At 46.5% G+C, this 70,869-nt stretch overlaps 6 protein-coding genes across 12 annotated transcripts; 3 read left to right on the forward strand and 3 right to left on the reverse strand.

Moving 5' to 3' along the window:
- Nucleotides 1-11,820: 11,820 nt before the first annotated feature.
- Nucleotides 11,821-20,821, reverse strand: LOC125535699 (disease resistance protein RGA2). 5 transcript variants are annotated; one of them, XM_087543168.1, is made up of 7 exons: nt 20,440-20,821; nt 17,268-17,366; nt 16,882-17,182; nt 13,501-16,618; nt 12,761-13,016; nt 12,607-12,665; nt 11,821-12,520 (listed from the first exon to the last, which is right to left on the reverse strand). In XM_087543168.1, the coding sequence occupies exons 1-5, from the start codon at nt 20,765-20,767 to the stop codon at nt 12,930-12,932; spliced, it is 3,933 nt and encodes a 1,310-aa protein (XP_087399294.1). In that variant the 5' UTR covers nt 20,768-20,821; the 3' UTR covers nt 11,821-12,520; nt 12,607-12,665; nt 12,761-12,929. The 5 variants fall into 5 exon arrangements, with proteins under 5 accessions (XP_087399294.1, XP_087399291.1, XP_087399290.1 ...); XM_087543165.1 differs by having other exon boundaries at nt 12,607-12,676; nt 12,761-16,618; nt 17,268-17,363; XM_087543164.1 differs by having other exon boundaries at nt 12,761-16,618.
- Nucleotides 20,822-24,895: 4,074 nt separating this feature from the next.
- LOC125535698 (uncharacterized) lies at nt 24,896-27,684 on the reverse strand. Its single transcript, XM_048698765.2, has 3 exons — nt 27,478-27,684; nt 27,263-27,353; nt 24,896-25,284 (listed from the first exon to the last, which is right to left on the reverse strand). The coding sequence occupies exons 1-3, from the start codon at nt 27,545-27,547 to the stop codon at nt 25,134-25,136; spliced, it is 312 nt and encodes a 103-aa protein (XP_048554722.1). The 5' UTR covers nt 27,548-27,684; the 3' UTR covers nt 24,896-25,133.
- Nucleotides 27,685-30,622: 2,938 nt separating this feature from the next.
- On the forward strand, nt 30,623-31,204 carry LOC147983839 (uncharacterized). Its single transcript, XM_087540883.1, has one exon. The coding sequence runs from the start codon at nt 30,623-30,625 to the stop codon at nt 31,202-31,204; it is 582 nt and encodes a 193-aa protein (XP_087397009.1).
- A 4,241-nt stretch (nt 31,205-35,445) lies between these two features.
- LOC125535697 (uncharacterized) lies at nt 35,446-36,917 on the forward strand. The gene has a single exon (XM_048698764.2). The coding sequence runs from the start codon at nt 36,270-36,272 to the stop codon at nt 36,642-36,644; it is 375 nt and encodes a 124-aa protein (XP_048554721.2). The 5' UTR covers nt 35,446-36,269; the 3' UTR covers nt 36,645-36,917.
- Nucleotides 36,918-37,829: 912 nt separating this feature from the next.
- Nucleotides 37,830-45,710, reverse strand: LOC125535696 (F-box/kelch-repeat protein SKIP6). Of its 3 annotated transcripts, XM_087543169.1 has the most exons (4): nt 44,393-45,710; nt 44,180-44,261; nt 39,421-39,525; nt 37,830-38,877 (listed from the first exon to the last, which is right to left on the reverse strand). In XM_087543169.1, the coding sequence occupies exon 1, from the start codon at nt 45,575-45,577 to the stop codon at nt 44,444-44,446; it is 1,134 nt and encodes a 377-aa protein (XP_087399295.1). In that variant the 5' UTR covers nt 45,578-45,710; the 3' UTR covers nt 37,830-38,877; nt 39,421-39,525; nt 44,180-44,261; nt 44,393-44,443. The 3 variants fall into 3 exon arrangements, with proteins under 3 accessions (XP_087399295.1, XP_048554719.2, XP_048554718.2); XM_048698762.2 differs by lacking the exon at nt 39,421-39,525 and having other exon boundaries at nt 44,160-44,261; XM_048698761.2 differs by lacking the exon at nt 39,421-39,525 and having other exon boundaries at nt 44,393-45,709.
- A 3,923-nt stretch (nt 45,711-49,633) lies between these two features.
- PSBX (photosystem II subunit X) lies at nt 49,634-50,239 on the forward strand. The gene has a single exon (XM_048698760.2). The coding sequence runs from the start codon at nt 49,715-49,717 to the stop codon at nt 50,066-50,068; it is 354 nt and encodes a 117-aa protein (XP_048554717.1). The 5' UTR covers nt 49,634-49,714; the 3' UTR covers nt 50,069-50,239.
- Nucleotides 50,240-70,869: the final 20,630 nt, after the last annotated feature.

A 70,869-nucleotide genomic window follows, 5' to 3' on the forward strand; every position in this document is an offset into this window, starting at 1 on the left:
CCTAGTTGACTCGGATCATGTTTCACTTAGATGACTAGAGGGATGTCTATCTGAGTGGGAGTTCATTAAATGAACTCAATTATCATGAACATAGTCTAAATTGTCTTTGCAAATATGTTGTAGATAAATAGCTCACGTTGTAGCTCCCTGTTTCAATATGTTCCTAGAGAAAGATTAAGTTGAAAGATATTGTAAGCAATGATGCGGACTAGGTCCGTAGTCCGAGGAGTGTCCTCTCTGCTACACAGAAGGCTTACGTCATTGATGCACCGCTCGATGTGCAAACCCCTACAACATCGTCTGTGGATGTTGTGAACACCTGACAGACACATCCTGATGACTACTTGATAGTTTAGTGCACCATACTTTACGGCATAGAATCGGGATTCCAATGACATTTTGAACGCCATAGAACATATGAGATGTTCCAAGAGCTGAAATTGGGATTTCAGGCTCATCCCCGTGTTGAGAGGTGTGAGACCTCTGACAAGTTCTTTTGCCAACAAGATGGAGGAGAATAGCTCAGCTAGTGAGCATGTGCTCAGAATGTCTGGGTGCTACAATCACTTAAATCAAGTGGGATTTAAACTTCCAGATAAGATAGTGATTGATAGAGTTCCCTAGCCACTATCACTAAGCTACTAGATCTTCGTGATGAACTATGACATGCAAGGGATGGAGTTGATCCCGGAGCTGTTCGCGGTGCTTAAGACTGCAAAAGGTAGAAATCAAAGAAGGAGCATCAAGTGTTGATGGTTTAACAAGACCACTGGTTTCAAGAAGGGCAAGGGCTAGAAGGGAAACTTCATGGATGGCAAACCAGTTGCCGCTCCAGTGAAGGAACCCGAGGTTGAACCCAAACCCGAGACTGAGTGCTTCTGTTGTAAGGGGAACGATCACTGGTAGCGGAATTAGCCCAAATGCATGGTAGATAAGAAGGCTGGCAACTTCAACAAAGTATATACGTGTACCTCGCTAGTACTCCTGGTAGCACCTGGGTATTGGATACCGGTTCAGTTGCTATTATTGGTGACTTGAAGCAAAAGCTACGGACTAAACGGAGACTGGCTGAGGGCGAGGTGACGATGTGTGTTGGAAGTGTTTCCAAAGTTGATGAGATCACCATCGCACGCTCCATCTGCCTTCGGGATTAGATAAATGTTATCAGGTGTCTACGTTGAGCATGAATATGATTAGATCATGTTCATTGCAATACGGTCATTCATTTAAGTTAGAGAATAATAGTTATTCTGTTTACATGAATGATACCTTTCATGGTCATGCACCCTATGTGAATGGTTCATTGAATCTCGGTCGTGGTAATACACATGTTCACGCCAAAAGATGTAGAGTTAATAATGATAGTACCACTTTCTTGTGGCACTGCCGCCTAGGTCATATTGGCGTAAGATGCATGAAGAAACTCCATGTCGATGGATGTTTGGAGTCACTTGATTTTGAATCGCTTGACACATGCGAGCCATGCCTCATGGGCAGGATGACTAAGACCCCGCTTTCATGTACAATGAAATGGGCAAGTGACTTGTTGGAAATCATACATGCTGATGCGTGTGATCCAATGAGAATTGAAGCGTGCGGTGGATATCGCTATTTTCTCATCTTCACTGACAATTTGAGTAGATATAGGTATATTTACTTAATGAAGCACAAGTCTGAAACGTTTGAAAAGTTCAAGCGATTTCAGAGTGAAGTTAAGAATCATCATAACAAGAAGATCAAATTCCTACGATCCGATCAATGAGAATTTCTGAGTTATGAGTTTGGCAAATCACTTAAGACATTGTGGAATTGTTTCACAGTTGAAGCCACCTGGAACACCACAGTTGTAATGGTGTGTCCGGACGTCGTAATCGAACCCTATGAGATATGGTGCGATCTATGATGTCTCTTACCAATCTACCGTTTTCATTTTGAGGTTATGCGTTAGAGATAGCTGCATTCACTTTAGATAGGACACCATCTAAGTCCGTTGAGACGGCGTCGTATGAACATTGGTTTGGCAAGAAACCAAAGTTGTCGTTTCTTAATGTTTGGGGCTGCGATGCTTAAGGCTTCAGCCGGAGAAGCTCGAACCCAAAGCGGACAAACACATCTTCATAGGATACCCAAAGGTGACAGTTGGGTACACCTTCTATCTCAGATCCGAGGGCAAATTGTTTGTCGCTAAGAACGGGTCCTTTCTCGAGAAGGAGTTTCTCTCGAAAGAATTGAGTGGGAGGAAGATAGAACTTGATGAGGTTGTCGAACCTTTATTTCAACCAGAGAATGATGCAACACAGAAAGATGTTTTCTGTGGCACCTATGTCTGTTGAATAGGAAGTTAATGATAGTGATCATGAAGCTTCGGATCAAGTTGCTATCGAACCTCGTAGGTCGACAAGGATATGTGCTACTCCTGAGTGGTGCGCTAATCCTGTCTTAGATATCATGTTGTTAGACAACAATGAACCTACGAGCTATGGAGAAGCGATGGTGGGCCCGTATTCCGACAAATGGTTAGAAGCCATGAAATCCGAGATAGGATCCATATATCAGAACAAAGTATGGACTTTGGTGGACTTGCCCAATGATCGGCAAGCCATTGAGATAAATGGATCTTTAAGAAGAAGACGGGCGTGGGCGGTAATGTTGCCATCTATGAAGCTCGACTTGTGGGAAAGAGTCTTTTCACAAGTTCAAGGAGTTGACTACGATGAGAATTTCTCACCCGTAGCGATGCTTAAGTCCGTCGGAATCATGATAGCATTAGCTGTATTTTTCGATTATGAAATCTTACAGATGGATGTCAAAACAAGTTTTCTTACCAGTTTTCGTAAGAAAAGTTGTATGTGATACAATAAAAGGTTTTGTCGATCCTAAGGATGCTAAAAGGTATGTTGGCTCCAGCAATCCTTCTATGGACTAGAGCAAGCATCTCGGAATTGGAATATATGTTTTGATGGAGTGATCAAAGCTTTTAGGTTTATACAATGTTTGCTAGAAACTTGTATTTACAAGAAAGTGAGTGGGAGCACTACAATATTTTTGATAAGTATATGTGGATGACATATTGTTGATCTGAAATAATGTAGAATTTCTGGAAAGCATAAACGGTTGTTTGAAGAGTGATTTTCAAAGGAAGACCTGGATAAAGCTGCTTACATATTGGGCATCAAGATCTATAGAAATAGATCAAGACGCCTGATGATACTTTCAAAGAACGCACACCTTGACATGTTTTTGAAAGAGTTCAAAATAGATCATTCAAAGAAGGGGTTCTTACCTGAGTTGTAAGGTGTGAAGTTGAGTAAGACTCAAAGCTTGACCACGACATAAGAAAGAGAAAGGACGAAGGTCGTCCCCTATGCTTTTGTCATAGGCTCTATACGGTATGCCATGCTGAAGTACCGCACCTGATGTGTGCCTTGCCACATGTCTGGCAAGAGGGTACAAAGGTGATCTAGGAGTAGATCACCAGATAGCGGTCAAAATTATCCATAGAGGAATACGGAAATGTTTCTCGGTTATGGAGGTGATAAAGAGTTCGATGTAAAGAGTTACGTCGATGCAAGCTTAACACCTATCCGGATAGCTCTGGGTAGAGATACCGGATACGTATAATGGAGCAACAATTTGGAATAGCTCCAAGTGGAACGTGGTAGCAGCATCTACGATATGACATAAAGTTTTGTGAAGTACATAGGGATCTGAATATGGCAAGACCCGTTGACTACAACCTCTCTCACAAGCATAACATGATCAAACCCAGAACTCATTGAGTATTAATCACATAGTGATGTGAACTAGATTAGTGACTCTAGTAAACTCTTTGGATGTTGGTCACATGGCGATGTGACCTGTGAGTGTTAATCACATGGCGATGTGAACTAGATTATTGACTCTAGTGCAAGTGGGAGACTGTTGGAAATATGCCCTATAGGCAATAATAAATTGGTTATTATTATATTTCCTTGTTCATGATAATCGTTTATTATCCATGCTGGAATTGTATTGATAGGAAACTCAGATACATGTGTGGATACATAGACAACAACATGTCCCTAGTAAGCCTCTAGTTGACTAGCTCGTTGATCAATAGATGGTTACGGTTTCCTAACCATGGACATTGGATGTCGTTGATAATGGGATCACATCATTAGGAGAATGATGTGATGGACAAGACCCAATCCTAAGCCTAGCGCAAGATCGTGTAGTTCGTATGCTAAAGCTTTTCTAATGTCAAGTATCATTTCCTTAGACCATGAGATTGTGCAACTCCCGGATACCGTAGGAGTGCTTTGGGTGTGCCAAACGTCACAACATAACTGTGTGGCTATAAAGGTACACTACAGGTATCTCCGAAAGTGTCTGTTGGGTTGGCACGAATCGAGACTGGGATCTGTCACTCCGTGTAACGGAGAGGTATCTCTGGGCCCACTCGGTAGGACATCATCATAATGTGAACAATGTGACCAAGGAGTTGATCACGGGATGATGTGTTACGGAACGAGTAAAGAGACTTGCCAGTAACGAGATTGAACAAGGTATCGGGATACCGACGATCGAATCTCGGGCAAGTATCGTACCGCTAAGACAAAGGGAATTGTATACGGGATTGATTGAATCCTTGACATCGTGGTTCATCCGATGAGATCATCGTGGAACATGTGGGAGCCAACATGGGTATCCAGATCCCGCTGTTGGTTATTGACCGGAGAGTTGTCTCGGTCATGTCTGCATGGTTCCCGAACCCGTAGGGTCTACACATTTAAGGTTCGATGACGCTAGGGTTATAGGGAATAGATATACGTGGTTGCCGAATGTTGTTCAGAGTCCCGAATGAGATCCCGGACGTCACGAGGAGTTCCTAAATGGTCCGGAGGTAAAGATTTATATATGGGAAGTCTTGTTTTGGTCGTCGGAAAAGTTTCGGGTTTTATCGGTAATGTACCGGGACCACCGGGAGGGTCCCGGTGGTCCACCAAGTGGGGCCACCAGCCCCGGAGGGCTGCATGGGCCAAGTGTGGGAGGGGACCAGCCCCAGGTGGGCTGGTGCGCCCCCCCACCAGGGCCCAAGGTGAAGAGAGAAGGAAAAAGGGGGAAACCCTAGGCTCAGATGGGCCTAAGGCCCACCTAGTGGTGCGCCCCCGTCTCTCCCCCCTTGGCCGCCCCCCCTAGATGGGATCTAGGGCTGGCCGCCACCCCTAGGGGTGGAAACCTAGGTGGGGGCGCAGCCCCTCCCCTCCCCTATATATACTTGAGGTTTTGGGCTGCCATACACACGAGATCCTCTCCCTCTTGGTGCAGTCCTACCTCTCTTCCTCCTCGTCTCTCGTAGTGCTTGGCGAAGCCCTGCTGGAGTCCCGCGCTCCTCCACCACCACCACGCCGTCGTGTTGCTGCTGGATGGAGTCTTCCCCAACCTCTCCTTCTCCCCTTGCTGGATCAAGGCGTAGGAGACGTCACCGGGCTGTACGTGTGTTGAACACGAAGGTGCCGTCCGTTCGGCACTAGGATCATCGGTGATTTGGATCACGACGAGTACGACTCCATCAACCCTGTTCACTTGAACGCTTCCGCTTAGCGATCTACAAGGGTATGTAGATGCACTCTCCTTCCCCTCGTTGCTAGATTACTCCATAGATTGATCTTGGTGATGCGTAGAAAATTTTGAATTTCTGCTACGTTCCCCAACAATTACATCCCACATATCATGTCATGCTTTTCATCATGTTGCTTGCGCATTGCACCGTGGTTGATTGTGGTTTCCTTTGCTTGTGTTCTTTCCTTGGGTAGAGCCGGGAGACGAGTTCGTGTTCGAGGAACCCGTTGAGTTCATTTACGAGGATCAAGCTTTCGTCTTCTCGGAGAACTTTGCAGGCAAGATGACCATACCCTCAAAATCACTTCTATCTTTGCTTGCTAGTTGCTCGCTCTATTGCTATTCCTACGCCGCGATACCTACCACTTGATATATCATGCCTCCCATATTGCCATGTCAAGCCTCTAACCCACCTTGTCCTAGCAAACCGTTGTTTGGCTATGTTACCGCTTTGCTCAGCCCCTCTTATAGCGTTGCTAGTTGCAGGTGAAGATTGGAGTTTGTTCCTTTTGGAACATGGATATTTGTTGGGATATCACAATATCTCTTATTTAATCAATGCATCTATATACTTGGTAAAGGGTGGAAGGCTCGGCCTTATGCCTGGTGTTTTGTTCCACTCTTGCCGCCCTAGTTTCTGTCATACCGGTGTTATGTTCCTTGATTTTGCGTTCCTTACGCGGTTGGGTGTTATGGGAACCCCTTGACAGTTCTCTTTGAATAAAACTCCTCCAGCAAGGCCTGACCTTGGTTTTACCATTTGCCTACCTACCACCATATACCTTCCCTTGGGTTCTGCAGACTCAAGGGTCATCTTATTTTAACCCCCCCGGGCCAGTGCTCCTCTGAGTGTTGGTCTGAACCGAGCTGCCTGCGGGGCCACCTCGGAGAAATTTGAGGTTTGGTTTTACTCATAGCTAGTCTCATCCGGTGTTGCCCTGAGAACGAGATACATGCGACTCCTATCAGGATTTGTCGGCACATCAGGTGGCTTTGCTGGTCTTGTTTTACCATTGTCGAAATGTCTTGTAATCGAGATTCCGAGACTGATCGGGTCTTCCCGCTAGAAGGAATATCCTTCGCTGACCGTGAGAGCTTGTGATGGGCTAAGTTGGGACACCCCAGCAGGGTTTTGAACTTTCGAAAGCCGTGCCCGCGGTTATGGGCAGATGGGAATTTGTTAATGTCCGGTTGTAGAAAACTTGACACTTAACTTATTTAAAATGCATCAACCGCGTGTGTAGCCGTGATGGTCTCTTCTCGGTGGGGTCCGGGAAGTGAACACGGTGTTGGAGTTATGCTTGAACATAAGTAGTTTCAGCATAACTTCTTGATCACTTCTAGTTCACGACCGTGCTTTGCTTCTCTTCTCGCTCTTATTTGCGTAAGTTAGCCACCATATATGCTAGTGCTTGCTGCAGCTCCACCTCATTACCTTTTTCCTACCCATAAACTTAAATAGTCTTGATCGCGAGGGTGTGAGATTGCTGAGTCTCCGTGACTCACAGATTACTTTCAAAACCAGTTGCAGGTGCCGATGATACCGTGCAGGTGACGCAACCGAGCTTAAGGAGGAGCTCGAAGAAGAGCGTGTTCGTTGTGTTGTTTCGTTGCCAGTTGATCAGTAGTGGAGCCCAGTCGGGGCGATCGGGGATCTTTTGCATTAGGGGTTGTCTTTCTTTATTTGGTTCCGTAGTCGGACCTTGATTGTATTCTGGATGTAATGTTGTATTTATGTATTGTGTGAAGTGACGATTGTAAGCCAACTCTTTATCCCTTTCATATTCAGTATATGGGATGTGTAAAAATTATCCCTCTTGCGATATGCCTACTATGCAGTTATGTCTCTAAGTCATGCTCCAACACATGAGAGATATAACCGCATCATGAGTGTTACACACCAAGCAAAGTCCCCATTGCCACGAAGACTCGACCTACCATTACAAGGCCTTAGACCTCAGCCACTATGATGTTCTCCGCCACTGTCTTAACCATGAAAATCGAAATACCGACGTATACCTCGATGTCAACATATACCAAAATGGAATGAATCTCGTTCAATTTATATGAAATCCGATGTGTTTGCATGAATTTCATCTGGTTAGTTCAAACGGTAGTTAAAATGTATGTGAAGGGCGTTGGATGGCCGGCTTCGACATTAGTGTCCACGAGCGGAGCAAATTTACGGTCAAAGTTGGAGATGCCCTAATTAATCCGGACTGAAGTAGAACAATTTTTCTGTGAGAGGTCGGTCTCTTCTTCACATCTGTCAAGAAAATTCGGCAACCGAAATTAGGTCGACACGACGGCGACTCGATCTGTCGATGAGTGCTGCGTACGCCCAACTTGCAGGGGGAGGCAAGACAAAACAGGCCCCATGGCCAGAAAAATGTTTCGGTGAACGGAACAGAGAGCGGCTCATCACCTCAAAACGAGCATCATTACTGAAAAATAGAGCTGGTTAGGGATGATTAGGCGGTTGGTTTATGAAGTACTTACCGGATAACGACCGGACTCAAGCCGCAAATCTCAGTGCTCAACTATCAAAAGTATTCTGGAGTCTTGACTCTTTCTACTGATCTTGAAAACGGATCTACTGATCTTGAAAACGGAGCCCGGGCACACATGATATTCGGAGTACAATTCTTTTCTCACATCACAAAATATGACACTGCTCACGAAATTTTGCATGCAGTTAGACGATGGGAACATGTATAATTTTTTATAAAAAATGAAGTCTGCTAATTTACTGTTCATCTTAGCCCTTTTTACGTGGCTCTTTGATTGGTAGGACTTTAAAAACAAAGGATCGCAATGCCATGGCTATATGAATCCTACAAAAAAGAACCCTGCCATGGTAAACAAACCGACAGACAAGTTAACCTGTTCTTCAACACAGTGTCTGCCCATAAACAGCTACGCCAAGGCCAGAAAGCCGAAAGCCGGTGCCACCAACATCGACATGAGGACTTGAACAGCCCAGATCGTATTGTACTTGACTACTTGTACAACTCCTTTCTGGTAGACCCAGGGTGTAAAGAAGCCGAGCCATGGGCAGATCACGCGCGCACAACCAACCTCATGTGTCATGTGTTTTGCTTTCATATGACCACTGGTTTGGCCATGTCCGTTAGGTGCAGTGTCCTCCTCCTCCTCCGGTCCTGGACCTGCCCAACCTCTTGCGCTGGATCTTTCATCGGAGGTTCGGCCCAGGTTGCGTGCACAGCTTGACCGAGAGCGAGGTATCAGGAGCTGAACAATGGCGTGTGGATCCCCGGTTCGCTGGAATCAGAGCGGGCTCGCATGGTGCATATCACTTTCAGGCTTGGTAGCAGGAGGAAGTATCATTTTCTTCAGAACTTTGGTTCAGCTTTGACCAATGCCCGGCTAGCTAGCTGCTGCAAGATGCCTAACTGACCGATGATTGCGGAACCGACAGCGGGTGTCATTCCAAGCTGGGAAAGACTTGTAACTTTCAAACTTGGAAAGATCCTTCGTTTTCATGTTTTTTTTTTATTTCAGGGAAAGGAAGTGGTCATTTTGTGATGGTGTCAGTTCACATTGTTTATTGTTTCTTCTTCTGTATTTTTGTAGCAGTAGCTGCTAGCTTGGATTGGCATAGCATGCGTGGCCTTGTGCGGTTTTGCTTCATGATTAGACCACACTGCGCCAAGGAAAGGCGTGGGCAAGTTGAGGAAGAGACAAGGGGGGTTAGTAGGTCGTTACGGGTGACCTGCTCGAGGCCATGTATGCCCCTCAATTATTTCCTGATTTGTGATTCATTACCACTCCTGATCACGCTGCATTAGATTAAACCGGAGTGTCTGAAGCAGTCGGTGCTATACTCCCTTGTCCGGAGTGTACAAGACTTCCTATGAGGGCCGCTGAAGAAGCTACGAAGACTTTGTATTGTATAAAACGGTGTGGTGGTTTCGAGGAGATTCGATTACTCAGAGATCTCCCAAGTTCCTAGATGGTGATCACAGTCGAGGTCAACGCCATGCCATATTTGCAGTAAAGAAATCTTGCTGTGATAATCCAAGAAGATGAGAGACACGCCTTCATCAGATTTGTGTATGGCATTCTTTTCCCTGCCTTCCTTTTTTCTGCTAACCTAAGGCTTTCATCAGTCCAGTCATGCTCGTTACTTACAGACACGCTTGGGCACCGGGCCGCATAAAAGTGTTCGTCTGGCTCCTCCTCCAAAACCGGCTATGGTGCAATGATCGCTTACAGAGACGCGGATGACCAAACCATTATTTCTGCCAATGCTGCCTTCGAAACCTGGAATCCTCTGCCCATCTATTTTGGCAGTGCGATGTGGCTCATGCTGTCTGGACAAGGGCAGCCACCTGGGTTGGATGCCAAGCGTTTAGCAAGCACAACCAACACCCCAATGCAAAATCAAGTGACATCTTCTTGGCCATGATCGAAGCGACACCACCGATCTTCAGGAAGGCCATGAAAACGCCTGGCCATGTTTGCAGTAAAGAAATCTTTCTGTGATAATCCAAGAAGATGAAGACACATCTACATCAGATCTGCGCATGACGTTCTTTTCCTTCTCTTTCTTTTTTTCTGCTAACCTAAGGCTCTGATGAGTCCAGTCATGCTCATTACTTAATAATACTCCCCCCAAAGTTGTACTAAAGCAGCGTCAATTAATTGAAAGCAGAAGGAGTAACTCATAATTTTTTGTTTGTTGCTGAAACTGGTGTTTCTTTCACACCCTTATGTCCAGCCAAAAAATAAAAAAACTTAACGCTTGTCATGTGTATGTGTGGCATCTTGCAAGTTGCCAGCTCCAGAAATTCAGATTCGAAGAAAGAGGTATCTTACAGCACACTCAAAGATTCATGAGCCTGGCACGGGCCATGCAGCTAGCTTAGGTTTAGTCCAAAGTCCAGACTAAACAATGCAACTCGGGAAAGTATGAACTAATCACCCAATAGGAGACCATAAACTAACCGGCCACCAGATCCACCAGAAGGCACCCAGTGCAGGAAGCAACACTGATGTTTCACCCATCATCTCCACAGCAGCATATTAGCACGTGATTAATTAATGCCTCCCAGTACTATATATTTCAAACAGAGGAAGGAATCTCATCATATGGGGCTGTGGATCCAATGGAAGGGGGCGTCCAAAGCAGGAAATGAAATTTTACTGTCTTGAGCAGAAGCTTCTGCACATCAACTTAATTAGGAGGCATGTAATATGGAATTTTCTTGGTAGTTTACTTACTTCATCAGTGGTAAGAGGGAAACATTTCATTCATTACTTTCATGTGTGGTTAAGGAAAGTACATATTTCCGTTACCACGCATCTGCATATGGCTGCATCTGAATGCTGGTTCAGTAGCTTATACAGAAAACAGGGAGCCTGAAGAATTTCGATAACGGCGCACAGGATGCCTCATTGTTTGCTCAGAAAATAACATCAAGAAATTCCTAATCAGCTGATGTGGGTGCCTATAAGTTGCTGCCGCTTCTACAGTGTATCCTATGTATTTTTGGGGGTTTCTGTCGGATGGAAAGAACTTTTGATCCTGAACCTGACTGATGATCTTAGTACTACTCCACCAGTGCAGAACAGCCCAAGGCAGCCAGGGTAAGGGCCTGTGCATGTAGCCTGCCAAGGTAGAAAGATAAAACAAAAGTAAGTATGTGTAGCTTTATCGTGCAGCCGCGATAAAGACGCACTTTCCAGGTATCTGTGAAGTCAAAACATGTATGATTCAACTGCACAGAAAGGCCATGTGAACCATACGAGCAAAGAGTGCAGATGTAATAACCCGAGATATTACTCTACTGAATGAAAAAAACTGAATGCTGCCTATGCCTTAACGCAAACATGCCACAAAATACATCAATAAGACATCAGTTAACAAATACGATGACTCGAGCCCGCAGGGTGCGTTTCTTCTTAATAAGACATCAGTTAACAAATGCTGCCTATGGCTGGGTTGTTTCTTCTCAATAAAAATGCCACGAGGCTATTCCCTATTGGTCTATTTTTTTTCTTTGAAACACCGGGAAGTGTCTGAAATGGTTCCAAGTTCCAACTATACTGTAATCCTGTACTGGATTTCTCTCGGGGCGTCCGGATGCAACTCACTCTGTGCCCGAACGGAATTTTGAATGACACGGAGTCGGAGGTATCGGAGAAATATCACTGGTACCAAACGTGAATAGCATATGTAGCATCCTGGATCCACCAAACAACTCGCTCGGAGGGTCCGAGCTGCACAAAGTGCGACTGACAACTCTCTGGATGGAATCCATATACACAGAAGGTAAGCAAACTCTGGACATAATCTGCGTCATGTCCAGAACTGCATTAAAGTGCAACTGACTAACTCTCTGGATGGAAAAAATTGAACTGCATTATCTAAACTCTGGAAATAACATGACCTACTATCATGAACTGAAACCAAAGGGTGGAACTTGGAGACGCAAAGTCGCCTTCAGCCTGTAACAAAGGCGCAAAGGAGCGAACGACTCAATTCAGAATCGTGTCGATTCAACAAGATTTAGTTCCTCTATAGCTCTGGAGCAAAACTGGCTGAATAACCACGCACTGTCTGAAGCACAACACGTTGGTCTTGTGGCATCACAAAAGAAACCACAAAACAAAACGAATTCCTTGGAACGTACATATTACAATGAAAAAAAATTTGTAGCCAAACCCAGCAAGGTCGCATATTCAAATCTATGAGCAAATCAGTGTCTGCCGACGCGCCCTGAATTCTGATGGAGCAACATATGCTGGCTAAGAGGTGGAGTTCCGAAATACAAAGTGCATTACTGTAGCTGCAGAGTATTTCTGGCTAGTGTATCAAGGAAGTTTTGAATAAGCTTCTTGTGGCCAACTTGTGATGAACAGCACAACACATCCTGGAAATTGTGTCTTGGAGTTCCTTCAGATGTCAAGGAAAAGAAAAATAATAATCTTTGTCAGTTCACAAGACTCAATGAATATCAAACAGCTAAACAGACTGGTTACCTGTTGATATGGCAGCAAAACAAATCACAAGAGGATGAGGTTCTGAAGTGAAAACAAACCTGTCGAGGAACTGGCATAAGGTCAGTTTTCTATACTTATATACAAAAAAAAAATAGCACGTCTGTACATAACACGATCTATGGTAGAAGTATACCTCAAAAGCAGTACAAGTTTACAACTGTATCTGTTGTGCATGTGTGCATAACAAGCCACGAGTAATCAGCTCACATATTGGTCGTCAATTTTGACCTTTAACTTGCTTGACACTAGCGATTTGGATTGACGTTTCAGCTCCTCACTGCCCCGGAAGACTTTCAACTCCTCTAGAAAAGGCGGGAGGTCCGGCAATCCTGAGATGCTCGGACAAAATGAAATATCCAACACCTGGAGGGAGCGAAGTCTGTACAGGCCTGCAGGAAGATCTTTGAGATATTTGTAACACATAAATTGGAGCTCTGTAAGGGAACTGAGGAGCAGAAGCCCTGTCTCTTCCTCATCTGTTAGTCCTTCTGCTGGTGTTTCTTTTTCAAAACCACTAATAAGTAAGCTCTGGAGTGATGTGAGTTGCTTGCAGAAAGACGTGGCAAGGAAAGAGAAGTCACTAATAGAAAGATATTTCAGTTGAGGGCATAATTCGTAGTCCTGCACTGGCAAACCCTCCAAACATGAATGCAAGCAAGGGCATTCCCGTAGATACAAATACATGAGGCTGCCAAGGGATTGAAAGCCCTCCAGTGTAGAGAGTGATGTGCAGCTCCGAATATCCAACATTAGCAGTGCCGTGCAGGAGTGCAGCCGTAGAGATTTCAAATTTGGGGCGCCCCTTACTTCCATAATGCAGAGGGAACGGGATTGCAAGACATCTAGTGTGCCAAGCGATTCACATGTACATACCTTCAACTTTTGCAGTGCCGTGCAGGAGTTCAGCTGTAAAGATTCCAATTCTGGGCAGTTCTGTACATCCAATTCCGTTAGTGCTGGCGCATATTGCACAATCAATGATAGCCACTCCCATGCTATGCCGCATGACCGGATCATTATATGTTTAAGAGATGGGATGGCATTGTATTTTGCAGCTGTCAAATCTTCACGGGCATGCTCTGGTGGAACATCGAAACTGGAAATCCCTGGACAATACACTATTCTCAGTGTCTTTAAGGATACAAGTTGACTTAATCCTTCTAATGAAATAAACATTAGATTTCTGCAGTAACCTATTATCAACTCTGTCAGGAAACTTAGATTATGGAATGCCAAAATCTTTCCATCTAACACCAACGGCTCATCAGAAAGCACCTCAAAACGATCCTTGTTAGAATCATATTCATGTTCATAATAATCAGATCTACCAGGATCCTTGCCGATGATTAAACTTCCAAAGGACGATGCCTCTATACTTGGAAAATTCGAAACTCCCCTCATGGAAATTCTAGAAACAATACTTGAAGATGGTAAAGGGTGTGGTACCAGCAAAAGAGGACAGTTGTGGATAACAAGTTCCCAAATACGTGGCAACCATGACTTCTTCTCAGTTTTAAATTTATGGCCGTCCCCAAACAGATCAAACACCTTCAATGAAGTGCAATTCTTAATTTTCAGAACCCTTAAACAGGAGTTCAACCCCCTCATATAAGTGCAGGAGCATGTCTCCAGCTTTTTCATCTTAACTAACACCAGCTCCTCTAACGAAGGAACTGATATTTTTACTACTTTTGGCATGCCGCTTAACTTTAATTTTCTAAGAAGGGGAAGCAATTGCAGAGATGGAAGTATCCGCCATTTTCTACAGTTCTCCAAATGCAGAGTCTGTAAGGAGGTAACAGAGATATTGCATCTGTATCCAGATAGCCAAGATGGAGAGGTGGCACCATTGTATCCAAATATCTGAAGATGCTTTAGGTTTTCATGTGGTTGAAGACCCTCAAGCACCTCTTTTTGCAAGCACTCCTCTGTTTCTATGCTGGTAGAAGGTTCAGAGCACGTGACGTTCTCAACATCTAAAATATTCAGGTTGATATCCTCCCAGGACAAGTGCAGCTTTTCTAAGTGCCATTTGTCAAGCAGTCCTGCTCCACAAGCCTCCTCCTGAGTCTTAACATTTTGAAGTTGAGAAACCCCAAGTTGGACAAGATCGTTCATGCATTGAAGTTCTATAATCTGAAAGCCATTGGAATCTTGTACGCTGAAATTGTTTAGTGTCTGAAGTGAGGTCAATTTGCCAATTCTATCAATGGAAGTTGCAACAAGATGCCGCAAACTGACAAGATTATTCATGCCATCAGGTACATCAAGACGAGTGCTTGAGCCGACATCTAATACTTGAAGGTGACAAAAATTGCTCAAAACCTGAGGCAAACCCCCCCTCGCCTCATTGGCCGTCAGTTTTAGATAGCGAAGATGAGTAGGATTAACAGAACTGCACATGAGGGAATTAAAATCTGCAAAGGTTGCAGATATTTGCAGCAGACGTAAATTAGGAGCCTTCCGGAATATGTCTTGGAAGGACTGGAAGAAAGAAGACTTGTAGTGCCCGATAAACACCAACGACCTCAGTTTTGTAACTACTGGTGCAATTGTATTTCTCAAATTTTCTATAAACTTGTTAATCTGAGATGTGTTCCAATACGGATATGTGCTCCATACTATTGACAAATGTTGTACAGTTAGCAATATATCATTGCACTGTAGACCATCTATAATTGCACAGTCAGTTTTTGAAACCATCCTTGCAAAATCATGCATAAGACCACACAAAACATATGAAATTTCTCTTCCAACTTGCTGAAAATAGCCCATGTTCACCAAATCTGCCAAATAGTCCATTCCTATCTCCTCTAATTTCTTACTTGGATGGCTCTGTTGGACAAATCCTTGTGAAATCCAAATACGGACCAACTCCTCACCAAGAAACTTATAACTGTCGGGGAATATAGAACAATACGAGAAGCATTGGTGTAGATGGTACGGCAACTGATCATAGCTACGCTTCAAAGAAGCCATGATGCCTCCACTGAGCCCCAACAATTTCCAATCTTCGTCCTTGAGAATTTTATTCCAGTGATCAACAGTAAGATCAACTCTTAATAGTTCCCCTGCAGTTACTGCTGCTAATGGGTTACCCTTTAGCTTGCCTGCTATTTCCTGTCCAATGATCGTTAGATTTCCATGCTCTTCATAGTTCTCTTTACCAAATGCTCGTGCTTTGAGCAATAACCACAATTCGTCATCTTCCAGCGCACCTAACACAACTGGTTCAGTCATTCCTATCCTTTTTGCAACAGAGAGATTTCTAGTTGTCACAAGGATCACGTTGCCATTTGGATTGTCTGACTTGAAAGGAGCAAGTATTAGGTCCAATCTGCGAATGTTCTTGTCATCCCAGACATCGTCTAAAATAAGTAGAACCCTCTTTGATTCAATATGAGTTTTCAAGACCTGCTGAAGTTTGTCAAGGCTGCATAACCCTTCGTGTTTTTCTCGAGGGACAATATCTAATATCTCTCTCGTCAGTACCATTTCATCAAAGTTGTTAGACACCCAAACCCATATGCTGTGGTCAAAATGGTCTTGCACTTTCGGATCATTATATACAAATTGCGCGAGAGCTGTCTTCCCAGTACCTCCAATGCCTACAATAGGCAGAACAGTTACACTGTCAGATTTACCAGTTGTCATCAACTTTATGATGGAGCTCTTCTCTTTGTCTCTCCCATACACTTTGCCTTGAAGAAGACTTGATGTTCTTCGGCATGGATCTGAGGCTGTACTTTGATGGAGAACTGAACTTGCACCAGAGTGTGACCCAAACATGTTGAGATCCTTTGTCACATCCCCTCGGATGCCTTGCAACTGATGAGTTATTTTCTGTATCTTACTGGAAATTTCGTCTTTATTCCAAGGGTGAGCAACAGCTGCGGTGATTTGTGTTGGCTCTGGATTCGTTCCCATCCTTGGTATGCTGGGTGAATTACTTACAGCAACGGGGGTAGCATTTTCAGTAGCATCATCCATGCTGTGAGAAGAAAAAAGGCAAGGGATTGTTAAGCATATGCGTGTTAAGTTGTGAGCACTTTCAAAGAATAAGATGAACCAAGTGTATAACATTCAGCTTTCATGACGTAAACTATGTCCTAAAGCAATTCAAATGCAATTTCCCTTCGTAACAAATAAAAGTCCAGCTGCACATCTCTTCGCAAAGATGTAGAATAAGATGTGTGTCGTTGCAATTTGTAGAAATGAAGAAATGTACGTCGTTTTTTGAGTTTGAAACCGTACCTTGAATGGCTTGGCGGCTGGGGACGTGCTTCTCGCGTATTCTTACACTTGGCACTATTGGAGTGAGTCATCAAGACTCTTGGCCCTTGTTTACCGTCGTATTTAAGTTTCTTTTTACAGTGTCTACATTCCGCCCCCACGGTTTTTCCATCAGTGTCATATATCTCGTCAAAATCAACCCAATGCGGGGATCTTTTTTTGCCACGACCTGTTCTCGGCGGTATAATATCACCATCGCCCCTCGATGTGCCATGATCGACTCGTGCTGCTTCATGCATGCCTTCGGGCTCATGCAAAGTAACTGCGCCAAAAGAAGAGGGCTGTTAGCATGGTCCTGCTAGACCAGAAAAACGATATTATCAAGGTGAGGTCCTTCGGCGGCTAACCGGTGTTAGTCACTGTGGCTGCGGTGCAAGACTGGATAACACCGTCAGAGGCGAAGCGGTTGTGCGCGTTGGATGAAGACAGCAGCGGGTATTGGCCTGCTGGGAGATGGACAAGGTGTTGGTGAGTGGTGACTGAAACAAAGATAATTTGATGATTGATGTGATCAACCACGTCTAAAGCTTGCGCTCGATAGCCCAATTTTTTTCAATTCTAAGGGCAACTCTAGTCGATCCTAATAAATGTCTAACTCCCAAAAAACTGGCCGCTTTAGGGAATTAACCCACTTTAACCCTCCTCGCATGTCATCGTGTGCCTCCTCCACAACCGCCCCCAGGCCCCGCAACAATTGACCACTATCACAATGATCGGTGGCAATGACAGGGACATCGAGGTGCCATCATTGAGGAAGCATGTTCGTCCCGGCAGCAAGACAATGTCGACAAATAACGCTGTGTCGATCATAATTAATCTATTCGTAAATTACATTGAAATAAAAAAATGATTAAAATGAGACACAATATATTGATACTGAAATAAAAGATGTCCTGTTTGGTAAAAAAAAGATTATATTTAACCTTCTCCTTTGTTAAAAAATATTGAAGAAAAAAAGTGCATAACATTACCACATAAATTGGGAAACTAAAATGGCGGAGACAAGATATGCCCCCCACCCCCCCCCCCCCCCCACACACACACACGTACACATTAATGTTTTCTTTTTACATGAGTCTTGATGGCCCGAAATAAATTGCATGCATAAGCGTTTTGCTTATGTTTTTAAAAATAAAAAACTGTAGGTAGGGGCCGGGTTTCCCCTCCCAATTTCCTTCAAAAAAATTGTGATTGTACATAATAATAATACTTTTTTTGCTATGTCTCAATATAATTTCGTATGTACCAGTTTTCAAGATGAACATCAAAAGAATAAACTCTGACAGTGGCTCAAGACGCAAGTAGCACATGGCAAAATGAAGTGGCGGCATGGAGTTTCTGCTCACGAGCTCACATGGTCCCTCATGAACAGTAAAAAAGAATAATAAAATAGATTAAAAGAATCTGAAATTTGTTAGGAACAAACATTGAAGAATTCAAAACATGGGTGCAAATTTTCATGAAGAAACAACATTCCAGAATGCGTCCGTGAAAAAACAAAATTGATGCTCCAAAAAGTCTGTTTTTTAAAGTATTTTGGAGCATTGATTTTGTACTTTTAAGGAAGCATTTTTGGAATGTTGTTTCTTCATGAAAATTTGCACGCATGTTGATAATTAGTCAATGTTTGTACCCCAAAAAATTCAGATTTTTCTGATTTTTTTACTAATTACTTTCGAACAGGGGCGGAGCCAGGCCCCGGGCACCCAGGGCCCAGGCCCGGGGCGTGAGGAATGGTTTAGCCCTATACCTATGCATATTTCGTACTGGGCCTGGGGCGCAGCCCAGCACAGCCTGGGCACACACAAAGCCTGAAGCCTTGTACGAAAGCTCTATCCCTTCCAATCGCCCAAATTGCCGACCTAGAGACAGATCACGCGCACGCACCGCCGCTTGCCCTGCTCGGCGCTGCTGTCCGCTGTCTTCCTCACGATCTCGACTACCCCTGCCCCCTCCTTGGCGCTGCATGCCCTCTTCTATAGTCCTGGCCCAAAACGTCGTACTGTTGCGATGCTGCCGGGGCGCCTGTCCCTGCATCCACAATGCGCACATGATTCCACGCCTACTGCTAGCCTCCCCGGTCTAAGCCCCGTCCCCTGGCCCCTGTGTTGCTGCTGCAGCCGCCGGGCACTCCATTCTCCAACATTGGTAGGTTTTGCGTGCCTATATCGAACATAAATTGCATTGAAATTTACTGTGTATATGTATTGATTGATCTTAAATTGATGCATTTTTATATCAATTCGATTTCATGTTTTAGAAAAAATAGACGATGAAGAAACTGTTTTTTATCGGTCCCATAAGTCATAACAGGAGTGTCTATTTTGTTGGATTGTTATACATTGAGTTGATATTCTAGTGCAATTGGGTCTGTGAGCTTTTCATATGCGGTATCTTTTACGGCGGTGAAGAACTTTTGTAGTTTTTATATGCTATGGAAAGTTTCCATGTTGCTGGAAAAAAATTAGGCCCGGGGTTTGCATCAATCCTGGCTCCGCCACTACTTTCGAACTTACTGTTAATTGAAGGTGTATATGAGCTCGCAAGCAGGGTACTTTCGCCGTGGTTCCACCCATAGTAGCCGGAAACGGGGAACGATGGGCCGTCCCTCGATCTGGATTCATCGACCCGGAATCAGATTCGGGAACGAGGCTCGATTCGGTAAGATTCGATGCGGATTCGGTGTTTCCGCAGCCAGATCGTCGATTCAGGTTCGGCGACTCGACAATCTTGGTTCTTGAATCGATCGAGTAACCAAAAGGTCAACCATATCAATCATGAACTCCTCGTTTTAATTTCTGCCCCGTTCTTTTCCACTCCCCTAAATAATTCCTTGTTCTGCTCTCCAATTACTCTAAGGCTCCTAATAATTTTTTCATTGGGAAGGAGATGATATATTTTAGTCTTCATGAATCGACGATGTAGCCAGTTCCCTGTATAAGTACTCCCTCGGTCCCTCCCAGCCAGTTGCTCCCCGCACCCGTAAAGATTCACGTTCCTCGTTCCATGGTACCGTACCGGATTCATCGTACCGGAATTGATTGGATCACGTTTTCGTTTTAGAAAAATCGTTCTAGAGATGTATACCCCCACTGTACCCTATTTTTTCTAGCCCCCGACTCTCGTCCCCCGTTCCCGTTCCTCGTTCCCACCGTACCGGAAACATGACAACTATGGTTCCACCTAATGGCTACCGAGGCCGTGACAAGGGACAAGGGAGGAGGGGATGCCATGCGCCATTCTCGACGAGGGGCGGCAGCGGTGCCCTCCTTCCTCGGCACGCAGGAGAAAGACTCGTCGCGATAGAGGTGATGACGTGATGTGGTCGTAGCGAATTCACGCGGCACCACAGGCTTACAAGCGGGCCCAGATTGTCGGCATGTAAAAATTCGAAATTGCAGAACAAATGCGGCATAGCTAGAGAGTTTACTTGGATCTTTTTCATGGCATTACTGGAATGAATCAAATTCTAATTTTACTGGAATTTGAAATAGAAACCATTTCTGTGAATCAAATTACCTCCTTCGAGTTCGACCTGCTGTTGAAGTCTGTAGTAGTCGAGCTCGTCGACCGCGTCATCGGCGTCGAAGAGCTTCTGCTTGATCGCGGCGAGAGACCTAGCCAGCCTCCTGTTGCCTACCGCCCTCCCTTTGACATAAGAGACCGTCGCCATGACTTCATCGATCTCAGATTTGAGCGCCTCGATGTCACCGCCAAGCCCCTCTTGGCGGATCCACGCGTCCAGCTTGTCCATCTGCAGGGTCTGGAGGATGGTGTCCGCTCGCCATTGGGCCGCGCCCTCCAGAAAGGCGTCTTCCATGGCCTCCCTCAGAGCTTCTTCCTCCATCAGAGCCGCCTCTTCTCGGGCGATGGTCAACGGTGGGAGGTGTGGAGTGCCGAATGGGAGAGCAGTTTTCAGGGAACAAGGCCGGGGGATCTCTCTTAAGCAAGCTATAGGTGGTGGTGGGCCGCAAAGTGTGTATGTGGGCTGGGCCGCTAGGCTACTGGCGGAACATTTTTTTTTTCAGGGAACGCAGACTTGTGTCGCGAACTGCTTGCTCTGAAGAGGAACGACCGTGACACTCAAAATTCAGTTCACGCGTATGCATTCAGCATTCTCTATTTTTTTTTCTATTGCAAATATCCATCCACCATACAACTGCCACAATCCTTCCGTTTTATTCAACTGGCCTCCCCCCTTTTCCATTTCAAACAGAGTGGATCAAAAATTCGAAAAGAAGTGGATCAAAGTACAACAAAATTCAGCCGACTTATTACAGGCCATGGAATTTACAGTGATTACAGTTTGTATCAGGACAGTATAAAAGTACAAACCTTGGTAAAAACTCTCATAATAAAATTACAGAGCATATAATAATGTAAACAAAGATTGCATTACATCCCCGCAGAAAAACAAAAAGAAGATAACATTACATCCTTGCAACAACAAAAAAAGATAACATGACATAATCCGCTAGATCAACAGTATTCGTATGCGGATCGATGGACAAACTTACTGCATGAGCTTCTTCTAATATTTCCAAATACAGGGAAAGCACCGTGATCATAGCTAGGCTCATGGCTGCTAGTACTTTGGCATGGCAAAACCACCGAGGCCACCAACGAGGACGAGGAAGAGGACGGAAACCACCATGGCCACCCTCCCGTAAGCCTGCCGGCGATGGTCGTGCAGGTCGCGTGCCACCCAAAAGCCCAGCGACGCCTCGACGAAGCCGAAGAGCGCCACGGCCGTCAGCAAGGCGTAGTACAGGTAGAAGGCCACCTTACCATGGTGCAGGAACATACCGTCGGGCTTCTTGAAGATGAACAACCGCAGCGCCGCCGCGGCCTGGCAAACGCCTCCAGGGATCAGCGCCAGCGGAAGCTTGGTGCAGTCGCGGCCGGCCTCCGCTATGGCCCTCGCATTGCTCTCCACATCCATGGCGGCCTAGCTACGATCTGCGACTTTGTGAGTTGTCTGCTGGCAGCGTGTAGAGGGGAGAACTGTTAATTTGGAGCTTCAGAGCGTGGCGAAAATGGCGGACGGGGGGTGGCTCTTTATAGACGAGGGGGTGGACGGGGAGACGGGGCCGGGAACACGAGCACGAAATCGAAAAACACGAATCCATGTTAAGAGTCAGCTGCGAAGCTCCAGGCCATCCCTTTCTTCTTTATTCAGATTCAGACAGGAAATTTCTACCCCGGTCCAAATGAGCACGAACACGAACACGAGCATGAGCACGAACACGATTACAGGAACCATGGTTGGGTGATAGAGCGATAGGTCTCAACTGGCAGCAGCGTCACATGTCACATCAAAGCTTTATTATATTATAAAATTCCATTTCTAGGCTCTTGACTGAGGGAAGCAATGGCAGCTAGCGTCACAAGACCACGAGCACAAGCACAAACACGAACCAGGCTATTACACATCAATCAAAGGAATGATGTCGTGCTCGATCAAACCTTAGCTACGTCTTGACCAAACACAATGGCCTTTGTGTGTGATGAGATGACTGTATTCAACTTCTGAAAAATAAAGGAGCGCCTATACATCATGCACCATAATATTTTGTTTGCATCAGCCGCTTTTGTTCAGGACCGTTAGATCTTCATCCGAAAACAGATTGTGCATTGTTTATCTTCACCTCCCTCTTCTTCGTCACGTAGCCGATGGCTGACCCAGCCCTAACCGCCTACCTCCGCCCCCGGCGACTGGCGGCTGCTGCCACCTTGCCGCCCTGCCCTCCCCTTTGACCTCCTACCACCGTTGTGCTGGCCACTACCCCGACCATCCTTCTAAGTCTCGCCCTGATTAACAACTCCGCGACACCCTCCACCCCCACCCTCGACCCCCTGTTAAGTTTCTTACTCGCTCCAGCTGGCTATCGCCCACTCCCGCTCGTACACAGCTCTATCTCGCCATGGTCGGCGCTCCTCATGCCGTCCCCGCCTTCGGTCTCGAGCGAAACGTATGACGCACAAAACAAAGGGATCTATTAATTAATAGACACGGAAAAATAAAATTGAACATCTGAAATGGGAGCATAAATACCTCACCTTTTAATTAAGGAGAGAATCACCAGTTAATTAACAGAAACTTGGCAAAAACCGTTATAATAACACACCCAAGCACACTAGGCACCCTTGACCGACCTGACTACCAAAACACACTTCACAAGCTGGTTGCCTGTGAACATCATCGTCACTACTTCTCATCGAGCAAGTAACTTCGACTCGCCACATCATACCACAAATGGAGCCGGCACCACTTAAGCCACACAAAGCACACTTTGGCGTATGCCAAACAACTGGCCACACACACCAGCAACAAGACAATTTCAATTTTGAAGACGAGCAAGATAGGTGAGATATGCTCGGTTGGCTCCGTAAGTTCCAACTCCATCGATCAATGTAGAGGTCGAGAGTGTCCTCCTTTTTGAAACAATAAAGAACTTATCTCTTGTCCAAATTAATACACAGGTTAGATACAACAATTTCAACTCCATCAATCGATTTGGACACACGGACACAAAGATGTATCTCGATGTTTACTCCCTTGAATGGGAGCTAATTAGCATTAGAAGGATAGAAATTCCATGAAGGGAATCCAACACCACAATGGATCACCTTCTCCTCCTTGAGATATTACCATTAAGGCAATTCTCAACTACTCATGGTAGTCCCCTGTTCAAGAATTTATCCGATTAACCAGTTAACTTGCCGATTAATCTCTATTCATAGGGTCACTGAGTAGCCGATAAACTGATAAATTGGTCGATTAATTGATTAAATAGCTGATTAACTTGCCATTTAGCATAATCCCTACTCGCCAACCAACCGAGCGCCTACAAGTTAATGGTTTCCTCAACAATCTGGTAGACTCTGAAGCGGTCTCCAAACCTTTACAAACAATGTGGTAATCACAAATTGATTTCTCATCGAAGACTCTTACCGCCTAAAGGTCTCCAACCTCTAAGAGTAACAAAAGAATGCCATGGATAAAAAAAATGATTAGTTTTTTTTTGCGGGTAAAAAAAAATTAGTTAAAGTGTAGGGAATGAGTGGATCTTGCTTTGAAATGTTTCCCTCTTGAATCTCACCAAGAATCTCTTCAAGAATCAAGCGACTATGGTTTGAGAGAAGTGGGAGAAGTTGGTGAAGGCTAGATCTGAAATAAGTGCCCAACAGGTGGGAAATACACTTTGGTTTCTGGTTGTATCTTAGTATCTACACCCTATATGAGGAAAAAAATACAAAATAATCAAAATACTTCAGAAGTTTGTATAGAATTAACTTGACTTTCTTTTGCACTAGTATATGAATTTCCACAAATAAAAAACCAGGGTTTGACTTCTGGACAAAAAAAATTATTTGCTATTATGGGTGACTATTCACACTATTTTTGGCCGAAATTTTGTTTTTAGAGGTCAAAGGGGGGGTTTTCCTTTTGTGGAATGTTTTTCACAAGTACTCCCTCCGTCCAGAATTACTTGTCACGGAAATGGATGGAAATAGATGTATCTATAACTAAAATACGTCTAGATACATCCATTTCTATGACAAGTATTTCCGGACGGAGGGAATACAATGGAAGGTCAAAATTTATTCAAAAATGTTTCAGATTTTTTGACCTTTTACTTATTTGCTATTTTTCATATAGGGTATAGATACACCGAGAAACCAGACGTCCGCGTCTCCAAGAGGTACCCTATCCGGCACTGGGCAGTGGATACCACACGAGCTCAGGGGAAAGAAATTAAATAGACTTCAGAATATGACCGGCTGCTGACTATATCTGTCCATCAAAACGCCCTCAAACGTCGTTTGCAGTAAAAGAGAAAAGCCAACACAACACGCATCATGCTTACTGTCACGTTTAGAAATAAAACACTCCATAAGGTTTTTCTTTTGCCTTGAGCAGAAGCTTCTGCGCACGAACTCGCCTTGTCGGTTTACTTCATCAGTAGTACTGTAAGAGAGAAACATTTCATTCATTACATTCATGCACGGTTCAGGAAAGCACATATTTCCATCCCCACGGATTTGCATACGGCTGCATCTAAATGCTGGTTCGGTAGCTTATACAGAGAACAGGAAGCCTGCAGAACTTGGATAACGGCATGTGAAATGCCAGATTGTTTGCTCAGAAAATAACATCAACAAATTCCATATCAGCTAATGGAAGCCTATATTATAACTTGCTGCCTCTTCTACACGGAGTCCTTTTTGGCGTTTCTGTCCGATGGAAGGAACTGCTTTGCATAGTCGTGAACCTTTGATCCTGAACCTGACTGGTGATCATAGTACTCCACAAGCGCAGAACAACCCAAGGCAGCCAGAGTGAGGGCCTGAGCGTGAAGCCTGCCAAGGTAGAAGAATTCAAATTAAATTAAGTATGTGTACAGCCAAAACATGTTAGATTTGACTACACAAAAAGGTCAAGTAAACAATGCAAACTAATCGTGGAGATGCACAAGGACATTGATAAGATCAGTCAAAAAAGAACAATGCCACCAGTGATAACAAGGATGTAGACAAACAAATTGAATGAAATCACAGGAACCTAAAAGATTAACAGTTGGAACTTAAAGATTAACAGTAGGAACCTAAAGGCTTAGCAGGACATCTATAAGATCAGTCAAGAACAATACAAGTAGGTAGATTAATGAAGTATCACAGGAACCTAAAGCGTTAATAAAAGGTCTGATAAGTATTCAGAATAACCCCCCCTGCAACTCTCATCCACGAGAGGGCAAAACAAAAATCCAGAGGTGCTCAAGCCTACATCAAGTCAGAACCATACTAATTCAGATGTGTGTTATTGGGATCCCATTATAGCTGGCTGGCTTAAGATAAATCTGGATGTGAGTTTCAATAGTCAATCTGCCAAGGAAGTTTCGTGTCATGATAAGAGACTAACTGGGATAACTTTTTCTGTCACAGTGGAAGTTTCTGGGTGCAGTTGAAGCAGAATGCCTAACTGATTTTTGTTTAGAGGGATCTATGTGGCTGCTTAGTGGACCCAGCATCAGGTAATCTTGGGCCCTTGGCAAACAGATTGTCTACCGGTTGTTCTGTCTCTTTTTCAATCTATTGGTGAGGATAGATCTTATGTTCATGATATCATCAAGGATATTTGTGCGATCATGGCTGCTCTTGCGGATTCAAGAATCATAAAAGTTCATCACCAGACCAATTAGGCAAGAGGCGGTTGGGCTGTGGTTTTTTACATGGGTTGGCTTCGACCTGCCTATCAGATAACATAAGATTGTAATAACATTGATCACTGAATGTATCCCTCCTTTAAAAGAAAATCATCTTCTAGAGGTATGGTAAATTCTTGGTGAGTTCCTCTTCTAACATATAGGCAGTCTTGCATTTCTATGAGGGATAGTAGAGATTATGTGTCAATACGCAGAATTGTCACTGACACCTAGAAAGATATGTACAACAAGCTAATCTTTCCCTACATATAACGACCTAGTGATATACAGTAATTTTTTAAAACTGAGGAGAAGGGTGCTATCACGAGAAATGTGTTCATTACAGTTTATAGGTCTGGTGACAGAAAACTATTTCTGACCTTTTACATTGAACGCAGTGATGAGGTTGACTAGCTAGAACCCTTTTTCGGTCACAATGATGAGGTATACTAAGCACTAATATGGGTTACAGCTAGTTGACAACTGACACCGTGTGGACCATGATGTGAGTATACTAAGCACTCATATGAGTATTACCAAGGACTTCCATGACATTATTACCCCAAAGACATACTGGAAAACTAAAACTGCACTGTTTAAGCCTCTGATCACATAAAAGCAGCTACCTCCCTTAACAAATTCACGTCATTATCAGTTTTGGGATATTGTTGCATAAATAGCTCTAAGATCAAGTTAATAGATCTATTTAGAATGTAGTGTGTGCATAATACTCCTGACTGAGGTGCCACTGATTACAGGGAAAGAAATTCTTGTTTCTTTGTTTCTGCATTCCGTTCAACCTATAACCACATCTTGTCCTACGAATTCATACCATCCTTGTGAATTTGTGATACACTACTCCAGAATTGAATACTCGCATCCTTGTTTACCAACAGTAGAGGGGCACACCACAGGTACCCATTAGTCCAGTACCCACCACAACTACAACTCCACGGGCATTGCTGATGGGAGCTAAGCCGATTTCAACTTGGCAGGCAAAATTAACACACAGTTCATGCATCATTGCTGGAAGTAAATCAACTTCAACATAGAAATTCAACTCAGGAGACAAACAAGGCAGGTTGAAATGCACAATTGACAGCAGTTCCCCCTCCCACCAGACAGAGGAAACGGACCTGGCGTGGATGAGCTTGACGCTGGTCTTCATCCCGGGCCTGGACCAGTTGTAGGCGATGGATCCCGCGATCCCCGTGAGCCACAGCGTCCCTGCAAAACCCACACAACAAAAAAGGGGATCAGATTCAATTCAATTCAATCACACAGCAAGGAACGACACGAAAAGAAAGAGGAGAAGCCCCGGCGGCGGGAGGGGGAGCTCCCCGCGGCGCACCTACGGCCCGCAGCTTGTGGTCCACGACCCACCCCCTCATCGCCTGCAGCGTCCCCTTCTCCTCCGCCATTCCTTCCGCCGGAAGGGATTCGAAAGCTTGTGCTATCAGATCGAGCTCTCCGGTTCCAATCTGTCTGCGCGTGTGCTTCTGCGACGGTGGGCTGGGTGGGGTGGGGTGGGGGGAGGAGGAGTAGAAGTAGAGGCGAAAAGGGTTTGGGGCTCTGTGGGTGGGGGCGGGCGGGGCGGGGGAAATGAGTCTGTTGCCGGCACGATACCGCGGTCCGCTGTGGCCGGTGGAGGCTGCGCCGCCACCAACGTGGCTCGTGGTTTTCGGCGTCTTCGTGGCGGAACCGGGAGCGGGGCCGGATGCCGTGCGGGGGAATGGTGTGTGTCCTCTCCTGTGGTTGCTGATGGCACATCGTTCGTCCAAAAATCAGATTTTAGATTTTAAGTAGTTCTGTGCCAGATTTTTTTGAAACTGAGAATCTATTATAAGAGCTATAAAAGCACCTCAAAAATAATAAAATTGTACTTAGATCCCTAGTCTGCTGAATTACCACTACCGCCGCTAGAATGAGCCGCCGACACGACGATGTCGATGCTCCCCTATCGGAGCCAGCTTGACCTTGTCGATGACAATTGGAAAATTTCCATGCACGTGGCCCTAAAGACCAGCGCCTTGAAGTTGTGGTCGTCGTTATTGAACCTTTGAATGGATTTGAAGCACCTGACACCAAATCTCGTTGTTGCACATGCACGAAGAGAAACCCTAACATGGCCGCCTGAAGGAGACGACGAAGCTCCGTCGACTACGTCTAGATGGACAAACTCAAGGAGAATCGGAACACAGAAGACAAACTTTAAGAAGAAGCGCTGCCATCCACCCGGACACCGCATCCTGCGAGGACGAAAAAAAACCTAACCTAAACTACTAGCCGGAGCGGAGGCATCGGAATTCCACTCCCTGACACCAGCCGCCGGAGCGGCAGGCAGATGGGGGGCAATCCACGGGCTCGCCTGTGAAGCTTGGAGGGGACGAGTTTGTCCTAGCCGTCGAGGGAAAGAGAAGAAAATGTCTATTTAGTTTATGCCACTACCAACTTCATGATTTGTCGTATTTGCAAAGAAAGACTTACCCACAAAAATACTGATGCAAAAACAGGGTGATTACATATATGTCATCGTTTGTCATAATGGTGTTTCTTAAAGTATTCAATTGTTGCATTGGATATTTCGATAGATTTTGCAATGGCATGCGTTTTTGTAGTTCTTTTTATGAGAGAATATTTAATATCTTTCATGTGTCATTTACAGGAAGTAAAATGTCTTTGGTAACACACAAAAAACACAGGTCTTAAGTATTATCGAATTTACTTATTTTTGCGTGGATGACATTGTCATATTTTGAGAAGGTATATTTGTGAAAAACAAGACGCGTACACAAATCATACCTTCCATTGTTTTGTGTAACGGTTGTTGCTTGCATGGATTTTTTTTGACAAGCTAGCCGAGAAGGAAGGACGTGGTAGTTTTTTTTTGTTAGCAAAGGATAGTTGTCTCAATTTATTAGTAAATTTCAAAAATTTAAGGTTAGTTAAATAGAGATCCAGTGAATAAAGAGATTATGACACCCTCGTCAATAGAGCAATATTCCCATGCCATCAACATGTATTAGAGATACGCCCTGCTAAGGAGATCCATTTGGGTTGATGCCCACAAAGATCATCTTTTATGACCCATTGCTCCCAATCAGCATCCCCGATTTCATGATGGAAGATTATTAGCATTTGTTTTGGTTGTGTGAGTCGTAGTTGCGATTTTCTCTATTTGTAACCAGTCGACGGGGGCGCTTGTGTGATGCTGGGAACATATGTTGGGGATTCGCAGCAGTGGTGTATGGGGTGCATTTGTCAGACTATTGTGTTGCTTCATGATTGGGAGTGGTACGCGTGTCATGTTGGGCAAATAAGGTTCTTCCGCCCCAGCTCAGTTTCGGTGGTGCCTCTAGCACCGTCGGTGGGTGTGTGGAGATGTGTCTCCGGCAGATCTATCTTCGGTGGATTTGCTCGGATGATTTGTTCGTTGTTCGTCTACGCTCGTGTCTCTTCAGGTTGGATTCTTTCGATCTATGCTACTCTTCATCGGTAATGGTTTATGTTCTGGTGTGCTAGTTCTATGGGGATTTAGCACGACGATTTTTCGACTGTCTGCTACGATAGGTTTTGCCCGGCTCCGGTGGGGGGGTGGGGGACATGGAGGCGCGTCTACAAATCTGAATATGATTTTTATTATTTATGATGTTCATTGCATTGTTATGATTGAAAATGAACAGATCAAAAGTTTTTCTGAAAAAACACATATGCTACCACATAGGTAAGCGCACAACAGATCGAAGAACGGCGGCGGCTCCCAACATTTCCGAGCAGCACTAGCAGCTACCCATGGGCAGGCCGCAGGCGACGACCCATTGCTTCACCTGGAGCAACCGGGATTAATAAAGGCAAAAGCAGACAGTGGTTTTGGAATCCTTGGCCGAAACCGCGGCCGCGCTTCCTGCGAGCCAGCCAGCCAATGAGCCTCCCGGTTTCGCGATGCACGGCTCACGGCTGTTTGATTTGCAGGAAAAAGAAAAATCGCAGTGCGGTCGTTCACGCGCACGGACGCACCCACCCCCACCCGTACCCCGGCGGCCAGCGGCACATGGAACCTGGCACCTACCGGCGGCTACGGCTGCTTCCGCCTGGTCGCCGAGCTGCTGTCCCAAGTAGCAGCAGCCAGCCCTTCCTTGTCACTGCAAATTTTAATTCACCTTAAAGCAACTCCAACGGGCCGACCCAAATGGACGGTGTTTTTATCCGTTTTTTGTCCGTTTGGGTCGGCTGCCCGCCCGCCGTCCGCCCTTTTTTAGTTTTGGATTGGCAGTGCGTCTAACGGGCCGACCCATTTTCATGACCACACGCGTTTAACATCGTGTCATCGCCTTGATTTTGACGCTCCAGCACGCGGGAAAGGTTCGCGCGCGTTGATTTTGGCGCTCCAGCGCGCGGGAAAGGTTCGCGCGCGCGCCGTGGCCGGCGCTCGCTATAAAAGAAGGCGCTCTCTCCACACTCTGTCGGCCGCCCACTCTCGCCGTCTCTGCGCCACCATGTCGATCCGCCGCCTACGCGCTTCGGATTTTCACAGAGTCTGCGAGCGCCGCTCCGGCGCCTTCTCCACCAAGATCTGGTTTCGCGAGAAACGTCTCGCCCTCGGCACCTTCGACACCGCAGAGGAGGCAGCCCGCGCGCACGACGCGGCGGCGTGGCGCCTCCTGAGGCCTCGTCGGGATATGAATTTTCCCAACGTGTCGAGCCAGCGGGCGCAGGATCTGACGCCTCTCCCGCGGCTTTTCACCGATGAGGATCGTCGTGTCCACCAGAGACGGCAGCGTCGCCTCGCCATAGCAGAGAAGGACGTGGAAGCCTTGGTGATGTGGCGTGGAGGCTACTCGCAGGACATCGTCGACGAGCGCCAGTTCTACAAGCAATTGAGATCGGAGAGGGACGCGAGGAGGAGGGAGCGAGCCGCCTATCGGGAGGACAAGCGTTCGCGGAAGCAGGCAGCTCAATTGAAATTGAAACTACGAGAAACGGCGGGTTGGGACTTTGAAGACGAGGCGTATGCTGACGCCTACATTCAGACATCGGAGGAGGACATTACCGAGTCGGAGTCAGAAATCGACGAGTAGTGGTCTTTTCTTTTTATCTGTGTACGCTATAATTATCTATGTATCCATTTTTATCTAAAAAATGGTCGGCGACGTAGCAGGCAGGCGAGGGTGTGAATTCAATGTGCCACTGACCAGCGGGCCCGGTGAGGAAAGAGGGCGAGCGCGCGCGTGTCCGTCTCGTGTCTGCGCCGACGCAAATCCGGCTCAAAAATGGGTTTGGAATGGGTCGCCCGCGGACGAAAAACGGACGCGCGTCCGTTTGGGTCGGCGCGTTGGTCCGCCACTTTTGTCCGCGTCGACCCAAACAGACGCGGGCGGACGAAATGTGTCGCCCCATTGAAGTTGCTCTTATCACCTAAAGATTTGTTTGAAATATAGCTTGAACCTGGTCCAAAACTACAAGGTTACAAAATTTTGATACACGTGGAAATTAGAGCGACTCCAACGCGCCGACCCAAATAACGCGCGCTTTGTCCATTTTTCGTTCGTTTAGATCGGTTAGACCAACATGCGTGTTCGCTTTTCGATTTGGGTCGGCAGATATGACCCACGGAAGGCAGACCCATTTTTAGCCCGCATGGTCGAAATAAATTTAAAAAAATTTAAGTAAACATAAGTGGCCGGTCAACGCCGGCCAAAGTCCTCTTAAATATTTAATTAAACATTAAAAAAGCCCGCACGCTGCCGTAGTCGCTGGCGTTGCCCTTGACCTTGTCGCCGTCTTTGCCGCGGGTGAGGCCAATAAAGACGGGAGGCGGCCCAGCCCAGCCGAACGCGGCTTGATAGACTGCCAGGGCTGCCTCCTCCGGCGTCTGTTGCGGTGGTGGTAGTGCGGCCACGCGGCCGTGCTCCTCCTCCTCCTCGCGCTCCCTCTACATGCATCGCTCCCCATCGGTGTGCTCCTCCACCGGCCTGCGCTGCCTCCAATGCTCTAACTACATGGCCTCTTGTGTCGGCGTCGTGCCGAGCCAAACGAGGGGAGGGGGAGGGGGGCGCTAACTCACTCCCGCAGCTGGTCGGTCTAGATGTACCACTCGGCTGGCTCGGGCGTAGGCGACGGGTGGGTGAGCGGTAGCGGCACCATGCAGTCGCCAGCCGCAGAGAGGGCGATGGCCTCTGGCAGCCTCGCCTGGTAGTCCACCTCCTTTGTTTCCGCCTTCAGCCGCTCCTCCTCGTTGGAGGTTTCCAAGGCCACCGCCAGCGCCGCCTGGTAGGCAGCCTCCTCCTTCTCCTCCGGCTTGACGGCTGGGGAAGGCGGGGGGTTGACGTGGTGGTGTTGCACGTCGAGCTGTTGTTGCTCCTCGTGCTCGAGGGCAAATCAAACCTCCCAATGGGGAGAGTCTGCCACGTACTTGGGCATCCGTCACTGCTCCAGCGTGAGCTGCGCCCGGCGCCTGCGCACCTTCTCGGCCTGCGCCCGCTATGACAGCAGCCCCGTCGACACCGGGATCCTCTGCGGATTAACATACCAGTCGTGTGCCATCGTGACGTCGGGGCACGACAGCGGCTGCCTGAACACCTAGTGCCACCGCGCTTGGTGCTCCCGGATGTGCAGCTGCTTCCTCACGGACCTGGCAAGCAGCGGCGGCGGCGGAGAAGGAAGAGAGAGGGAGGAGGAAGCGTCAAGGGTGAACTTCCCCTTGTTCTTGCCGGAGCCGCTGAATAAACCCAGTGCCACCGTGTTTGGTGCACCTTGATGTGCAGCCGCTACCTCGCGGGCCGGGCAGGCGGAGGCAGAGAAGGAAGAGAGCAGGAGGAGGAAGCGTCGGGGGTGAACTTCCCCTTGCTCTTGCCAGAGCCGCTGAATAAACCCATGAAAAGGACGGCCTCCCGGCGCTTCCACTGGCTGACGCGTGGGCCCGGTGTCAGTGACCGCTATTAATATGACCGTGTTAAGTTGTTGACCGACCGCTATGTGGGACCGTGGCGGACACCAAGGGGATGCGCGGCGCGTCCACACTGATGCATTTCAGGCCCAAGTTTGGACCGAAAATCGGTCCGCGCAGATGTGTTTTGGGAATGGATCGACGCGTTGGGCCAGCGTTTTTGTCCGCGGCGGGCCAAACAGACGTGGACGGATAAAATTGGCCGTCTGGTTGAAGTTGCTCTTGCCAAAAAACGGTTGAAACTTTGAAACCTTGACAGAAAAGGGAAGTTTGTTCGCATTATTCTTTGGCTTGGGAAGCAGAAGTGCAAGGAACCACTCCGCCCCCAGCGTCGAAATATGAAAGAGTATCCAAGTTTCTAAAACTTTTGTATTTTTTGTGAGATCCAAAAGTTTTTGGTGATCAAATTTAAAGCATTTCTCATCCACTGCCGCCGGGTGTGGGTTGCTCTCCCTTTCGGCCTCTCCGGCAGCAAGTGGGGAGGAGTCTAGTACGATGAGTCTATGGTGACTTCGACGGGACACACCCACCAACATGTTGTTGCTAGCTATTATAACGATCGAAAATTTGAACTCAAATTCATCGGGTTCCTCGGAACCTAGGAGAACCTTGACGACAGGTTTTTTAACTCCTCCGTAAAGAATTCTAACTTGGATATTTCTAAGAATCACCTTCAACACGAGAGCTAGAAATCTTGCCTGAAAGAAGATTTCTAGTCCTTCACTGACTACTGTAGATAGGTTCGACTGAGCACACATGAAGACTTTCTATCCTGCTTCACTTTGAGGCTCCTTAATTGTACATTTTGCATATGACTCCAAAAAGAATAAAGGATAATGACAAAGAATTGCACTTCTTCAAGCTTCTCTTCAAAGGGAAAACCAGATTCTTGAATGTTTATATACCACAACCTTTTTGGGGGTCATAGCCAAATTCCTAGTGACTTTCACTTGTGTATACTCACAAACACATTAGTCCCTTAACCATTCTGCCATTAATCATTCAAACCCCGTATGAGGGCACTAGATGCACTTACAACTCATAAAGCAGTTCATGCAATGGTGTTGTGGCAGATCTAGCTAGTCGTGGCAGGTGTTCGTCTTCATACTTCCTGGTGTTGCTTCGAAGTTGGCGACGAGGTGAAGTGTGCCCATGGTGTCGTGTGTGGGATTTCTAAGGGTTCTTTTGCAATTTTACATTATTCAGATCATTTTATACTTTCTTGGAAAAGGCATCTTATATCTGATAAAATCAAAGAAAGCTATAGCGAGTGCAAAAGAAAGACAACAAGACACAAAACGACTAGCAAAAAATGTTGCATCAAAAGATCATATTGGTCATCATCTTTCTTCATTTTTACACCGCCCTTTAAGTTTGAACTTTTTTTTGAATCGGCAGTAAGAGAAAGGGGCCCCTGCAAACTCTCTCAAACCAAGCTTTTGAAGACTGTAATAGTCATTTACCATTAGAAACGAATCTAATGACTGCTGAAGCAACATCAGTTGAGGCCTCACTCTATGCAGCTTTCAATAACTAGTACAAAGGGTTGAAAAAAAGGAATCATATGCCACACAACAAAACAAAAGAAGAGCTCGAAGTCGTTGCACCGCCAAGAGCCAATCAACTCCTTCCATTAATTGATACACCAACTATCAAGATCCAAAGAGAACCAACAGATCTAGCAACCCCCTCACAGGCCCCTGTCAACCCTGGATCAGACATCGTCAAAGGTGGAGAGAAGCCATCAAAGAGACTTTACTCCAACGCACCATCATCGCCGCCACCTCACCAATGGCCCCAAAAAATCTAATGGAAACAAAGATCTACAAAAAGTAAGAAAAACAAAAGGGCGTGTTCCACTCCTCTGACCGTCAGATCGGAAGAGAGGAGAGGGGCCAAGGCGGTGGTGTGGAGGGTACCATGGGTGGCGTGGCAGCCAGTGGCGTACCCAGGGGGTGTGCCAGGTGTGCCATGGCACACCCAGATTTTTGGAAAACATTTTTTCACCATGTAAAAATTAGCTTATTTTTAAGGCCCATACAAGTTAATTGAAATAGACTTCAATTCTTTTAAAGTGTACACACCCTTCATTTTATTTCTAGGTCCGCCACTGGTGGCAGCTAGGGCTACGAGTCTTGTATACCCTTGCTCTCTAACGCATTAGTGCATTATATGATGTTTTTTATATTCCTGAAAAAAAAACTAAAACTTATGTCGTTTGCACCGGACATTGTCGTTCTAAAATAGCCAGAATAGGCTTCAGGCCTGGGAAAATCACCAGCCCCTCGTACGTAACCACCGCCCTGCCCCAAATTTAGGCTCGGCGAACCCTCTCCCCTCATAAAGCACCGCCCCCTTGCACATGCGACCGTCGTCCGTCCGCACGTCGTCCCTCCCGCGTTCCGACCTCCGTCCGCCCCGCGCGCCCCCGAGAGGCGTCCTCTTCGCCGAGAAATGCCGGCGAGGAGGGTGGCCATCGACCTGCTCCGGAACGCCTCCCGCGAGGCGTTCCAGGCGGCCGTCTCCACCATGCTGAAGCCGCCCACCTCCAAGCCCCTCCACCACGACCACCGGTGAAGAGGCCAACCAGCACGGCGGTCGGGCTCGCTCTCGGAACAGCACACCCGCTTCGCCTCGCAGCAAGCAACCCAGCAACCGCGTACGTGCATGCGTACGCACGGGGCGGCATGCAACGCGCGCGACGTGTCTCCACCTACTACGTACCTTCTTCCTGCGATCCATGGCTCCGGATTGGACGGACGCCGTGCCTTCGGTAGACGAAGCTCCGTCGTCGTCATATTCTATGTGTGTGCGTTTGGCTCCACTGTACGTCACTCCCGTGTACTACAATGTAAAACGTCAAGACGTACGTAGTGTACCATACATACATATACATGGATAATATATCTCCAATGGCAAGGAGGAGCCATGCATACACCTCGTCAGCAAAGTGTGCCTTGTGGTAGCTACGACGGGAGCCCGGTCAAGGTCGCCGGCCCTCGCCGGTATCGTCTCGCTGTCACTGCCAAATATACAATGCGCGCCGAGCGAACGACCGCAGTTGGGAACGTGGGAGTGGGATCGATAAGAATCGGCGATGCGCCCCTGGTCAATGGCAGGGCCGAGGGAGCCAACGAGCGTATCGCCATTTGCAGCTAGCGAGCGAGCTCGGGACGGACCGGAGGCCGGAGGGAGCGATGATGTCGGAGAGGAGAGGGGAGTGGGAGGACTACCGGACGCCGCACGGGCTGCTGATGGCGGTGGTGATGGGGGCGGTGGTGGCGGGGCCGCTGTTCGTCCTGGACGGCGGCGAGGCGGTGCGCGAGGCCGTGTCGGAGCTGCTCGGGCCCGTGGGGCTCCCGCTGCTGCCCCTCGGCCTCGTCGTCCTCATCCGCGTCCTCTCCTCCGGCTATCGGCTCGTCGACGTCCTCGGCTTCGCCCTGGGAGAGTCGCTCGACGCCGCCTACCGCTCCGGGCGGGGGTCGCCGGTGGGGGTCGTGCTCGCGCTGCTGTTCTTCCTGCTCGCGGTGTACTACAGGTCGTGGTCGCCGTTCGGCGGCGACGACGAGTAGCTGGCGTGGGCTCTGGCCGGTGAGATCGGGCGTGCGGTGCGAGTTTGCATGTGTGATGCATGTGCTCGATCGGCAGCCTGCTGCTTAGTTGTAATATAATCGGCAAAAATAACATTGAGCCTCTTTGATTCGAAGAATTTTTAGAGGGTTCTGATCGTAGGCATGTTTTCTACCAGAGTTCTTGGATTCATAGGATTGCAAACCATACAATTTTTTTCGGTTGTTATAAGATTTATTTGTACGTTTTATAGCAAATTTTTCCATCCACCTTAACCTCTTGAAAACGAATTCTACATCTCTCATGTACGCAATCAAACAGCCATTATGCATGCCTGCTGCTTAGTTGTAATCGGCGGAAATAACATTGAGCCTCTTTGATTCAAAGTATTTTTAGAGGGTTCTAATCCTTAGGCATGTGTTTCTTTTCTTCTTCTTTTTTGAACTGCTCAGGCATGTTTTCTACATGAGTTCTTGGATTCATAGGATTGCAAACTATACATGTTGTTACAAGATTTATTATTTGTCGGTTTTATAGCAAAAAAATTTGGTTGTTATAAGTTTTATTCGTAGGTTTTATAGCAAAATTTCCGTCCACCTTAACCTCTTGGAAACAAATTGTATGCCTTTGATGTACGCAATCAAACAGCCATTCATTTCGATGTTTGCGTGCACATCAAAGAGGGCCTTTGTTCGCCAGATGCGTTGAAACATCAATTAATTTTCTGTGGTAGCTGCTCTGATGGCAAGTCTGCTGTTCCAGCTAAACATGTATTTCTTGTTTATTTCCCCATCGAACGAAAGCAATGTTGGCAAGAATCCAAACAATGACCCTTTTTTTTCTTCTTGTTACTGACTGCTTGTTATCTCTGCCAAACAGATGGAAACGGAAGACGAAGCTTCTTTGAGCTAGCCTCTTAAAGCCCTCCCCTAAACTCTTGCATTTAACTTATGTACGTATTTTTAACTAAATGTCGATGAAGACCGATCAAACACTACATGGTCCTCCTCTTGTCAATAGCCTCTTAATTCGTACTGTCTTCAAAGTTAGATTAGCCCCGCATCGGACCAAAGATTTTTTTTTTGAATTTTGGTAGGAGAGCTACCAACATTGATTAGAAAGGGCATTACAAGAACACCCCAAAGGAGTAATGCACCACATAAAGGTGAGTGCTAAAAAAGAAGAAATGAAAAAGGAGCTGCTCGGTTTATTGAGGAAAACCGGACAAAGACCTAAACAGCACCTGGCAAGACTAGGCCTAAAGCACCAAAGACATACAAAACGCCGGAAGGCCAACATCCCACAACATGCCCGGCCGGGCACTCGCGCGCTTTCGCCACTACCAGAGTACGCACCGAAACCGTCGTATCAATCCGGGCTGCCACCAGCATATCCACGAAACCTCAACAACATCAAAGAGGAACCATATGTCCGATAGAGCAAACATATGCCGCTTTGATCTCACGAGATTGGCTGACATTATGCTTCTTGCATGTTGAGGGTGCTCCTACTGTCCCACGGAGATGACACGGTAGCCGCTGCCAACCACCTCGACGATGGCGTGAAAGGTGAAGGTGTATGGGCTGTGTTGGCAGGGCAACTCTTCCTCGGCGATTGCCTCATCTTGCTCGTGTTGTACACGTCATCGGTGTTCTGCAGCGGCTCGCTAGACACCTTCCATAGCTTGGGGGGCTGCTCATCTTGCTCGTGTTGTACACGTCACCGGTGTTCTGCAGCGACTCTCCGAATGCGAAGCTTCTGTGCAGCACCAATGGATGTGTTTCTAATGTCTGTGCTGCTCCAGCTGACCATATTTCTTGGCTTATTCATGACAATGACACGTCAGCAAACCACCATCCAACTGGCCAAACACTCACCAAGTTTTTCTTACCAAAATCTTCTTCAGGCTTTACTTTCTTCGTGACTTCTTCATAGTGCCCACGAAGAAAACAAGACAGCAACAGTTCTTCCATGCTTGTACGACAGGCCCAACATATACAGCCTTGCGACATGGCAGTCTTGCTTACCTTGTTTCACTTCGTTTTAGTGTACACGATTTTGCTGGAGAAACACATCTAGCCAGAAGAAAGGACTGCGAAATCAAAATGCAGACCTCCGGTTGAGTAGTTCCCGCTCCCTGTCTCTCAAGGAAAAAGACCACACCCACAGTGGGCTGAATCAAGCTCATCTTGAATCATGGTACCATCCAGACAGGTTTATTATTGCTCTGTTTCCCTGCAAACAAGTATAAACAAAATTAAACTAGAAACTAACACCACGCGGACTGATTATGATGTGTACAAAAGATACCATGGAGCAGTATATGCATTTCTCATTCTTATAAATATTTTTCCCTATCCAAAGGACCAGAGCAGTCACCACGGTATGATAAGATGATGGAAATATGGAAATATTGTTTCTTCATTTGGTGACATGTCAAATTTCCTTCAGTGCCAAGGTCAAATATTGTGAGGAAACATTTATGGTATAATAACCACTGCTGCTACTGAAACAATGCATTAGACCTGACTAAACGGTGTGAAGATGTAATCCACGAGGTGGAGTAATATGGCGGGTGGCACAAAACAAACTCTATGATCTCATTCATGCCATAAGCATATTACCACCAGAACACAACCAAAGCCTAACATGCTTATGGGAAAAATCCGGCAGCAACTCCTTTGTACCGTCGGACATTCACGGCAGGCAATTGAATAAACAGAGTATATATATACGAAACACAAGAGGGAGCATATAAAAAGCTCGTAATTAACGTACAGAGCTCGGTGGTGAAGTCCCAAACCGACATGCTACACCGAAACAGGAAACCAACTGTTCCGAGCACACAAACATATATGGTGGGACCCGTAAATTCCAATCCACCTTGGAGAGAAAGCATAATGGTCATGAGAACAAACCGAAGCAAAGTTAATACACAACAAGTAGATCCTATCTATCAAGAATCATGAACTAAAGTATGAGGGTTATCATGATCAAGCTAGGTAAATGAAAGGGGTGTAAATTTCCGAGTGAACACCCATGGGAGCTACGCCCTTCCAACTACTTGCAAAGCCTCACAGTGATGTACGTGAAATAAAGCTCACAAGAGGTGAGTCTAAAGACTCAGCAAGCACACAACAAAGCATGTAATAAAAATAGATGTAGAAACATAAATACCAGTTTTAAAGATTGTGCCAAAATATGATGAAAGACATACCCAAAAACGCGCCTAATTGCATTCCCGAGGGAGCAACCCTTTGCTGCTCTTTCACGGCAAATTCACATCTTGAGCTAGGAAGCTCGAAAACAATCAAACAAGATGGCTATGGTTTCATAAATATACAAATAACTAACAATTCGAACTCAGAATATGAACTTATGAAGGTCAAAACCAGCAAGCACTTCACTGCTGTTTTCAGATTCAGAAATAGAGAGTAGCCGACTTTGAAAATTCATAGCAACATTAATACTCATGAGAATTAACTGAAACCTTTCGTACTAGCAATTATGCATCACAGACAGCATAGCAGGGAACAAAACATGAATTTATTTGAATGGTAAAAGCTCCTAAAGCCCAAGGCAAAACTCTATTCTTCGCTGCCCCTGAAATTCTGAACAACTGCAAAGAAACAGGCATAACAGGAGCTTCGCAACTCCGATTGATATGTTTAACCACTCGAAACGATCATGGGAACAATACATACGAAACATTCCATATATAGGGACTCAAAATTGGTGATTTCCAGATCTGGATACCCAGAAACAGCAATATAGACAGATTATTCCCCTAATTTCCAAATGAATTTGCTGCTTCCCAACCCTAGGAACCTAGGATTTACCATGTACAGCACCTGAGAGGATCATGTAGGGTGGGGGAACTCACCTTCGAGGCTTGAGAATTATCAAGGGGAATCGGACAGGGGAGGTGAGGATCTCCTCCTCCTCCTCTTCTTGTCTCCACTTCTTCCTCAAGGTCAGGTCTATGCTGCCCTAGGAGGTGGGGGAGGGCATGGTGCGGCAAGTAGGGACCTGGGGAGGGAAGGGAGGATGGGGTTGCCGGTGGAGAAGAGATAGAACGAACCGTGGAAGGGAGCCTTCTTCTTGGGGAAGAGAAGAAAGAGTGATGTGGAGGATGGAGTGGTCGACTCATGTGGATAGGAGGAGCTCATGTGGTGAAGATGAAGATAAGGTCCAACTTCTTTTTTTATATAGCATAATTTCAAAATCAATAAATTATCCTTGGCATTGAATCAAACAAACTGTGTAAGATGCATACAAACTCCAATTTGCCCAAACGAGTAGTCCATTTCGACCGTCGACGAGCAGTCCATTCATGCTTTTGGGCTCTCTTTATCCAACTTATCGATTCAACGAATCAAATATCCGATGCCGAGGATGCGTCAGACTCGTCGAAGTAGACTACTTGTTTGGGCAAACCGGAGTTCGGATGCATCTTACACAGTTTGTTTGATTCGATGACGAGGATTATTTCTTTTACTTTGAAATTAGGTTATATTAAAAAAAATGAAGTTTGACCTTATCTTCATCTCCTCCTATCCACATGAGCCGACCACTCCATCCTCCACGTCTCTATTTCTTCTCTTCCCCAAGAAGAAGGGTCCCTTCCACGGTTCCTTCCATCTCTTCTCCAGTCCGCTACTCCATCATCCCTTCCCTCCCCACTCCTCCCCAGGTCCCTCCTTGCTACACCACACCCTCCCCACCCCCTAGGGCAACCTGGACCTGATATTGAGGAAGTGGAGACAAGAAGAGGAGAAGATAAGGGGAGGAGAAAAAGATCCTCACCTACCCTGTCTGATTCCCCTTGCTCAAGCCTCAAGGGTGAGTTCCCTCACCCTAGATGATCCTCCCAGTTGTTGTACAAGGTGAATCCTAGGTTCCTAGGGTTGGAAGCAGCAAGGTCATTTGGGAAATAGGGCAATAATTTGTCTATATTGTTGTTTCTAAGTATTCACACATGGAAATCATCAATTTCGAGTCCCTGTATGGCAAAATCAGTATGTGGAATGTTTTGTAGGTATTGTTCCCACGATCGTTTCGAGTGGTTAAACGTATCATTTATCAATCGAAATTGTGAAGCTCATGTTATGACTGCTCTTTTGTAACTGTCGGAAATTTCAGAGGCAACGAAAATAGAGTTTTCTCGTGGGCTTTAGGAGCTTTTACCATTCAATTAAATTCATGTTTTGTTCCCTGCTATGTTGTGTGTGATGCATAGTTGTTAGTACGAAAGGTTTCAATTAATTCTCATGGGTATTCTTTTTGCTATAAATTTCCAAAGGCTTTTGTTCCCTGCTATGTTGTGTGTGATGCATAGTTGTTAGTACGAAAGGTTTCAATTAATTCTCATGGGTATTCTTTTTGCTATAAATTTCCAAAGGCGGCTACTCGTTATTTCTAAATCTGAAAACAACAATGAAGTACTTGCTGGTTTTGACCTTCATAAGTTCATATTCTGAATTTGAATAGTTGGAGTTATTTGTAGATAAGTTCCTTATGAATCCATAGCCATCTTGTTTGCTTGTTTTCAAGCTTCCTAGCTCAAGATGTGATTTTTTCGGCGAAAGGGCAGCAAAGGGTTGCTACCCCAAAAATGCGATAGGCGCGCTTTTTGGTATGTTTTTCACATCATGTTATGGTGCAATCTTTAAAACTGATATTTATGTTTCTACAGCAGGTTGCAAGCACCAATCAACCGCTGGTAGCCTCACAACGGCTGAGGCAAGTACACCGGGCAACAATGGTTAGATTACTCTCTTAATACTATGTTCATGTTCACATTTGTTTTTTACATTCATGCAATGGTGAACATACAATTCCCTAGAGTATAATTTAATACACCATACCACTAGTATGTGGTAGGGATTTGTTCTTGATAAAAAATTCCATCATGAGTGGATCTTCCCAATTAAAGGACTGATTCTCGCTTTGCAAGCGTATGGTCCTTCGGGTCCATCCTCATGTTATTGTCCTCTTGGTGAGGGTTGAAAAGGAGTTTGGCTGAGACGTCATCCCTCCTCAGCTTGCCAGCGGTAGCTCAAAGCCAAGTCCTCGGTCTTATTTGGTTGCATTATATTCTTCATGCATTCTCACGCCATTCAAAGCATGGGAGGTTTGAGTATAAAATTCACCCGTTCAAGCATGGTTCATCTTCATGATACTATCTATTCTATAACATGCTTTGTTGTGTACTTGCTGAGTCTTTGGACTCACCTCTCATGAGCTTTGTTTCAGGTATATCACTGTGAGGCTTTGCAAGTAGTTGGAAGGGCGTAGCTCCCATGGGTGTTCACTCCCAAATTACACACCCCTTTTATTCACCTAGCTTGATCATGATAACCCTCGTACTTTAGTTCATTGTTCTTGATAGCTAGGATCTACTTGTTGTGTATAAACTTTGCTTCAGTTTGTTCCCACCACTATGTTTACTTTACAAGGTGGGTTGAAGTTTGCTAGTCCCCACCTAGTACCTGTGTGTGCTTGGAACGTATGGTTTCTTGTTCCGGTGTAGCATATGGGTTATATGAGCTTGTTGAATGCTTCTGCTTGTGGTGTCATTTTTTTTTTGAAACAAGATGTGGTATCATTTATATATACTCTGTTTGTTCAATTGCCTGTCGTGGATGTCCGGCGGTACAAGAGAGATGCTGTCGGACTTCTCCCACAAGCATGTTAGGCTTTGGTTGTGTTTATGTGGTAACATTCCTTCTTACAAGGAGGGGTGTTATAGTTGGCATCCCTTGCAATTGCACAAAAGGTTTGTATCTTGATTACTCAAACCCAACACTATGTTTTTCAACTATGTCAACGCTCGATATTAGAAGGCATTTAACTGGACATAAGATTGCATGAACAACATCACTGCCAATCTTGTTTTTATTTGTCAAATTTAATTCCACAAAACTGACAAAACCAACCTCCCTTGCACATTAGACCATGTTGATCCGATATATAAGTCAAAACTGAATGCAAAATGTATCACCAATTCACTAGCTTATCAGCAATGCCCTATCTCTTATGCGAAGAGCCCAAGCTACACGCGGTTTGTATTCACACAAAGCAACTTCATACTACCTCCATTTTATTTACTTTTCATATTAGCTTTGTCTTGGGTCAAACTTTCTAAACTTTGACCAAGTTTATACAAAAAAAAATTAACATCCACAATACCAGGTCAATACAATTAGAATCATCATTCAATATATGTTCATACCATATATATTTTTTATTGTGAAAGTTTAGATTGTTTTCGATAAACTTGGTCAAATTTATAAAGTTTGAGTTAGGTCAATCCTAATATGCAGAGTAAATGAAAACGGAGCGAGAACAAAATTTATGAGTTATGACCATTACCGACTCACACGAAACAGCTAAACAGCTAAACAGTCACATCGACCCGAACAACGAACTCCCTGTGTCCATTACCAATACAGTGTCCTTATTCAACATAGTAACCTATGAATTATTGCCAAGTAATTTCTTGACTATTGTGATACCTCTAAGAACATATGCCTACCTCCAGCGAAGCATTCCCCGCAAATGTCAAGCTGTACTGCACACAATACCGAGTTTTTCGAGAGTCTCAGCCAACAATTAATCTGAAACAGCAATGAAGCCAAATATAAACAATGCTAGTTGGTAGTTGTTCAAACTGTTAAACAACATAAACTGCATGATTGCAGTTGGCGCAATAAGGCATGTATAACAAATCAACAAATCATATATTTACCTTTTGATGAAACAGGCATGCTCTCCTTGCTTCACATCTGCAGCAACCATGTCATAGATCCAATGAAATGCAATGTGTGATCGCAGAACCCCTCGGCATGTCTGTGAACACAGCAGTATCCCTGGATATTACCTTCCCACTTAACCGCCCCTCTTCGGTCCTCGTGACCTCAATGGTAGCCCATTCAATCACCAACATGTCCTTCACTTTGCCTTTTTCATTACTAGCTTTCCCTTTCAACTTCCCTTCCCAGATCAGGTAGAGCAATCCGCCGACATTGGCAAGAGTGGCACCACACAGGAACCTCGGCAGCTCCTTCTCCAACCCTTCCACCGTGTTCCAGGCATCAGTATCTGGATCATATCCCTTGACCTGCCCCATGTAATCGTAGGAGTAGAGGATTCCACCGACCACGGCAGCACGGCCCTTCCATCCCATGTCAAGGACCGGGGAGACCGGCGCCCACGCCTCACCAGGTGGCGCCGCCGGGTGGTAGACCAAGCCGCCGCGGTCGGCCACCGCAAGGACCTTCCCGGCGAGCGACACGCAGCCGTGCATCCACTTCTCCCGGAGGTGGTCCGGGCTGGGGACCGTGGACCACCTGGCGCAAGGGGAAGCAAGGTCGAGAGCCTCGGCCCAGAATGGGGACGACGGAACACAGCCTCCGGCGACGAATAGCAGACCGGGAAGGACCGCGGCGGCAGCGAACTCCCGCGGGGAGGAGAGGCGCGGGCCGATGGACCAGGATCTGGTGCGGGTGTCCAGGATCTGCACCGACGAAGCGGGGATCCCGGCCACGGATCCGCCGACGAGGTAGAGCCGGTGCCCGTTGACGGCGACGGCCGAGGAGGAGGAGACGGGGATCGGGGGGGAGGGGAGAGGCAGAGGGGGCCACCCGGGATGCGGCAGCAGCAGGAAGAAGCGAGGGGACGCGGAGTAGGGCGGCCGGACCGAGACGACGATGTGGGGGTCGGAGCGGCGGAGGCGGCGCCGGGCGGCGAGGAGGGGCTCCGGGTGGAGGCAGAGGAGCGCGTGCAGCGCGCGGGAGACGAGGGCGAGGGTTGGGTGCGCGGCGCGCGGGAGGAGCGCGATGCACTGGACGGCCAGGTCGTCGGGCAGGACGGGGATGAGGGTTCCGCGGATGGCCTCCGGCGGCTGCGGCGAAGAGGCGGTGGCGGCGGACATGGCTCGCCGTCGTCGTTGGGGATGGGAGGGGAAGAAGGATGATGCGTCTCAGCGTCTGTGTGCACGACTCTTTTTTCTTTTTCTTTTTCTTTTTTTCTTTTTGAGAAGAGTCTGTGCACGACTCGAGCACGGCTGGTTTGACGACGGAGGCTCGTCACTCTCTTATTCCGGGCCCCCGGCCCAAGGGAAGCATACAAAGTTTTGGGCTGACATGGGCTAACGTTTTGGGAACTTAAACGTGGGCTAGTCCAAGAGTGTACTTACTGGTTAGAAGATGCCCTCAAAAAAAAACTTACTGGTTAGAAGAAAGTATACTTTTCACCCTCAAATCCATCTAGTTGGATCAAATTCCCCCTAAAGTCTAAAACCGGTTAAATCATCCCCTAAAATCTGCAATACCCGATCAATAAGCCCCTTGAGTGGTTTTGGGAAGGATTGCAACCGGTTTTGACTTGACTTGCCCCGCGACGCAATGTTCTTGACGAGCGAGCACCGCGCCGGGAAGTAGTGGCTCTGACCATTCATCTAGGTTGAGGTTGTTGGCGCTGGCGCGCCGCGGAGATTGTAGCCGAGCGCGAGATCGCTGGGCCTTATGCGTTGCCCGAGGCGTGTCCTCACGGTGACGATGGCGTCACTCCTGCCTAGTTCCGACGCGCTGGGCACCCGTGTGCACGCCGTTGTGGCGCCGCCGAAGGTCGGCGAGGGGGCAACGTCCAGCACGACAGACTCCGTAAGCTGTCGGCTGGTAAGCGCGAGCTCGAACCGGTGCTGGTTGTACTTCTTCATGCCGAGATGGGCGACGCGATGGGTGGTGACGTCGTGGAGGTCCAGCGTCGGTGACCTTCACGCAAAGATCTAGCGGCCCGATCCCGCGCGACGCCTCCCTCGGGAGGAAGACGAGGTCCCCGTGGCAGACCGGGCAGAGCTCCATGGAGAAGGCGTTCTCTTGGCGGTATGTGTTGCTCTTCATGTCGTGCGATATGAGTTGCGTCCGCCATGCACGCCGGCGGAAGGGAGGCGATGAGGGCCTCGAGGCCGGCGGGCGCGGGACCGTGACGCAAAAAAGGAAGTCGAGATCGCCGGCGCCGGTGACGTTGATGCGGGTCATTGAGCCTGTCGCGCCGAGGCCGGTGAGCCGTTCTTGTGCTCTGCTCGGCTTGTTGTGTTTGGCAAACATGGCGACGGGGTGGCAGGATGTTAGTGTGAGCCTGTGATCTAAGGGTTTCAGCCCAGAAGTGCAAACATGACAACGGAGCTTGGCCCTTTTGGCCATGGCGGTCCAATGGAGCTCGCCGGGCACAAGCGCGGGCGGCTGGGCATCTGCAGAGTGCAGACACGTGCGTGTAGCGCTGTAGTACGGCAGTGCGGCTCCAACTGGGGGCGTGCTCCCTATGTGGGACGCGGCTGCAGGGGGGTCAGGCCGTGGCCGGCCAAGCTTGGGGATATGGCCTCGGCCATGGGTGACGTAGGTGAGCGAGACGAGCTGAGTGTGCGTGGTACAGGAGGGCGCTGGCCGAGCCTAGCCATGGCAGCCGTGTACTGCTACTGGACGGGGCGGCGGCGGTTACTCTGTTCGCGGCGGGACAGCACGGGCAGCACGGCGGCATCTTGCTCACTTTCATTGCCAATTCAAAAACATTATCCCAGTCAACAATCTTTAGTCAAAACCACCTGCAATCCTTCCCAAAACCACTCAAGGGGCTAATTGATCTGGTATTGCAGAGTTGAGGGGGTAATTTAACCGGTTTTAGACTTTGGGGGGAATTTGATCCAACTAGAGAGATTTGAGGGGGGAAAGTGAGCATATAATCTTCTTTAAAAAATATCAAATGCACACTTGCAAAGTATTGAAAGTTGAAAGTTTGAATTTGGTGGATTCTGTATGAACCCAGAACACTGTGTACAACAAATTTTTACGCTATATGAAGGAAAGATGGAGGGTGGGTCTTCAAGAGAAAGTGTAATTGAATACTGGAATTATTGCCGCAAAAAAAGAGAAAATGTAATTGTATGCACAGCTTATTATCTCGACAGGCAAAGGGACACGTTTCTTGCTAAATTATGTGCTTCACACTCCATCACACAATGTAAACACGCCAGTTTTGTGAGAATTTTGCCGGACCTTGTGTAGTTAAAACCCACACGGTGCCGGGCGCACCCACGTATGTTTTGGTTCCATGGATCGTTGGCTTCCAACCCTGCAAATTGTCATCCGGAGTTCCTTAAGGTAGTTGTGTACTTGTGTTGGCGACGATATTGTGTGAAATGATTTTTTTTTCTGACAATTGAACTGTTTGACAACTTGCCATTCGAGAGACGAAAAACTATCCATCTATTCATCAAACATCATGGCGGTACAAAGAGCACAAGAAGTAACAAAAATTACATTCGTGTCCTTAGAGCACATAGCGACGAGTACAATCACTGGAGCGAGCCAAAGCGTGCGGCGTAGTCATCGCCCCTCCCTCACCGAAGTCGGTCAAATCTTATTATAGTGAACAGTCAGGAAGTCGTCGTGCTAAGGCCATAAAGGACCAACGCACTGGTACAACAACCGCCGCCAATGAAGAGAAGCATGGACCGAAATGGATTCAACCAGTAGACAGATGAACGTGGACGAACAAAGACCGGATCCACGCAGATCTGCCAAAGACAAACATTGACGGAATCTTGCTAGATCCGCCAGAGGCACACCTTCACACGCCCTTTGACGACGCGAGGCGCACCGTCGGGACAGGGCAAGGCGGGAAGAACCTTACTCCATCTTCAGAGAGCCGCCGACGTCTCACCTTCTTGAGCATGACACAATCTCTGGACAGACTAAAAAAGCATCTAAAATGAAGTATAAGCCCTTCCACTAGAAAGGACCGAGATCCGTCACGCCTCCATGGCCCTAAGGCCAGGCAGATCGGTGGCGGGGCCGGTGTGAGGCTTTCTTTCTCGGAAAGAAGGAAAACGCCAATAGACAAGCCCCTGACTATAATGCTCTCGACAACCTTAGATTTTCACTTTATTTGGATTGTTTAACCAATCTTTCAAACGCTCAAGGTTAGTCTAGTTTCTCTAGAATTGGTCTCTTGCAAATTCTACACGCAAAGTCTCATGCGTCTCTTCATGTAGACATCAGATCGTTTGTCTTTTTTTTAGTGAGCTTATGTGTGGTTTTTTAAAATTATTTTAAGGGCATATCCTTTGCTTAAAAACGAATCAAATGCACACGTACAAAGTACTAAAAGTTTTGAACTTGTTGGACTCGGTATGAATCCAGAACACTATGTATAACAAATATTTGCGCTTTATAAAAGGAAAGACGGATGGTAATTGTACGCACAACTTATTATCTCGACACACAAAGAGACACGTTCTTGCTAAGTTATGTGCCTCACACCCCATCACAGGATGTAAACACACCAATCTTGTGAGAATTTTCCGGACCTTTGTGTGTAGTTGAACCCACGCGGTGCCGGGTGCACCCACGTATTATTTCCTACGAGAAAATCAACAACAAATTTGCAGAGAATGTTTGCACTGGCATGCAGTGCATGCTTGCAATCCTTCGTCACGAGTCTAGATGGTTGGAGAAACATAACCATACCACAGAACAAAATTCGTCACACAAATTACGTAAATACACGAAAGTTCGTGAGAATTATCCGGACCTCGTGTGTCGTCAAACTCACACGGTGCCGGCTGCACCCACGTATTTTCCACCAAGAAAACCAACAGCGAATTTGCACAGCACGATTGCACTGAATACAAAACAAACATGTACTACAGTATGAACGAGCTGAAAAAGTATTTATCCGAATGCCGTCACATCACCAGTACATACATACGTTTTCACGTATCACCCGGCCTTGAAAAAATTAACACGGAGAAAGGGGGGACCTGAGCCAATCAGATCCGAACCGGAAATCGCAAGCTGGAACGCCACAGCCACATGCCACCTCCGGGGATAACGTTATCCCTCCACGGCGCGACGAGAGCTCCCCACGTCGGACTCCCGCGCCGACCTGGCACGCCGCGATCCTCCACACGCCCTACTAAAACCTTCTCCGCGCCAACCATCCCGTCCCCCACACACCTCACGCCGCGCGCCAAGCCAAGAAGAAGACGCACCCACGCAGCACGTACGCCATGGCCGCCACCGCGTCCCTGTCCGCCGTCGCGGCGCCCCTGTCCGTCGCCGGGCTCAAGAAGGCCGCGTCGTTCCGGCCCCTGCCGGTGGCCAGGGCCGGCAGGCCCGCGGCGAGGATGACGGCCGTCCGGGCGTCCTCCGCGTCCGTGCAGGAGAAGCTCACGGCCGGGCTGACCGCGGCGGCCGTGGCGGCGGCGCTGGTGCTGCCCGAGGTCGCGGAGGCCGCGTCCCCGGGGCTGTCCCCGTCGCTCAAGAACTTCCTGCTCAGCATCGTGTCCGGCGGGGTCGTCTTCGCCGGCATCGCCGGGGCCGTCGTCGCCGTCTCCAACTTCGACCCCGTCAAGAGGACCTGATCATCTTACTGGATTCTCATGGCAGGTCGCCTCGCTTTGTATCTCGATGAATCTCTTTGCTGTGTTTTATTCGGAGACTCTGTACGTAGAAGAGATCCATGACAATGGAGTTCTGATTAATGGCTGTGTATACTCTGGTTCGTCTGCTTAAACTGTTGCTTGCGGGCTGTATCCAGTAATTGCATGTTTGTTTACTTCCGAAACTACTTCCCCCTCTCCAAATTACTTGCAGCGTGTCTGGCAGTCTGAGGGAAAGGGAATGAAGATTACAACAGCGAGGAGTTTGTCTAGAGATTAGACTTGAGAATTACTAGAATTTTAGTCTCAGTCTCCTTTTTGATGTGTGGTGGGAACAATTATCGGTGAGAATTTGGGAGGAACCTCTATCCAGCCTGAATTAACAAGGGGCTAGGGAAGAGAGGCGTGGAAATTGACCTCTTTGGTTCCCTTTCCCCTTCTCTCCTCAACTCCCTTCCCCTAGCCAAACAATGGATAACACGTCTTGTATCCTTGTAACTCTCGTTCCTTATCGCAAATTTCCTCCAACGAGACACAATTTTAGTTTTAGGTTGATCCTATATCAAACTTCTCTAATTTGGGACCAAATATGTAGAAAAAACATATCAACATTCACACCATCAAATTACTTTCATTAAATCCATCATCAGATATATACTTTTATTCATATACTCCCTCGGTCCTAAATTACTTGTCGCAAAAATGGATAGAAATTAATGGATCTAGAACTAAAAATTCGTCTAGATACATCCATTTATGTGACAAGTAATTCTAGGCGAAGGGAGTATACATCTGATGTTGTAGATATTGGATTTTTCATATAAACCTGGTCAAACTTGGAGAAGTTTGACTTAGACAAAACCATAACTTCAACTAATTTGAAAGGGAGGTAGTACCAACCAGTGCAACTTCTTTTCAACTTTTATCAAAAATCTTGAATCCAATTTTTGATTCTTGTCTTATGAAACGAACGTGTCGGCGTTTTGGGAATGAGGGTCCCCAGACTTGCCTGCCTGCGGCCCACAGCGTGGCTCCACCAGCGGCCCCGTACAACCCATCTTCACCAGCAAATACTTAAGACCCTCGCGAGGGCCAAGCCTCGTGAGGCGGACGACGCAAGACCTTCTTAGGGGCGGCTTCACCAGGCTGGCTCGCGAGAGGCGGAGAGTTCAAGGCAAGGGACACCTCACGAGGTTTCTGTGACGCAAGCCATGACGACTGGAGCCAGGCGGGCGCCAGCGCGCGGAGTGTCCTCGTTTCCTCTTTGGTGCTAAAGAGGCAAGCGCAGGCGAGGAGTCCCGAGGCATCAGGCAAAGTTTTCCATATCGGTGCAACGAGACCAAGACCAGCAAGACGGCAGGACGGAGGTCACCGTGGAGCCCAAGACGGCGTCACCACCGCGGGGGGCTCTCCTGCACCATCCCTCTCGCTGCCTCGCCCGCCCCCGGCTGCGGGCGATGTGGCTCACGGAGCGCTTCCGCCCCCTCCGCAACAAGATGGCGCCCTCGCACCGAGACACGCGACTCATGGAGCGCCTCCGCCTCCTCCGCGTCAGGACGGCGTCTTCGCTCCAAGATGTGCAGTCCCACGGCGTAATCCACCGCGCCGTGTGCCCGCGCACGAAGAAGGAAACTGCCAAGAGGTTCCCCGTCCGTAAGAAAATGCTCCACCGCTCTCGGCACCGCCACGTCAGGATCGCTTGCTGCGGCAGGGCCATGCGCCACTTGCCGTGGCGGCGCAGGGACACCAAGATCAAGCTCCGCCTCCATGACTGGCCCCAGTGGCCACGGCAGGCTGTCGCGCCTTCACTCCTGAGCTGCGTAGCGTCGTCTGGCCAGGCAAGTTCAAACCGGATCTGCCTCCTTGCTACGACGGCACCCCCGACGCTGCGGAGTTCTTGCAGCTCTACGAGCTAAGCATCGAGGCGGCCAACAGCGAAGAAAAGGTCATGGCGAACTGGTTTCCCATGGCTCTCAAGGACGGCGCTCGCTCATGGCTCCTGAACCTGCCCCCCGGGCTCGATCTCCTACTGGGATTAGATGCGTGATCACTTCGTTGCCAACTTCCAGGCCACTCGCGACTGCCCCCCGACCGAGGGTAACCTGCGCCGCATCAAGCAACAGCCGGGAGAGACCCTGCAGAAGTACATACAACGCTTCAACAGCGTGCGTCTCAAGATCCCCAGGGTGACGGACGAGGCCATCGTCTCAGCGTTTTCCGATGGTGTCTGCGACATCAAGATGAAGGAGGAGCTCGCCATCCATGAGGAGTTGTGCATGACTTTGAAACTGTTCAACATAGCAACCAATTGTGCAAGAGCAGAGGAGGGGCTGTTGGGGATCGTAGCAGAAATTCAAAATTTTCCTACGTGTCACCAAGATCAATCTATGGAGAGACTAGCAACGAGAGAGAGGAGTGCATCTTCATACCCTTGAAGATCGCAATGCAGAAGCGTTACAAGAACGCGGTTGGTGGAGTCGTACACGCAGCGATTCAGATCGCGGTCGATTCCAATCTAAGCGCCGAACAACGGCGCCTCCGTGTTCAACACATGTACAGCCCGGTGACGTCTCCCACGCCTTGATCCAGCAAGGAGAGAGGGAGAGGTTGGGGAAGACTCCGTCCAGCAGCAGCACAATGGCATGGTGATGGTGGAGGAGCGCGGTACTCCAGCAGGGCTTCGCCAAGCACTACGAGAGACGAGGAGGGAGAGGGGTAGGGCTGCACCAAGAGAGAGATCAAATCACATATGTTGGGCAACCCCATACCTCAAGTATATATAGGGGAGGGGAGGGGCTGTGCCCCCTCTAGGGTTCCCTCCCCAAGGAGGGCGGCAGCCCTAGATCCCATCTAGGGTGGCGGCTAGAGGGGAGAGGGAGAGAGGGGGGCGCCCTAGGGTGGGCCTTAAGGCCCATCTGGACCTAGGGTTTGCCCCCTCCCACTCTCCCTGCGCCTTGGGCCTTGGTGGGGGGCGCACCAGCCTACCTGGGACTGGTCCCCTCCCACACTTGGCCCACGCAACCTTCTGGGGCTGGTGGCCCCACCTGGTGGACCCCCGGGACCCTCCCGGTGGTCCCGGTACGTTACCGATAGCACCCGAAACTTTTCCGGTGACCAAAACGGGACTTCCCATATATAAATCTTTACCTCCGGACCATTCCAGAATTCCTCGTGACGTCCGGGATCTCATCCGGGACTCCGAACAACATTCGGTAACCACGTACATACTTTTCCTATAACCCTAGCGTCATCAAACCTTAAGTGTGTAGACCCTACGGGTTCGGGAACCATGTAGACATGACCGAGACAACTCTCCGGCCAATAAACAATAGCGGGATCTGGATACCCATGTTGGCTCCCACATGTTCCATGATGATCTCATCGGATGAACCACGATGTCAAGGATTTAATCAATCTTGTATACAATTCCCTTTGTCTATCGGTACGATACTTGCCCGAGATTCGACCGTCGGTATCCCGATACCTCGTTCAATCTCGTTACCGGCAAGTCTCTTTACTCGTTCCGTAACACATCATCCCGTGATCAACTCCTTGGTCACATTGTGCACATTATGATGATGTCCTACCGAGTGGGCCCAGAGATACCTCTCCGTTACACGGAGTGACAAATCCCAGTCTTGATTCGTGCCAACCCAACAGACACTTTCAGAGATACCCGCAGTGCACCTTTATAGCCACCCAGTTACGTTGTGACGTTTGGTGCACCCAAAGCATTCCTACGGTATCTGGGAGTTGCACAATCTCATGGTCTAAGGAAATGATACTTGACATTAGAAAAGCTTTAGCATACGAACTACACGATCTTGTGCTAGGCTTAGGATTGGGTCTTGTCCATCACATCATTCTCCTAATGATGTGATCCCGTCATCAACGACATCCAATGTACATGGTTAGGAAACCGTAACCATCTATTGATCAACGAGCTAGCTAGTCAACTAGAGGCTTACTAGGGACATGGTGTTGTCTATGTATCCACACATGTATCTGAGTTTCCTATCAATACAATTCTAGCATGGATAATAACCGATTATCATGAACAAGGAAATATAATAATAACTAATTTATTATTGCCTCTAGGGCATATTTCCAACAGTCTCCCACTTGCAATAGAGTCAATAATCTAGTTCACATCACTATGTGATTGTAGAGAATCCAACACCCATGGGGTGTGTTCATATCTTGCTTGTGAGAGAGGTTTATCAGTTAATGGGTCTGAACCTTTCAGATCCATGTGTGATTTACAAATCTCTATGTCATCTTGTATATGCAGCTACCACGCGCTACTTGGGGCTATTCCAAATAACTGCTCTACTGTACGAATCTGATTTACTCCTCAGAGTTATCCGGATTAGTGTCAAAGTTTGCATCGACGTAACCTTTTACGACGAACTCTTTTACCACCTTCATAATTGAGAAAATCCCTTAGTCCACTAGTTACTAAGGATAACCTTGACCGTTGTCCTGTGATCCATTCCTAGATCGCACTTGTACCCCTTGACTGACTCATGGCTTGGCACACTTCAGGTGCGGTACACAACATAGCATACTTTAGAGCCTACGTCTAAAGCATAGGGGACGACCTTCGTCCTTTCTCTCTATTCTGCCGTGGTCAGGTCTTGAGTTTTACTCAATACTCATACCTTATAACACAGCCAAGAACTCCTTCTTTGCCGATCTATTTTTGAACTCCTTCAAATTTTTGTCATGGTATGTGTTCGTTTGAAAGTACTATTAAGCGATTTTGATCTATCCTTATAGATCTTGATGCTCAATGTTCAAGTAGCTTAATCCAGGTTTTCTATTAAAAAACACTTTTCAAAATAACCCTGTATGCTTTCCAGAAACTCTACATCATTTCTGATCAATAATATGTTAACAACATATACTCATCAAAAATTCTATAGTGCTCCCACTCACTTCTTTGGAAATACAAGTTTCTCATAAACTTTGTATAAACCCTTTGATCATCTCATCAAAGCGTACATTCCAATTCCGAGATGCTTACTCCAGTCCTTAGAAGGATTGCTGGAGCTTTGCATACTTGTTAGCATCTTTCAGGATTGACAAAACCTTCTGGTTGTATCACATACAACCTTTCCTCAAGAAAAAAACGTCGAGGAAACAGTGTTTTGACATCCTATCTGCAAGATTTCATAAATAATGCAGTAACTGCTAACATAATTCCAACAGACTCTTAGCATCGCTATGAGTGAGAAAGTCTCATCGTAGTCAACTCCTTGAACTTGTCGGGAAACATCTTAAAGACAAGTCGAGCTTTCTTAATGGTGACACTTATCATCATTGTCTGTCTTCCTTTTAAAATCCATCTGCACCCAACAGCCTTACGACCATCAAGTGGTTCTTTTCAAAGTCTATACTTTGTTTTATACATGGATCCTCTCTCGGATTTTATGGCCTCGAGCCATTCGTCGGAATCCGGGCCCACCATCGCTTCTTCATAGCTCGTAGGTTCATTGTTGTCTAGCAACATGACTTCCAAGACAGGATTACGTACCACTCTGATGTAGTACACATCCTTGTCGACCTATGAGGTTTGGTAGTGACTTGATCCGAAGTTTCATGATCACTATCATAAGCTTCCACTTCAATTGGTGTAGGTGCCACAGGAACAACTTTCTGTGCCCTGCTACACACTAGTTGAAGTGACGGTTCAATAACCTCATCAAGTATCCACCATCCTCCACTCAATTCTTTCGAGAGAAAATTTTCCTCGAGAAAGGACCCGTTTCTAGAAACAATCAATTTTGCTTCCGGATCTGAAATAGGAGGTATACCCAACTGTTTTGGGTATTCTATGAAGATGTATTCATCCGCTTTGGATTCGAGCTTATCAGCCTGAAACCTTTTCACATAAGCATCGCAGCCCCAAACTTTTAAGAAACGACAGCTCAGGTTTCTCTAAACCATAGTTCATACAGTGTCGTCTCAACGGAATTGTGTGGTGCCCTATTTAAAGTGAATGCGGTTGTCTCTAATGCCTAACCCATAAACGATAGTGGTAATTCGATAAGAGACATCATGGTATGCACCATATCCAATAGGGTGCAGTTATGATGTTCGGACGCACCATCACACTATGGTGTTCCAGGCGGTATTAGTTGTGAAACAATTTCCACAATGTCTTAATTGTGTGCCAAACTCGTAACTCAGATATTCATCTCTATGATCATATCATAGACATTTTATCATCTTGTCACGACGATCTTCAACTTCACTCTGAAATTACTTGAACCTTTCAATAATTCAGACTTGTGTTTCATCAAGTAAATATACTCAGCATCTACTCAAATCATCTGTGAAGTAAGAACATAACGATATCCATTGCATGCCTCAGCACTCGTTGGATTGCACACATCAAAATGTATTACTTCCAACAAGTTGCTTTCTTGTTCCATCTTACTGAAAACGAGGTCTTTCTGTTATCTTGCCCATGTGGTATGATTTGCATGTCTCAAGTGATTCAAAATCAAGTGAGTCCAAACGATCTATCTGTATGGAGTTTCTTCATGCATATCTACCAATAGACATGGTTCACATGTCTCAATCTTTTCAAAAACGAGTGAGTCCAAAGATCCATCAACGTGGAGCTTCTTCATGCGTTTTACACCAACATGACTCAAATGGCAGTGCCACAAGTACGTGGTACTATCATTACTATCTTATATCTTTTGGCATGAACATGTGTATCACTACGATCGAGATTCAATAAACCATTCATTTTAGGTGCAAGACCATTGAAGGTATTATTCAAATAAACAGAGTAACCATTATTCTCCTTAAATGAATAACCGTGTGGCGATAAACATAATCCAATCATGTTTATGCTCCACGCAAACACCAAATAACAATTATTTCGGTTTAACAGCAATCCCGATGGTAGAGGGAGCGTGCGATGTTTGATCACATCAACCTTGGAAACACTTCCAACATATCGTCATCTCACCTTTAGCTAGTCTCCGTAGCCTTTTATTTCGAGTTACTAACACTTAGCAACCGAACCGGTATTTATTACCATGGTGCTACTAGGAGTACTAGTAAAGTACACAATAATGTAATGTATATTCAAAATACTTCTGTCGACCTTGCCAGCCTTCTCATCTACCAAGTATCTAGGCTAGTTCTGCTTCAGTGACCGTTCCCCTCATTATAGAAGCACTTAGTCTCGGGTTTGGTTCAACCTTGGGTTTCTTCACTAGAGCAGCAACTGATTTGCCGTCTCATGAAGTATCCCTTCTTTCCCTTGCCCTTCTTGAAACTAGTGGTTTTACTAACCATCAACAATTGATGCTCCTACTTGATTTCTACTTTCACGGTGTCAAACATCGCGAATTGCTCAAGGATCATCATGTCTATCCCTGATATGTTATAGTTCATCACTAAGCTCTAATAGCTTGGTTGCAGTGACTACGGAGAACTATCACTATCTCATCTGGAAGATTAACTCCCACTTGATTCAAGCGATTGTAGTACTCAGACAATCTGAGCACATGCTCAACGATTGAGCTTTTCTCCCTTAGTTTGCAGGCTTAAGAGACTTGTCAGAGGTCTCATACCTCTTGACGTGGGCACTAGTCTGAAATCCCAATTTCAGTCTTTGGAACATCTCATATGTTCTGCGACGTTTCAAAAAACGTCTTTGTTGCCACAATTCTAAACCATTAGTATTATGCACTGAACTATCACGTAGTCATCAAAACGTGTATGTCAGATGTTTCCCAACATCTACAGATGACACTCGAGGTTCAACGCACTGAGCGGTGCATTAAGGACATAGCCCTTCTGTGCAGCAATGAGGACAATCCTCAGTTCACGGACCCAATCCGCATAATTGCTACTGTCAACTCTCAACTAAATTTTCTCTAGGAACATATCTAAAACAGTAGAACCAAAGCGTGAGCTACGACATAATTTGCAAAGACCTTTTGACTATGTTCATGATAATTAAGTTCATCTAATCAAATTATTCAATGAACTCCCACTTAGATAGACATCCCTCTAGTCATCTAAGTGATACATGATCCGAGTCAACTAGGCCGTGTCCGATCATCACGTGAGACGGACTAGTCATCATCGGTGAACATCTTCATATTGATCGTATCCACTATATGACTCATGTTCGACCTTTCGGTCTTCCGTGTTCCGAGGCCATGTCTGTACGTGCTAGGCCCGTCAAGTTAACCTAAGTGTATTGCATGTGTAAATCTGGCTTACACCCGTTGTATGCGAACATTAGAACCTATCACACCTGATCATCACGTGGTGCTTCGGAACAACGGACCTTAGCAACGGTGCACAGTTAGGGGGAACACTTTCTTGAAATTTCAGCGACGGATCATCTTATTTATGCTACCGTCGTTCTAAGCAAATAAGATGTAAACATGACAAACATCACATGCAAATCATAAAGTGACATGATATGGCCAATATCATCTTGCGCCTTTTGATCTCCATCTTCGAGGCGCGGCATGATCACCTTCGTCACCGGCATGACACCATGATCTCCATCATCATGATCTCCATCATCATGATCTCCATCATCGTGTCTTCATGAAGTTGCCTCAACAACTATTACTTCTACTACTATGGCTAACGGTTAGCAATAAAGTAAAGTAATTACATGGCGTTTTCATTGACACGCAGGTCATAAATAAATTAAGACAACTCCTATGGCTCCTGCCGGTTGTCATACTCATCGACATGCAAGTCGTGATTCCTATTACAAGAACATGATCAATCTCATACATCACATATATCATTCATCACATCCTTTTAGCCATATCACATCACATTGCATACCCTGCAAAAACAAGTTAGACGTCCTCTAATTGTTGTTGCATGTTTTACGTGGCTGCTATGGGTTTCTAGCAAGAACGTTTCTTACCTACGCAAAACCACAACGGTGATATGCCAATTTCTATTTACCCTTCATAAGGACCCTTTTCATCGAATCCGATCCGACTAAAGTGGGAGAGACAGACACCCGCCAGCCACCTTATGCATCAAGTGCATGTCAGTCGGTGGAACCAGCCTCACGTAAGCGTACGTGTAAGGTCGGTTCGGGCCGTTTCATCCCACAATGCCGCCGGATCAAGATAAGACTAGTAACGGTAAGAAAATTGAACAAATCATCGCCCACAACTGCTTCGTGTTCTACTCGTGCATAGAAACTACGCATAGACCTAGCTCATGATGCCACTGTTAGGGATCGTAGCAGAAATTCAAAATTTCCCTACGTGTCACCAAGATCAATCTATGGAGAGACTAGCAACGAGAGAGAGGAGTGCATCTTCATACCCTTGAAGATCGCAATGCGGAAGCATTACAAGAACGCGGTTGGTGGAGTCGTACACGCAGCGATTCAGATCGCGGTCGATTCCGATCTAAGCGCCGAACAACGGCGCCTCCGCGTTCAACACACGTACAGCCCGGTGACATCTCCCACGCCTTGATCTAGCAAGGAGAGAGGGAGAGGTTGGGGAAGACTCCGTCCAGTAGCAGCATAATGGCATGGTGACAGGAGCGCGGTACTCCAGCAGGGCTTCGCCAAGCACTACGAGAGACGAGGAGGGAGAGGGGTAGGGCTGCACCAAGAGAGAGATCAAATCACATATGTTGGGCAACCCCATACCTCAAGTATATATAGGGGAGGGGAGGGGCTGCGCCCCCTCTAGGGTTCCCTCCCCAAGGGGGTGGCAGCCCTAGATCCCATCTAGGGTGGCAGCTAGAGGGGAGAGGGAGAGAGGGGGCGCCCTAGGGTGGGCCTTAAGGCCCATCTGGACCTAGGGTTTGCCCCCTCCCACTCTCCCTGCGCCTTGGGCCTTGGTGGGGGGCGCACTAGCCTACCTGGGACTGGTCCCCTCCCACACTTGGCCCACGCAGCCTTCTGGGGCTGGTGGCCCCACCTGGTGGACCCCCGGGACCCTCCCGGTGGTCCCGATACGTTACCGATAGCACTCGAAAATTTTCCGGTGACCAAAACGGGACTTCCCATATATAAATCTTTACCTCCGGACCATTCTGGAACTCCTCGTGACGTCCGGGATCTCATCCGGGACTCCGAACAACATTCGGTAACCACGTACATACTTTCCCTATAACCCTAGCGTCATCGAACCTTAAGTGTGTATACCCTACGGGTTCGGGAACCATGTAGACATGACCGAGACAACTCTCCGGCCAATAACCAACAGCGGGATCTGGATACCCATGTTGGCTCCCACATGTTCCACGATGATCTCATTGGATGAACCACGATGTCAAGGATTCAATCAATCCCGTATACAATTCCCTTTGTCTATCGGTATGATACTTGCCCGAGATTCGATCGTCGGTATCCCGATACCTCGTTAAATCTCGTTACCGGCAAGTCTCTTTACTCGTTCCGTAACACATCATCCCATGATCAACTCCTTGCTCACATTGTGCACATTATGATGATGTCCTACCGAGTGGGCCCAGAGATACCTCTCCGTTACACGGAGTGACAAATCCCAGTCTCGATTCGTGCCAACCCAACATACACTTTCGGAGATACCCACAGTGTACCTTTATAGCCACCCAGTTACGTTGTGACGTTTGGTGCACCCAAAGCATTCCTACGGTATCCGGGAGTTGCACAATCTCATGGTCTAAGGAAATGATACTTGACATTAGAAAAGCTTTAGCATACGAACTACACGATCTTGTGCTAGGCTTAGGATTGGGTCTTGTCCATCACATCATTCTCCTAATGATGTGATCCCGTCATCAACAACATCCAATGTCCATGGTTAGGAAACCGTAACCATCTATTGATCAACGAGCTAGTCAACTAGAGGCTTACTAGGGACATGGTGTTGTCTATGTATCCACACATGTATCTGAGTTTCCTATCAATACAATTCTAGCATGGATAATAAAAGATTATCATGAACAAGGAAATATAATAATAACTAATTTATTATTGCCTCTAGGGCATATTTCCAACAGGGGCGCCTCTCCCTCCTCGAGCTCCCCGCCGTGGATCTAGAGGAGAAGAAGGCCAAGGTCAAAGACGTGAAGCACAAAGGGGTGGTCGTACTCACGGCACAGCCAGACACAAAGTGTGGCCGAGATCTTCTTGAGTCGTCCAAGGGCAGCCGTACGTTCTGCGCCTTCCACAACATGCGCACCCACAACACCAACGATTGTCAAGAGCTCAGGGCCATTTGAGATGGACACTTCGGTCGACGCCCCGAGCGCAACGGTCGGGGCTACGGCCGAGGAGGTGGACGAGATGGAGGACGTTGGGATGACCGCGGGCCCCGCCAGGAGTGTGATGGGGAACGTAGTAATTTCAAAAAATTTCCTACGCACACGCAAGATCATGGTGATGCATAGCAACGAGGGGGAGAGTATGATCTACGTACCCTTGTAGATCGCAACGGAAGCGTTGACACAACGTAGAGGAAGTAGTCGTACGTCTTCTTCCCGATCCGACCGATCCAAGCACCGTTACTCCGGCAACTTCGAGTTCTTAGCACACGTACAGCTCGATGACGATCCCCGGGCTCCGATCCAGCAAAGCTTAGGGGAGGAGTTCCGTCAGCACGACGGCGTGGTGATGATCTTGATGTTCTACCGACGCAGGGCTTCGCCTAAGCACTACAACGATATGATCGAGGTGGAATATGGTGGCAGGGGGCACCGCACACGGCTAAGGAACGATCACGATGATCAACTTGTGTGTTCTAGGGTGCCCCCCTGCCCCCGTATATAAAGGAGCCAAGGGGAAGGGGGCGGCCGGCCAAGGAGGGCGCGCCAGGAGAGTCCTACTCCCTCTGGGAGTAGGATTCCCCCCCAATCCTAGTTGGAATAGGATTCCTTGAGGGGGGGAAGAGAGAGAGGGGGGCTGGCCACCTCTCCTAGTCCTAATAGGACTAGGGGAGGGGGGAGGCGCGCGGCCACCTTGGGCTGCCCCTTTCTCCTTTCCACTAAAGCCCACTAAGGCCCATATAGCTCCCGGGGGGTTCCGGTAACCTCCCGGTACTCCGGTAAAATCCCGATTTCACCCAAAACACTTCTGATATCCAAACATAGGCTTCCAATATATCAATCTTTATGTCTCGACCATTTTGAGACTCCTCGTCATGTCCGTGATCACATCCGGGACTCCGAACAACCTTCGGTACATCAAAATGCATAAACTCATAATAACTGTCATCGTAACGTTAAGCGTGCGGACCCTACGGTTCGAGAACAATGTAGACATGACCGAGACACGTCTCCGGTCAATAACCAATAGCGGGACCTGGATGCCCATATTGGCTCCTACATATTCTACGAAGATCTTTATCGGTCAGACCGCATAACAACATACGTTGTTCCCTTTGTCATCGGTATGTTACTTGCCCGAGATTCGATCGTCGGTATCCAATACCTAGTTCAATCTCGTTACCAGCAAGTCTCTTTACTCGTTCCGTAATACATCATCTTGCAACTAACTCATTAGTTGTAATGCTTGCAAGGCTTATGTGATGTGCATTACCGAGAGGGCCCAGAGATACCTCTCCGACAATCGGAGTGACAAATCCTAATCTCGAAATACGCCAACCCAACATCTACCTTTGGAGACACCTGTAGAGCACCTTTATAATCACCCTTTTACGTTGTGACGTTTGGTAGCACACAAAGTGTTCCTCCGGCAAACGGGAGTTGCATAATCTCATAGTTATAGGTACATGTATAAGTCATGAAGAAAAGCAATAGCAACATACTAAACGATCGGGTGCTAAGCTAATGGAATGGGTCATGTCAATCAGATCATTCAACTAATGATGTGACCTCGTTAATCAAATAACAACTCTTTGTTTATGGTTAGGAAACATAACCATCTTTGATTAACGAGCTAGTCAAGTAGAGGCATACTAGTGACACTCTGTTTGTCTATGTATTCACACATGTATTATGTTTCCGGTTAATACAATTCTAGCATGAATAATAAACATTTATCATGATATAAGGAAATAAATAATAACTTTATTATTGCCTCTAGGGCATATTTCCTTCAGTCTCCCACTTGCACTAGAGTCAATAATCTAGATTACACAGTAATTATTCTAACACCCATGGAGCCTTGGTGCTGATCATGTTTTGCTCGTGGAAGAGGTTTAGTCAACGGGTCTGCAACATTCAGATCCGTTTGTATCTTGCAAATCTCTATGTCTCCCACCTGGACTAGATCCCGGATGGAATTGAAGCGTCTCTTGATGTGCTTGGTTCTCTTGTGAAATCTGGATTCCTTTGCCAAGGCAATTGCACCAGTATTGTCACAAAAGATTTTCATTGGATCCGATGCACTAGGTATGACACCTAGATCGGATATGAACTCCTTCATCCAGACTCCCTCGTTTGCTGCTTCCGAAGCAGCTATGTACTCCGCTTCACATGTAGATCCCGCCACGACACTTTGTTTAGAACTGCACCAACTGACAGCTCCACCGTTTAATGTAAACACATATCCGGTTTGTGATTTAGAATCGTCCGGATCAGTGTCAAAGCTTGCATCAACGTAACCGTTTACGATGAGCTCTTTGTCACCTCCATATACGAGAAACATATCCTTAGTCCTTTTCAGGTACTTCAGGATGTTCTTGACCGCTGTCCAGTGATCCACTCCTGGATTACTTTGGTACCTCCCTGCTAAACTTATAGCAAGGCACACATCAGGTCTGGTACACAACATTGCATACATGATAGAGCCTATGGCTGAAGCATAGGGAACATTTTTCATTTTCTCTCTATCTTCTGCAGTGGTCGGGCTTTGAGTCTTACTCAATTTCACACCTTGTAACACAGGCAAGAACCCTTTCTTTGCTTGATCCATTTTGAACTTCTTCAAAATCTTGTCAAGGTATGTGCTTTGTGAAAGTCCAATTAAGCGTCTTGATCTATCTCTATAGATCTTTATGCCTAATATGTAAGCAGCTTCACCGAGGTCTTTCATTGAAAAACTCTTATTGAAGTATCCCTTTATGCTATCCAGAAATTCTATATCATTTCCAATCAGTAATATGTCATCCACATATAATATCAGAAATGCTACAGAGCTCCCACTCACTTTCTTGTAAATACAGGCTTCTCCAAAAGTCTGTATAAAACCAAATGCTTTGATCACACTATCAAAGCGTTTATTCCAACTCCGAGAGGCTTGCACCAGTCCATAAATGGATCGCTGGAGCTTGCACACTTTGTTAGCTCCCTTTGGATCGACAAAACCTTCTGGTTGCATCATATACAACTCTTCTTCCAGAAATCCATTCAGGATGCAGTTTTGACATCCATCTGCCAGATTTCAAAATCATAAAATGCGGCAATTGCTAACATGATTCGGACAGACTTAAGCATCGCTACGGGTGAGAAGGTCTCATCGTAGTCAACCCCTTGAACTTGTCAAAAACCTTTTGCGACAAGTCGAGCTTTGTAGACAGTAATATTACCGTCAGCGTCAGTCTTCTTGAAGATCCATTTATTCTCAATTGCTTGCCGATCATCGGGCAAGTCAACCAAAGTCCATACTTTGTTCTCATACATGGATCCCATCTCAGATTTCATGGCTTCAAGCCATTTTGCGGAATCTGGGCTCACCATCGCTTCTTCATAGTTCGTAGGTTCATCATGATCTAGTAGCATGACTTCCAGAACAGGATTACCGTACCACTCTGGTGCGGATCTCACTCTGGTTGATCTACGAGGTTCAGTAGTATCTTGTTCTGAAGTTTCATGATCATCATCATTAGCTTCCTCACTAATTGGTGTAGGTGTCACTGAAACAGTTTTCTGTGATGTACTACTTTCCAATAAGGGAGCAGGTACAGTTACCTCATCAAGTTCTACTTTCCTCCCACTCGCTTCTTTCGAGAGAAACTCCTTCTCTAGAAAGGATCCATTCTTAGCAACGAATGTCTTGCCTTCGGATCTGTGATAGAAGGTGTACCCAACAGTCTCCTTTGGGTATCCTATGAAGACACATTTCTCCGATTTGGGTTCGAGCTTATCAGGTTGAAGCTTTTTCACATAAGCATCGCAGCCCCAAACTTTAAGAAACGATAACTTTGGTTTCTTGCCAAACTATAGTTCATAAGGCGTCGTCTCAACGGATTTTGATGGTGCCCTATTTAACGTGAATGCGGCCGTCTCTAAAGCATAACCCCAAAATGATAGCGGTAAATCTGTAAGAGACATCATAGATCACACCATATCTAGTAAAGTACGATTACGACGTTCGGACACACCATTACGCTGTGGTGTTCCGGGTGGCATGAGTTGCGAAACTATTCCACAATTTTTCAAATGTACACCAAACTTGTAACTCAAATATTCTCCTCCACGATCAGATTGTAGAAACTTTATTTTCTTGTTACGATGATTTTCAACTTCACTCTGAAATTCTTTGAACTTTTCAAAGGTTTCAGACTTATGTTTCATTAAGTAGATATACCCATATCTGCTTAAATCATCTGTGAAGGTGAGAAAATAACGATATCCGCCATGAGCCTCAATATTCATCGGACCACATACATCTGTATGTATGATTTCCAACAAATCTGTTGCTCTCTCCATAGTACCGGAGAACGGTGTTTTAGTCATCTTGCCCATGAGGCACGGTTCGCAAGTACCAAGTGATTCATAATCAAGTGGTTCCAAAAGTCCATCAGTATGGAGTTTCTTCATGCGCTTTACACCGATATGACCTAAACGGCAGTGCCACAAATAAGTTGCACCGTCATTATCAACTCTGCATCTTTTGGCTTCAACATTATGAATATGTGTATCATTACTATCGAGATTCAATAAGAATAGACCACTCTTCAAGGGTGCATGACCATAAAAGATATTACTCATATAAATAGAACAACCATTATTCTCTGATTTAAATGAATAACCGTCTCGCATTAAACAAGATCCAGATATAATGTTCATGCTCAACGCTGGCACCAAATAACAATTATTTAGGTCTAATACTAATCCCGAAGGTAGATGTAGAGGTAGCGTGCCGACCGCGATCACATCGACTTTGGAACCGTTTCCCACGCGCATCGTCACCTCGTCCTTTGCCAGTGTTCGCTTATTCCGTAGTCCCTGTTTTGAGTTGCAAATATTAGCAACAGATCCAGTATCAAATACCCAGGTGCTACTGTGAGCTCTAGTAAGGTACACATCAATAACATGTATATCACATATACCTTTGTTCACCTTGCCATCCTTCTTATCCTCCAAATACTTGGGGCAGTTCCGCTTCCAGTGACCAGTCTGCTTGCAGTAGAAGCACTCAGTTTCAGGCTTAGGTCCAGACTTGGGTTTCTTCTCTTGAGCAGCAACTTGCTTGCCGTTCTTCTTTAAGTTCCCCTTCTTCTTCCCTTTGCCCTTTTACTTGAAACTAGTGGTCTTGTTGACCATCAACACTTGATGCTCCTTTTAGATTTCTACCTCCGCGGCTTTCAGCATTGCGAAGAGCTCGGGAATAGTCTTATTCATCCCTTGCATATTATAGTTCATCACGAAGCTCTTGTAGCTTGGTGGCAGTGATTGGAGAATTCTGTCAATGACGCAATCATCTGGAAGATTAACTCCCATCTGAATCAAGTGATTATTATACCCAGACATTTTGAGTATATGCTCACTGACAGAACTGTTCTCCTCCATCTTGCAGCTATAGAACTTATTGGAGACTTCATATCTCTCAATCCGTGCATTTTCTTGAAATATTAACTTCAACTCCTGGAACATCTCATATGCTCCATGACGTTCAAAACGTCGTTGATTCTAAGCCGTAAAGCATGGCACACTGAACTATCGAGTAGTCATCAGCTTTGCTCTGCCAGACGTTCATAACATCTGGTGTTGCTCCAGCAGCAGGCCTGGCACCCAGCGGTGCTTCCAGGACGTAATTCTTCAGTGCAGCAATGAGGATAATCCTCAAGTTACGGACCCAGTCCGTGTAATTGCTACCATCATCTTTCAACTTTGCTTTCTCAAGGAACGCATTAAAATTCAACGGAACAACAGCACGGGCCATCTATCTACAATCAACATAAACAAGCAAGATACTATCAGGGACTAAGTTCATGATAAATTTAAGTTCAATTAATCATATTACTTAAAAACTCCCACTTAGATAGACATCCCTCTAATCTTCTAAGTGATCACGTGATCCAAATCAACTAAACCATAACCGATCATCACGTGAGATGGAGTAGTTTCATCGGTGAACATCATTATGTTGATCATATCTACTATATGATTCATGCTCGACCTTTCGGTCTCCGTGTTCCGAGGCCATATCTGCATATGCTAGGCTCGTCAAGTATAACCTGAGTATTCCGTGTGTGCAAAACTGGCTTGCACCCGTTGTAGATGGACGTAGAGCTTATCACACCCGATCATCACGTGGTGTCTGGGCACGACGAACTTTGGCAACGGTGCATACTCAGGGAGAACACTTCTTGATAATTTAGTGAGAGATCATCTTATAATGCTACCATCAATCAAAGCAAGATAAGATGCATAAAAGATAAACATCACATGCAATCAATATAATGTTGGGGAACGTAGCAGAAATTCAAAATTTTCCTATGTGTCACCAAGATCTATCTATGGAGAGACCAGCAACGAGGGGAAGGAGAGTGCATCTACATACCCTTGTAGATCGCTAAGCGGAAGCGTTCAAGTGAACGGGGTTGATGGAGTCGTACTCGTCGTGATCCAAATCACCGATGACCAAGTGCCGAACGCACGGCACCTCCGCGTTCAACACACATACAGCCCGATGACGTCTCCCATGCCTTGATTCAGCAAGGAGAGAGGGAGAGGTTGAGGAAGACTCCATCCAGCAGCAGCACAACGGCGTGGTGGTGGTGGAGGAGCGTGGCAATCCTGCAGGGCTTTGCCAAGCACCACGGGAGAGGAGAAGGACTTGGGAGAGGGGAAGGGCTGCAGCAAAGGCAAAGGTGTGTCTTGAGAGGCCCTCCTTCCCCACTATATATAGGGAGCCCAAGGGGAGGGGGGCCCGGCCCCCTCAGATCCCATCTGAGGAAGGGGCGGCGGCCAGGGGAGGTTTCCCTCCCCCCCAAGGCACCTAGGAGGTGCCTTCCCCTTGTGGGACTCTTCTTTCTTGAAACCCTAGGCGCATGGGCCTCTTGGGGCTGGTTCCCTTGGCCCATATAGCAAGGCGCACCCCCTACAGCCCATGTGGCCCCCCACGGGTAGGTGGCCCCACCCAGTGGACCCCCGGGACCCTTCCGATGGTCCCGGTACAATACCGATGACCCTGAAACTTGTCCCGATGGCCGAAACAGGATTTCCTATATATAAATCTTTACCTCCGGACCATTCCGGAACTCCTCGCGACGTCCGGGATCTCATCCGGGACTCCGAACAACATTCGGTAACCACATACAAACTTCCTTTATAACCCTAGCGTCATCGAACCTTAAGTGTGTAGACCCTACGGGTTTGGGAGACATGCAGACATGACCGAGACGTTCTCCGGTCAATAACCAACAGCGGGATCTGGATACCCATGTTGGCTCCCACATGTTCCACGATGATCTCATCGGATGAACCACGATGTCAAGGACTTAATCAATCCCGTATACAATTCCCTTTGTCTATCGGTACGATACTTGCCCGAGATTCGATCGTCGGTATCCCGATACCTTTGTTCAATCTCGTTACCGGCAAATCTCTTTACTCGTTCCATAACACATCATCCCGTGATCAACTCCTTGATCACATTGTGCACATTATGATGATGTCCTACCGAGTGGGCCCAGAGATACCTCTCCGTCACACGGAGTGACAAATCCCAGTCTCGATTCGTGCCAACCCAACAGACACTTTCGGAGATACCTGTAGTGCACCTTTATAGTCACCCAGTTACGTTGTGACGTTTGGTACACCCAAAGCATTCCTACGGTATCCGGGAGTTGCACAATCTCATGGTCTAAGGAAATGATACTTGACATTAGAAAAGCTTTAGCATAGGAACTACACGATCTTTGTGCTAGGCTTAGGATTGGGTCTTGTCCATCACATCATTCTCCTAATGATGTGATCCCGTTATCAACGACATCCAATGTCCATGGTCAGGAGACCGCAACCATCTATTGATCAACGAGCTAGTCAACTAGAGGCTTACTAGGGACATGGTGTTGTCTATGTATCCACACATGTATCTGAGTTTCCTATCAATACAATTCTAGCATGGATAATAAACGATTATCATGAACAAGGAAATATAATAATAATCAATTTATTATTGCCTCTAGGGCATATTTCCAATAGTCTCCCACTTGCACTAGAGTCAATAATCTAGTTCACATCGCCGTGTGATTAACACTCACAGGTCACATCGCCATGTGAGCAACATCCAAAGAGTTTAGTAGAGTCAATAATCTAGTTCACATCACTATGTGATTAACACTCAATGAGTTCTGGGTTTGATCATGTTGCTTGTGAGAGAGGTTTTAGCCAATGGGTCTGAACATTTCAGATCCGTATGTACTTTACAAATTTCTATGTCATCTTGTAGATGCAACTACTACGCTACATTTGGAGCTATTCCAAATATCTGTTCTACTATACGAATCCAGTTTACTACTCAGAATAATCTGGATTAGTGTCAAAGTTTGCATCGGCGTAACCCTTTACGACGAACTCTTTTACCACCTCCATAATCGAGAAAATTCCTTAGTCCACCAGTTACTAAGGATAACTTTGACCGCTGTCCTGTGATCCACTCTTGGATCACTCTTGTACCCCTTGATTGACTCATGGCAAGGCACACTTCAGGTGCGGTACACAGCATAGCATACTATAGAGCCTATGTCTTAAGCATAGGGGACGGCCTTCGTCCTTTCTCTCTATTCTGCCGTGGTCGAGCTTTAAGTCTTAACTTCACACCTTACAACTCAGGCAAGAACTCCTTCTTTGACTGATCCATCTTGAACACCTTCAAGATCATGTCAAGGTATGTGCTCATTTGAAAGTACCATTAAGCGTTTTGATCTATCCTTATAGATCTTGATGCTCAATGCTCAAGTAGCTTAATCCAGGTTTTCCATTGAAAAACACTTTTCAAATAACCCTATATGCTTTCTAGAAATTCTACGTCATTTCCGATCAACAATATGTTAACAACATATACTCATCAGAAATTCTATAGTGCTCCCACTCACTTCTTTGGAAATACAAGTTTCTCATAAACTTTGTATACACCCAAAATCTTTGATCATCTATCAAAGCATACATTCCAACTCCGAAATGCTTACTCCAGTCCTTAGAAGGATTGCTGGAGCTTTGCATACTTATTAGCATCTTTCAGGATTGAAAAAAAAACTTTCCGGTTGTATCACATACAACCTTTCCTCAAGAAAATCATCGAGGAAACAATGTTTTGACATCCTATCTGCAAGATTTCATAAATAATGGAGTAATCGCTAATATAATTCCAACAGACTCTTAGCATCGCTACGTGTGAGAAAGTCTCATCGTAGTCAACTCCTTGAACTTGTCGGAAAACATCTTAACGACAAGTCGAGCTTTCTTAATGGTGATACTTACCATCATTGTCCGTCTTCCTTTTAAAATCCATCTGTACTCAACAGCCTCACGACCATCGAGCCGTTCTGCCAAAGTCTACACTTTGTTTTCATACATGGATCCTCTCTCGGATTTTATGACCTCGAGCCATTCATCGGAATCTGGGCCCACCATCGCTTCTC

Source organism: Triticum urartu, chromosome 2A, assembly GCF_056163025.1.
Source record: "Triticum urartu cultivar PI428250 chromosome 2A, HENAU_Tu73, whole genome shotgun sequence".
Classification (NCBI taxonomy): domain Eukaryota; kingdom Viridiplantae; phylum Streptophyta; class Magnoliopsida; order Poales; family Poaceae; genus Triticum; species Triticum urartu.

What these genes read in the sequence shown, in the direction of transcription:
- PSBX (XM_048698760.2), top strand. Translation starts at nt 49,715, where the DNA reads ATGGCCGCCACCGCGTCCCTGTCCGCCGTCGCGGCGCCCCTGTCCGTC.
- LOC125535697 (XM_048698764.2), top strand. Translation starts at nt 36,270, where the DNA reads ATGATGTCGGAGAGGAGAGGGGAGTGGGAGGACTACCGGACGCCGCAC.
- LOC125535696 (XM_087543169.1), bottom strand. Translation starts at nt 45,577, where the DNA reads ATGTCCGCCGCCACCGCCTCTTCGCCGCAGCCGCCGGAGGCCATCCGC.
- LOC125535698 (XM_048698765.2), bottom strand. Translation starts at nt 27,547, where the DNA reads ATGGCGGAGGAGAAGGGGACGCTGCAGGCGATGAGGGGGTGGGTCGTG. An exon ending in CCACAAGCTGCGGGCCGTAG is followed by an intron (nt 27,354 to 27,477) that starts GTGCGCCGCGGG and finishes TGGGTTTTGCAG; the next exon opens with GGACGCTGTGGCTCACGGGG. An exon ending in GTCAAGCTCATCCACGCCAG is followed by an intron (nt 25,285 to 27,262) that starts GTCCGTTTCCTC and finishes CTACCTTGGCAG; the next exon opens with GCTTCACGCTCAGGCCCTCA.
- LOC125535699 (XM_087543164.1), bottom strand. Translation starts at nt 20,767, where the DNA reads ATGGAGGAAGAAGCTCTGAGGGAGGCCATGGAAGACGCCTTTCTGGAG. An exon ending in AGCCACAGTGACTAACACCG is followed by an intron (nt 17,183 to 17,267) that starts GTTAGCCGCCGA and finishes CTTTTGGCGCAG; the next exon opens with TTACTTTGCATGAGCCCGAA. An exon ending in CAGCCGCCAAGCCATTCAAG is followed by an intron (nt 16,619 to 16,881) that starts GTACGGTTTCAA and finishes TTCTTCTCACAG; the next exon opens with CATGGATGATGCTACTGAAA.
- LOC147983839 (XM_087540883.1), top strand. Translation starts at nt 30,623, where the DNA reads ATGTCGATCCGCCGCCTACGCGCTTCGGATTTTCACAGAGTCTGCGAG.